The 64,256-nt window shown below is 42.6% G+C and overlaps 3 protein-coding genes and 1 long non-coding RNA gene across 6 annotated transcripts in view; 3 read left to right on the top strand and 1 right to left on the bottom strand.

Annotated features, from left to right (window-relative positions):
* Positions 1-534, top strand: part of LOC109896432 (homeobox protein SIX6-like) — a 4,507-nt gene extending 3,973 nt beyond the window's left edge. Inside the window, exon 3 of the mRNA XM_031832199.1 lies at positions 1-534. This exon is cut by the window's left edge and continues 54 nt beyond it. Coding sequence (XP_031688059.1) covers positions 1-160 — 160 coding nt within the window. The 3' untranslated portion in view covers positions 161-534.
* A 2,975-nt stretch (positions 535-3,509) lies between these two features.
* Positions 3,510-12,205, top strand: LOC109896936 (actin-related protein 2-like). The gene is made up of 9 exons (XM_020491397.2): positions 3,510-3,740; positions 8,076-8,186; positions 8,454-8,612; positions 8,849-8,978; positions 9,163-9,299; positions 9,551-9,700; positions 9,929-10,074; positions 10,519-10,651; positions 10,876-12,205. Exons 1-9 carry the CDS (start codon positions 3,693-3,695, stop codon positions 11,044-11,046), a joined length of 1,185 nt encoding a protein of 394 aa, XP_020346986.1. The 5' UTR covers positions 3,510-3,692; the 3' UTR covers positions 11,047-12,205.
* LOC109896935 (ras and Rab interactor 2) lies at positions 11,973-58,397 on the bottom strand. 2 transcript variants are annotated; one of them, XM_020491395.2, is made up of 13 exons: positions 58,154-58,397; positions 28,024-28,155; positions 27,346-27,460; positions 26,964-27,036; positions 26,675-26,766; positions 26,186-26,397; positions 25,568-25,882; positions 25,041-25,375; positions 24,581-24,804; positions 23,083-23,394; positions 22,780-22,911; positions 22,027-22,202; positions 11,973-13,696 (listed from the first exon to the last, which is right to left on the bottom strand). In XM_020491395.2, exons 2-13 carry the CDS (start codon positions 28,153-28,155, stop codon positions 13,373-13,375), a joined length of 2,442 nt encoding a protein of 813 aa, XP_020346984.1. In that variant the 5' UTR covers positions 58,154-58,397; the 3' UTR covers positions 11,973-13,372. The 2 variants fall into 2 exon arrangements, with proteins under 2 accessions (XP_020346984.1, XP_020346985.1); XM_020491396.2 differs by having other exon boundaries at positions 11,975-13,696; positions 25,568-25,879.
* LOC109896937 (uncharacterized) lies at positions 30,175-43,977 on the top strand. 2 transcript variants are annotated; one of them, XR_004211040.1, is made up of 3 exons: positions 30,175-30,407; positions 32,693-32,749; positions 43,420-43,977. It is a non-coding gene; the product is annotated as an uncharacterized LOC109896937 (long non-coding RNA). The 2 variants fall into 2 exon arrangements; XR_002256160.2 differs by lacking the exon at positions 43,420-43,977 and adding an exon at positions 36,341-36,901.
* Positions 58,398-64,256: the final 5,859 nt, after the last annotated feature.

The following is a 64,256-nucleotide window of genomic DNA, read 5'->3' as shown; positions in this document are numbered from 1 at the left end:
CCAGGAGCGCCACTCCCACCACCCCCGCCTGCTGACTGCCTCCCCCTGTCACCCGGGCAGCCCCGAGGCCAGCGACTGCAGCACCGGCACCGACCCTCGGGGCACCGGAGCCTCCACCCCCGACATCTCCGTCAGCAGCGACAGCGAGTTTGAATCCTGAGGTCGGGTCATTGAGTGCAGCTGGAGAGAGGCTCTAATTGGTTGAGTCCTCAAGGGAGATGCTATTATTGGTTTTCAGCCAGGAAGCCCCGGCCCCACAGATATAGAGACAATATAGACACTGTAGAAGTACTATCTGTCTGTGAGTTGGGATTGAACACATTGGCAAAAGACTCGATATGGACACTTGATGTGGTTGCTATTGGAAGAATGGGGAGGGGTGGGGGGTTGGGGATTGGACCATTCACAAACACATGCACTTAAAATGCACCATCGCACATGACTGTGAGGTACACGGTTATTTACAGTGCCTTGCAAAAGTATTCATTCCCCTTGGCGTTTTTCCTATTTTGTTGCATTACAACCTGTAATTTAAATGGATTTTTATTTGGATTTCTTGTAATGGACAAACACAAAATAGTCCAAATTGGTGAAGTGAAATGAAAAAAAATGGTGTGTGCATATGTATTCACCCCCTTTGCTATGAAGCCCCTAAATAAGATCTTGTGCAACCAATTACCTTCAGAAGTCACATAATTAGTTAAATAAAGTCTACCTGTGTGCAATCTAAGTGTCACATGATCTGTAACATTATCTCAGTGTATATATACACCTGTTCTGAAAGGCCCCAGAGTCTGCAACACCACTAAGCAAGGGGCACCACCAAGCAAGCGGCACCATGAAGACCAAGGAGCTCTCCAAACAGGTCAGGGACAAAGTTGTGGAGAAGTACAGATCAGGGTTGGGTTATAAAAAATATCCAAAACTTTGAACATCCCACTGAGCACCATTAATCCATGATTAAAAAACAGAAAGAATCTGGCACCACTAATCCATTATTTAAAAACTGAAAGAATATGGCACCACAACAAAACTGTCAAGAGAGGGCCGCCCACCAAAACTCACAGACAAGGCAAGGATGGCATTAATCAGAGAGGCAACAAAGAGACCAAAGATATGCAAAGCTCCACCGTGGAGATTGGAGTATCTGTCCATAGGACAACGTTAAGCCGTATACTCCACAGAGCTGGGGTTACGGAAGAGTGGTCAGAAAAAAGCAATTGCTTAAGGAAGATAATAAGCAAACCCGTTTGGTGCTCACCAAAAGGCATGTGGGAGACTCCCCAAACATATGGAAGAAGGTACTCTGGTCAGATGAGACTAAAATTGAGCTTTTTGGCCATCAAGGAAAACGCTATGTCTGGGGCAGACCCAACACCTCTCATCGCCCAGAGAACACCACCCCCACAGTGAAGCATGGTAGTGGCAGCATCATGCTGTGGGGGAGTTGTTCATCGGCATGGATTGGGAAACTGGTCAGAATTAAAGAATGGCGCTAAATACAGGGAAATTCTTGAGGGAAACCTGTTTCGGTCTTCCATAGATTTTTCACCTTCCAGCAGGACAAGGACCCTAAGCATACTGCTGAAGCAACACATTCGAGTGGTTCAAGGGGAAACATTTAAATGTATTGGAATGGCCTAGTCAAAGCTCAGACCTCAATCCAATTGAGAATCTGTCATATGACTTAAAGATTGCTGTACACCAGCGGATCCCATCCAACTTGAAGGAGCTGGAGCAGTTTTGCCTTGAACAATGGGAAAGAATTGCAGTGGGTAGATGTGCCAAGCTTACAGAGACATACCCCAAGAGACTTGCAGCAGTAATTGCAGCAAAAGGTGCCTCTACAAAGTATAGTTTTTTTTTGTGTGTGGGGGGGGGGGGGGGGGGGGATAGTTATACACGCTCAAGTTTTCAATTTTTTTGTCTTATTTCTTGTCTGTTTCACAATGAAAAATATTTTGCATCTTCAAAGTGGTGTAAATGAAATGATACAACCCCCCCTCAAAATCAATTTTAATTCCAGGTTGTAAGGCAACAAAATAGGAAAAATGCCAAGGGGGGTGAATACTTTCGCAAGCCACTGTAGTACTTTATGCCTGTGTGCTGCTGACTTGTACAAAGAAGTACCAACTACAATTCTCTGTCCTGTAGATTTGGGCTGGAACGTGGGTAGTCAGAACATATTCTATAACAGCAATAACTATTCTCAGGCACATTATTTATAGAAATAATATACATCGTCACAGTCTTAGAGTTAGAGTAAATACTGAACCTGAATTATAATATCATATGTTTTGACCGGTTTCAACTCATAGGGAGTCTATTTTTTTAGTAGTTTATCATTCAGTACTAGCTTTAATCCCGTTTCTTAATTTGCCCCTTACAATGAACAATGCCTTCGGTAGGCTGTTGGTTTCTAACATGAGCAGTCGTCTGTCAACTCAGAACTGCTTATGACGTCACTGCCTTAAAAAGGAACTACAGATTCTCAGTCTACTTTCATTCCGTGGGCATCATAGTTCTGTGGGCATCACAGCCACACGGAACTCTTGTAATTGTGATTCACTTCCATTTAGCCACCGTTCTAAACCATTACTGTTCCCGAAAGCTAACAGAACAACAAATAGATTTAGGCTCCAGACAATGTTGTTATGTATGGAAAAGACATCCCACGTCATCACCACACATTTGCATTTAGATTAGATAGTTTAACATTCTTCTTCTATTATGACAATGTAACAACTGTATAACTCTGCTGCTTTGGATGATGTGTCCAAAACATCCCCATTATAATATTTTTCCAACCTGGTATATTCTTTAGACTGTTGTATGAGGCATTATTCAGTGTGTGGAATCCTCTGCATTGCTCTCTCTAGAGATGTAGTTCATCCATGCGTTGCCTTTCAGAGCAAAACAGTAAGTGAGTGAATCGGATAGGAACGAAATGAAACTACGAAATATAAAAGCAAGATTGATAAGTAGCCTAAGGGTGAACGTGAAGCACAACTCCTTGATGTGCCTATAAACCTTTTAGGACAGAATAACGACCTGGTTCATATATATGACTGTTGTATCTTTATATAAATATACCCACATTAACATCACCAAACAATACATTGTTGTGCGATGTATTCATTGGAAAATAAGTATTTTGTAAAAATGTGTCTGGTTGTGTATGAATTTGGAATAAATGAAACAATGTTGATCTAAACCTGATGTCGAGGTCTGCACGAACGAGGCATGAGCGTTTAAAGGTGAAAAGGAGCGAATATTGGATAGTGATCAAGAGGATGAAGCCATAGGTTGTTTGTTTGTTTTGGAGGAGGACTCATGTGTGCTGGGTTTGACGGCATCATCCTCTGACTTCACTTTTTAATAATTGAACAATCAGAGTAGATTTGTGACCAACAATTAGACAGTGAGATTGACACATAGCCTACCTGTAGACCTACGCCAATTCCGCCCCCCCCCCCTGTCTTTTCTCCTACCCCAACTAGTCTCGACTCCGCCCACACTTCACGTTATTGAAGGAAGAAGAATTTGCTGCAGTCCCTCGTATTTTGCATTTTGCAAGAATCTTTCCCCGTGTTTAGAAAGAAATTAAGTGTTGCTTAATTGGACTAGCCTGTGTTGAGAGCCCCCGACGGGAGGGAATATATAGAGGTACCTTCACTCAGCATCAGTGGAACATGGACAGCGAGGGCAGAAAGGTTGTCGTCTGTGACAATGGCACAGGGGTGAGTGAATATGTCGACAAAACGTTGTTTTAATAACTTTAAGAGTTTTATCACTACCCCACCGAGTAAAACAATTATAATATTGAATGTTCATTTAGGATTTGGGAATGAATTATGAGTGTATGCATAATTGGAATTTAACAGCCTGCAAGAAGTAATATAGGTGTGTGACGCTGTATCTTAATCAATTGTATTTGTCCATTTGGCTAGATGCCCCCCCCCCCCCAATTTTAAAAAAATAAATAAATTCAGATTGGTGAATTAGTCTAGCCAGTTATCCAAACTTGTAGTAAACATGACCGAATCCTGACCCAGGGGCCCAGACCTCCAGGGGACCCTCACTGATTTTGTTAGTCACTCTCACTCAGATATCATTCATATGGAATAAGTCATGGCAAAATGTGTAGAATTACAGGAAATTTGCAGCAAAACTGCAAACATTTCTCTCCACATCATGGCAAAATGGGTAGAATAGCTTTAAAACTGAAAACAAGTATCTTAGTAGGATTGCAGGAAATTTGAATATGAAATTGAAACAAATTTGCAACCGTATCTCACTCAGGGCCCCCAAAATGCTGTGTTGTGTGTTGATAACAGCACAGTTAAGTTATTTTCTAGTACCTTGCTACAAAGTTGCAACATTTAATTCATAAATGTGGTAACAGAGAGTCACTAAAAAAGTATGATGTTGTAGAAGCCTATGTAGAATGCTGCTCTCTGCGCAGGTAGTAGGTTGGGGTGTGGGTCTGTTATGAATGCACATCTGTCTGGACTTGTCACAGCCGACTCCTCTTATTCACACAAACTGCCATACATGGTGGTGATGTGTTGGAGTGAGCTGTTATTGGACGGGAACCAGGAAGGAACACAACCCAATACTTTCTGAGATGATTCTCAATTCCTCATGCTTCTTGCTTCTTGAGTTCATCTGCACGAAACAAATGGACATTGAAAGGTCCTTTAAACTTCATGTCCTGCAGAGGTACAACATAGATTTATGAGCTACAAGAGTTCACTGGCCCAGCCTCCACACTTGCGGCTGGTGCTACTGATTGGAATAGAGGTCTAGGCGGGACTGATTTCTTAATCCCGCTCCCGCCCGCAACCGCAGTTTTTAATGCTGCTCCCGCCCACTCTCTGGTTTTTATGTCCGACTCCCACCTGCTCCCGCAAGATCTGGCCCCGAACCCAACCTAAGTCGCGCAATGTTATTTTAGGTGTGTGACGCAGCTCGTTTGGCAGCTATTGTCCCAGCAATTTTGCGCCCTATAGGCAATAAACAAATGCGCAGAAATGATCTAGTAAATAGATTAGATTAAATTACCAGAGATTATCACGTGGCCCATTATATTAGACTATCGATCGGTTTTACTGGGCTATATAAACCAGTAGGCTAGACGTACAGTAGTTTGACGAGAGCATAGTTGGAGAGAGAGCGGACACTTTTGAGATACGATTTTCAGACAGAGACAGATATTGGTGATCAAATAGGCATTTTTATTCCATGGCAATGTAGTAAACTATAGCCAAATCATATTTAGAAATGTAGTTTATTTGTATTTATCTGCCCCGTGCGTCTCCGCCCATGCATATAGCCTACTCTTTTTAATTGAGACAATACGGCACCTGATCTCGCATGTCCAAGAGGATATGTAAGGCTACCGAATTTGAAGCAGCAAGAATGATGACCGCGGACACTTGCACTTTCTCTTGAGCTACAGTACGTTTTGCAGATACGATATAGCATACCTTTTAGGAGTGGGACTATTTGTAGGTAGAGACAAATAAATGGGTAATTCATATTTAGCCTATTGAAAAGGAAAAAGGCGCGACCCTCGCTGACCATGGTAAACGCAGGTTGCGCCTTTTCCTTTTCAGTGATGGTCATATTTTTGGACTGCACCTCGAATCACGCTTGTTGGGCGCCCTCCACTTCTTTCCATTATCAATATTTATTTACAGACACTGTAGTAAACTATAGCATAATAATATTTAAGTCAATTTCCTTGGAAAGATAACTGCCACGTGATTCTCTGCCCATGCAACAATATGCCCATTTTCACACCTGAGATGTGTTTTCATCAAATTAATTTGTTGAATATAAAAGGCTGTGAGTGATGTAGTGCACATAAACATGTCTTTTGCCTTAAATTCCCATGTACCGAATAAAAATTCAAAGTTAAATGTGTTTCTATCATATTTTCCCAAAATGTTGCGTTATAACTACATTTTGGAATTGGCACGTGCGCTCTAGCCAACAATTTGCATTTAGCCTACAGTGCAGGTATAGGCTACATGATGATATTATTATAGACAAAAGACCGATACTTTTTATTTGTCAAACGGCAGCCAAGCGTCGATCATTATATCAATAGAGTGCAAGACGATGAGTTTATCTGAAGTTCATGATAATTTACGTCTGTAGCCTAATAAACTGCATGCTTTCCCTAGTCGCTGTGGGAGGACCACACAACTTGTCATCGCTTGACTCCAAGTTTACGTCGATATGATGGTTATTATATCAATATTTGCGCATAAAAGCGTTTCCTCCGTCATTTATTGCATAATTAATTTTACTGACACAAAAAAAGTTCCCATCATGTCTAGCATATTTTGTTTTGTCGACATTTGAAAAGTTTACTGACAAATTAGCGGTTCCCATTTTACTCAGATAAAAAGGTTGAATGGAAACCTGGTTATAGACATGGTTGTTGAATTCGTTAATTTTCAGTCCTGTGGCCTTCACCAAGTGAGTTCCTAGTCAAGTGTTGTCATTATAATTAAACTCTTTATGACAATACATATCTCATAAGGCCTTATTTGTAGGCCTAGCGTTACCTTAATACAGTTGCCGGAAACTGATGGTTTACAGGACACATCAGGCCTGCAAACTTTCCCAAAATTCCCAGATTAAAAAAAAATCATGGTTGAAGGATTTCCATGAATCTTCAAACCGGGATTACTAGATAACCTGAGAAATGTAATAGAATTTTGCAACCCTACCTACAAGTCAGATTAGACTGGTTTGCAGAGTGATGTGTGATTCCTATTGGAATCTAGCCATAGCTAGGAAATTCAACAGACATTTTTATTCACCTGCAACCATAATGAGTTCCAGATTTAGGAACAGTGTGAGGTGACTACCTAAACCGTTTAAACTGGAACAACCAAATATAACTAAATGATTGGATTGGTTTAGAAAAAGTATAGTTATGTATCTTTGTGTACCGTAAGATTACTCAATCAATCACCCAATGTTACTTTCGGTTTTGAACATCAGCTTCAAACAGCTGAAAATCCAATAGTTTTGGTTATGGAAATTATATTTCACAACGGTTTAGATGGTACAATGATTCTCTACACTACACTTGCTTGTTTTGTCACATAAACTGAAATTAGGCGAACTATAAACATTTTAGCAACCAGGAAATGGCAGAGCAATTTCTGCATAGTGCTTCTTTAAAAAAATGTAGTTCATGTGACTTCTCATTTAGTTTTGAGTCAATAGCACAAATATTTTAAGTAATAATGTCTTTTCATTGACTTTGAGTTCAACGTACTAGAAGTATTTGACTAAAAAGGCCATGGGCTTTATTTACTGGGTAGGCAGGCTACTCTATTTAATTGAGACCACACGTATAGCACACTTGATCTCGTATGTCCAACTAGGAGAGGAGAGGTAGACTACTGAACTCAAAGCTGCGAATGCTGAGAGTTTGTGAATAATACAACAGAGGTGTTTCTAATACAATATTTCTGAACGCCTGCAGCATGAAAAATGCAGGCCGCGCCGCAATGAACTCTGTTGGGGCATCCCGCAGGAATGATTGGAATGTATTGCACATCTACAGGGTATGGAATGTGTCTTGGCCAAAAAAGACAAGTTAGGACATTTAAAGAATACACTGTACAAAAATACCAATATGCTGAAAAAGTCAAACATTTTTGGGCATTGAGTGGAAACCAAAATGTGACCAGAGAGAATGTTAAATTTGCTAAATCATGCTAAATTTCTGCAAAATATTTTCAGTTCAACTTTAAAGGCTGATACAGGTAAATAGACAGAAATAGAATGTATAATTTACTATTTCAAGATGCATTTTACACTGTTTTTATTGATGACTTGATGCAGTTGTTTGACACATCAGCCTTTAAAGTTGAACTGAAAACATTTTGCAGAAGTTTAGCATGAGTGACATTCTCCGTGGTCACATCTTGGTTTCCACTCAATGCACAAAAATGTATGACTTTTTCAGCAGACTGGTATGTCCTTCACCTCATGTTGAAAGTGTATTGAACCAACAGAATGTTTATTTCAAATTGGTTTCCATGCAGTTTGTCAAGTGTGGCTTCGCTGGCTCCAACTTCCCCGAGCACATCTTCCCTGCGTTGGTGGGTCGGCCCGTCATTCGTTCAAACACCAAGGTCGGAAACATGGAGATTAAGGTGAGGTTAATTAAGGAGGCAGTTGACTTCCAGCCTAAAGATAAACACCGACTCTTATGTGTCAAGGGAAAAGTTCTTCTCCAAACACGATTGCTCCTCAGCTGAGCATATTCTCCTTTAATTGTGCATGACTGTGAACTCCCTCTCTGACAATCACAATATAGAGGTAATATCTCAAAGTTCCATGTCTGTAGCCTCTGTATATTTTGGAATAATCAAAAGAAATCCAAACCAACTCCCCTGGTGACCACCCAAACCTAAACCTAGGACTTGATGGTGGGTGATGAGGCCAGTGAGTGTCGCTCCATGCTGGAGGTGTCCTACCCCATGGACAACGGCATCGTGCGCTCCTGGGAAGACATGCTTCACCTGTGGGACTACACCTTCGGCCCTGGGCGCCTCAATATCAGCCCCCCAGACTGCAAGGTCAGTTATTCTATATAGGTTAGTTTAATTGAGGTAAAACACAAATAAATTGCAAGAGAGACCTAGGTATGAAGTGCATTTAGTCTGTTAAACTTCCAATGTTTTTTTAGACTATGACTTTTTAGACATTCCATAAAACCTTAGGATTGCATCTTTAAGTTAAAAAAACCGTTTTTACATTCCTCTGCCCTCCGTGTATGTTGTGTGGGGATCAATACAGTTGAATTTGATTCAAGGTGCTGCTGACGGAACCGCCCATGAACCCCACTAAGAACCGGGAGAAGATTGCTGAGGTCATGTTCGAGACCTACCAGTTCCACGGCATCTATGTAGCTATCCAAGCCGTGCTCACACTCTATGCCCAGGGTAAGGGGAGACGAGACCCAAAGACATGGCTCTCCCTGTTTTATATATATATATATATAGTAATGCCTAGACTTTAGCTCAACAGGATAACACATTCTTGTGGGGGCGCAGGTTCGAACCCAGTCAGTCACCATCATACCATCTGTTACGTGACCCTGTGTGTCCTGCCCTGTCCTGTCTCCAGGGTTGCTAACGGGTGTGGTTGTGGATTCGGGTGACGGTGTGACCCACATCTGTCCCGTGTACGAGGGCTTCTCTCTCCCGCATCTCACGCGCAGGCTGGACATCGCAGGGCGTGACATCACACGCTACCTCATCAAGGTGTGTACAAGGGTCGCGTCCCAAATGGCACCCTATTCCCTATGCAGTACACTACCTGGGCTATCACCTGGGACGGATATATGGCAACGTTAATTCTCTCCCTCGTGTCAATCATCATGCAAAATCTTTGCAAACACATAGCCTATAGGACTACACATTCCTCATGAACTATTTTGTAATGAAAATTACTTTCTGGGGATGAATATAAAAGACTCCTTTGTTTTTTTCCCCACCTCTGACCCATCTCCCAGCTGCTGTTGCTGCGCGGCTATGTCTTCAACCAGTCGGCGGACTTTGAGACGGTCCGCATGATGAAGGAGGAACTATGCTACGTGGGATACAACATAGAACAGGAGCAGAGACTGGCCACAGAGACCACTGTGCTAGTGGAGTCATACATAGTACTGTAGCTAACCCTATCCACACGTGTCAATTAGAGCGAATGCTTATGAATGTGATCAATACTCTTTTAGCTTGTAGCAAAACTCAGGAACAATCGGACACCCAGGATAACCTCATATAAATCTCTCTACCCCATGCCCATAGCTACTGTAAATGTGTCATAAAATACTTCAGAAAATAAAGAGGTATGAATGTGTAATTATTCACTTACTCGCTCTCTGTTCTAGCTCCCTGACGGTCGTCAGGTGATGGTGGGAGGGGAGCGGTTCGGGGCCCCTGAGGCCCTCTTCCAGCCCCACCTCATCAATGTAGAGGGAGCCGGCGTGGCTGAGCTGCTGTTCAACACCATCCAGGCTGCTGACATAGATCTCAGGTCAGCGATACGCCACCCTGCGCCGCTAGCTAGCCTTGTCTCATACTCTATGTGTTGTAGTAAACCTTTCTATTGTGTGTTTTAATGTCATACAAGTATGGGAGGAGGCTAGGCTATAGCATCAGGTCAGCTATACAGTACAGTACAATACACTGTTGGCCCGTGCTAAAGTTAGAGATCTGCACAATAGTTGTTACATAGTTGTAATATATATGTTTACATATGTTTACACACATTATATATTGTTGTTACATACATGTGTACGTGTAGGTTATTGTAGTTGTTTGGTAGCTGTATTAAATGTATTATATAAGCCATAATATTATACATCTGTAGCTAGATGACCTCAATCTCCCTCACCCACCCGTTAAATGAATGAGAACTGTTTGCACACGTTATGGTTTATGTCTGATTCCATGTTGTATGTGCCTCTCCCTCCGGAAGGTCTGACTTCTACAAGCACATTGTGCTGTCTGGAGGCACCACCATGTACCCCGGCCTTCCCTCCAGACTGGAGAGAGAGATAAAACAGCTCTACCTGGAGAGGGTGCTGCAGGGGGACACTGAGAAGCTCTCTGTAAGCACACGCACATACATGCACGAACGCTTGTACACACACACACACACACACACACACACACACACACACACACACACACACACACACACACACACACACACACACACACACACACACACTACAATAAGTAAACCTGTGTATATGTTGTGTTCCTTCATTTTAGTTTACCACATATCTTTCGACCCACTCCCCTTTCCCGTTACTTTCCTCCCTCTGTACAGAAGTTTAAGATCCGCATTGAGGACCCTCCACGGCGTAAACACATGGTGTTCATGGGTGGCGCAGTGCTGGCTAACATCATGAAGGACAAGGAGTCCTTCTGGTTGAGCCGGGCTGAGTACCTGGAGAAAGGCCTAAGGGTTCTGGACAAACTGGGAGGAGGCGTGAGATAAAGGTGAAATAGGGGTTAGGTAGGGTCTCACACAGACGAGGTCTGGGGGTGCCGGACAAACTGGGGCGCGGCAATAGATAGAAGTGCTCGGTCGTATTGACTTGGCACAAATGGAAGAAAACGCTGTGCTCTAATGAACACGATACTGGATAAAATGGGGGCCGGGGTCAGCTAGACTTAATACAAAAGAAAGAGTATATGATACTGTGTTAAAAACTGTGATTCTGTAATAGAGAAATGATCATGCTTTCCTGGATGCATAGGGGCCAGCCATTAGCTCTGATTAGAAATCTCTGTTATAAGAAGCATGACATAGAATAGCATTCTCCTCTTCGTAACGATCAACTTTCCAAGATGTTTTCCTTGTCAAATTGACATATTGTATTGCATACAGTACAACAATTACACAGTACAATTACACAATATAATTGTACAATTGTAATGTTTCACATTTTTTACCATTTTAATTCTCACAGTGTCAAATTGAACCCTTTTGATGAGGTTCGTTATGTTGTTTCAAATGCATATGAAAATAAACACAACTGACTTTAATCTAAATGCCGAATGGAATAAAGTGAATGTTATGGTCTTTGACTGAATAGCCGTTCAGTGTTGGACTATATCTTTGTGTCTTTAAAGAATGTCAGTTATCACTTATTCTCTGTCACCCATCATGTGTGTAAACACAGTTGGAAAAATAGCCATGTTTGTTTATTCTGACAGTGTAGAGAATATGATTAGTCAAAGATCTTGTGACCGTGGTGGTTTGAGGTTGCCAGAATCTGTCTGCTATATAAGAATAGTAATTAGCTGTCTCCCAGTTCGGACTTGTAACATTCCCTCTGCATTATAACTTCATCATGATATTACGGTACATATTTTAGGCAGCAAACACTGATAAACAAAGAATACATCATGTAACAGCACTATGAACAGATATTGCAATTTTATTGCGATTTTGTAATTCTGGACAAAATACAGCAATGTGTTTATACATGAAAAGAAAGTGAATGCCATAATGTTGCATTTTTCAACACAACCAACACATGCATCACATACGAAACCTGCAGGTTCTTTACATAAAATGAAAACAGCATGCAATAGTCTTCAGAGAATGTGTCATTGTTCGTCTTTAAATTAACCGTCGTCCAATGGAAACTTTTCACTTTCATAAATAAACTTGTGATTCATATTAAATATAACTATTCCACATTTTTAAACAATTATTGTAATAATACATTATCATAAGTTGTTTTTTGAAAATAACATTGAGTTGAACAGTCAGTTGACAAAGATGACCTGCAGCGGGAGGAGTCACCATGGTGACTTTACATTCAACCAATCACCATGAGGTATTACATGGTCCCATTTTCATTGGCCGTTGTCACAGATTGTCTTTTCTCTGAGAAGCTCCTTTTTTTCATGGAATGTTACAGCAGTTCTATAGAAACAGTAATTGAAAGTAAAACAGAAAAAAAGGTATTATTCTGACAAATATGTCCCTTTCTTATCGTAAAGTGAAATTAATTTGGCAAAACAAGGAAATATTGTGCCATTTAACAAAAGTCCTCATACATGTTGTCTACTTGTAAAGTTTAGAATATTTCCCCCCACCCTGTCAACTGTCGACAATATGTGACGAGAGATGGCAGCGTCAACATCAACAGTACCTCAGACCCAGAATCACAAAATGGCTTCATGGTGTTTGCTTGTATTGGCTCTTATTTACTCCTATATCCGTAACACTGTAAATAAGTCAAAAGAACCACGTCCATCTTACGTTAAAGTAAAGATTATCCTTTAAGCTTCACACATTCCTATGTGTATGACTTTACTTTCTTAACTTTGGTATTGAGGTTTGGTCTTGTAAAAAATATTTATGTTGCTTGTACAGTAGCAATACTCCCAAAGGACATACTGGTAGCTAGTGGTTTAGCCCCCCACCCCAACCCTCAATAACAGGGTTCTGAACATAGACATAGAATTCATTCTAATTCTATGGTTCCGACCAGCGAGCAGCAGACTGATGCACAGAAGTGATGTGAATAATAGACTACCAACCTCCCCTTTATCTAAGGCTGTATCAAGTGACACCATATTCCCCATATAGTGCACTACTTTCAACAAACATGTAGTGCAGTGCGCTACCTTTAAACCTCCACTATGGAATAGGGTGTCATTTGAGACTAGCCCCTTAGTCTTTAGTGTGGGCTGTAGTTATGACAACACGTCCAAGACACAACACAGCTTTTTTAATCAATCAACCAATCGAAAAACGCTGAGATCCGAGAAGTACCCTTCCCTCTCTTCCTCTCTCCTTCCCTCAATCACTCCTCACACATAGACTCCCCCAGGTCCACAGCTCCCCCTCTGGTCAGCCGCCGCATCTTGCTGAAGTCGTGGTCCGTGCGGAGGTAGGAGAGAGAGGGGCCTCCCTCGCTGTGGCTGGCCAGGTCCTTAGGCTGTGCCTGGGTGGGAAGGGTCCTCATCTCCCCCCCGGACCTCCAGTAGAGGGTGTAGTCCTGGGGCTCGGAGACGGCGAAGGTGGAGGCACAGAGCTGGGCCAGGGCCTCGCTGCTCTCGCCGGCTCTCCACTGCAGCGTCCGCACAGCACTGCGCTCGCCGTCCTGGAACAGTACCCGAACGCACCTCTGCACACACACACACACACACACACACACACACACACACACACACACACACAGAGAAACACACACAGGCAGAAACACACACATGTAGAAGCAGACACACACATACATACGAGCCCCCCCCCCACACACACAAAAACACGCACACACAAAATAAGTTAGAAGATGTATCATCTTATTAACTCACACAAGCAGCCTTTATAACACAGCCCTCCGAGGCAACACAAAGCTCAGAGAGGTTCAAAATAACAGATCATTTTCCATTCATTTGAACCAAGCTAATTTGAACCAAGCTAACAAATTCAACACTCAACACAGTACATTATACACACAGGCTCAATAGGCTACTATTCATTACACAGCTTTACATACTGTAGGCTATATACCATAAATTCTCATTCCTCAAAATAAATCTATACCAACCACTCTCAAATAGCCTACAGTGCATACAGTCTTCACTGTTTATTCAACAGTATTCATAGGCATGTATAGTCTTCATATTCTAACAAATTCTCTACTTTTATATCTTTACGTTAAAACACACCCACCTTAAAACGCACACACTGTAAACATACATTTAACCAGCTCCATTAAGTCATACAGTCCCTTCATCTTGACAAAAATAATCCATACACTAGTATACATGAATGTACAATAATATACATCTCCACTAAATGTGAACACAGCGTACCATAATACACATAACACTGTCTGAATGTTCAGTACTGTTCAAATGTATTACATAAGTGGAGAACCACCTACAGTACCAGCGCCATATAGCACACACACACACACACGATACAGCCCCAGCAAAAAAGTTTCCCATTACCCACTATTATAACCACGTCATTAAACAACATTAAAAAGCAGCAACTTACAGAGTCACTGAGCTCCTCGCTGTCCGTGTGCATATTGTGTTTGCTCTCTTCAGTGGGTTGCTGCTGCTCAGTAAATTTCATGTTATCTGACCGCCCACTTCTTCATAGCACTTAGCTAGCTCACTGATCTCCCTCAGTGCCAGTACTGCAAATCTGTTGGCGGGTGTGCGTGTGTGTTATAGCTATTTGAATAGAGTGAGCAGCCCAAGTGACTGAATAGCTAACCACAGTATTTGTACCATTTCATATGGTGAATGGTGGTCATCATTTGTGGACGCTTCAAATACTAGGAGAATGGTGTGGCTGTGTGTGTGTTAGAACTAGCAGCTATTTGAAGGGAGTGAGTATACTACACGTCACTAATCAGCTATCCAGTGTACTATGTTAACTGGTGAATGGTGGTCAGAATTTGGGGAATAACAAGCACGAGGAGGGTGCGCCTGTCTGGAGTGCTAGATGGGCGGGGTTTGTTCTTTTGGGACTATTCCATTGGTTCCATTGCACCAGGCATCACAATCCAGCACAGCTAAAGTATTTGAAGGAAAATGAATGCTATTTGAACCGAGGTCTGGGTGACCAGAGGGAGAGCGGACATGCTGACTCTTCCGAGGGGAGAGTCTATTATTCACATCTGTGCATTGAAAAACGTCTTGGTGTCACAGGAGGTCCACTTTCTCTTTTGTCTGATAAGCTGGACAAGGTTAATCAAAGTGCCCCTTTCTCCCCGTATGCCACCCACAGCCTCGGATGGCATATGGGAGGGGCGTAGGTTGAGATCTGTAATCATACAGATCTCATCCCCAGGATCCAAATCCAGTTGCTTCCCCACCTCCTCCAGTAACTTTGCCTGGTAGCCCATCAATCCAGAGGTCATGTTGAGTACTCTGATTGATAGGGTTGAGGTTTTGTACGTTTGTGGAAAATACAGGCAGAAAAGTGCTCCGTCTTTACAAAGAGGGAAGTACTAGTATAGTGCCAGTAGCACGCCATGTGGGGTGGAGGTAATCAGCCAGTGACGGCTCCACCATGGGAGTGTCGCAAAATCCGGATTCCTCCATATTGTGCAGGCTAGGGGAGTCCCTAGCCAGGACCTTGCTGTTAAGGGGCTCGTCCCATAAGCTCCTAGCCTCCCTGAGGCAAACTGGGACCGCAGGAAGCAGTTGCTTAACGGGGGACATGCAGGATGGGAGTCTTTCCCCATCATACAGGTCCTTTCTGGAGTCCTGGCCCCCTAAGGGAGCCGGACACTCGATGCCAAGTCTGGCCGTGGCTCACTTGCAACTGCTGAGGAGCCTAAACTCCAAGTGAGGGAGATTTGCGGCTCTTCCGTCCTGGGGGCAGGGAGACCTAGGGACTTGAGAGGGGAACAACAACGGTGTCTTCAACCTCAATCTCAGTCTCAAAGTTGAGGACACGCAAAAGATTTATCCCCGTTGTCATCCCCTAGCTCGCTTTCCCGACACGATATCGTCAGACAGTGAGGGGCTCGCCCCAGCTTACCTCGGTTGTGGGGGGTTGAGCCTCAACCTCGGTTGGTGGCTGCGAGGTGAGGGAGGGCCTCCTCCTGATACCCACAGCAATTTCAGCAATTTACAATGACAACAGGACTTGGGGTTGTTGAAAGCTTCCTGAGCATGCTCCCTTCCGAGGAAATTGATACATAGAAGGTGAAAATAATTTTCTGCAATCATGGAGCCGCAAGCGCAAGAACACGGGGGTTTGAGTGCTTGGCTCAGCTAGCCTTGGGGTGGGGCAGCAGTAGCCATTGTATAGAACAGGGATAGCTGATGACAAGACACCTTTTGTAAAAACAACAAATCAAATGTCTTTGTCACATACACATGGTTAGCAGATGTTAATGCGAGGGTAGCGAAATGCTTGCGCTTCCAGTTCCGACAATGCAGTAATAACCAACGAGTAATCTAACCTAACAATTCCAAAACTACTACCTTACACACACAAGTGTAAAGGGATAAAGAATATGTACATAAAGATATATGAATGAGTGATGGTACAGAACGGCATAGGCAAGATGCAGTAGATGGTATCGAGTACAGTATATACATATGAGATGAGTAATGTAGGGTATGTAAACAAAGTGGCATAGTTTAAAGTGGCTAGTGATACATGTATTACATAAATATGCAGTAGATGATATAGGGTACAGTATATACATATACATATGAGATGAGTAATGTAGGGTATGTAAACATTATATTAAGTAGCATTGTTTAAAATGGCTAGTGATATATTTTACATCAATTTCCATCAATTCCCATTATTAAAGTGGCTGGAGTCAATGTTAGTGGTGGCTGTTTAACAGTCTGATGGCCTTGAGATAAAGCTGTTTTGCAGTTTCTCGGTCCCTGCTTTGATGCACCTGTACTGACCTCGCCTTCTGGATGATAGCGGGGTGAACAGGCAGTGGCTCGGGTGGTTGTTCCTTGGTCCTTGATGATCTTTATGGCCTTCCTGTGACATCGGGTGGTGTAGGTGTCCTGGAGGGCAGGTAGTTTGCCCCCGGTGATGCGTTGTGCAGACCTCACTACCCTCTGGAGAGCCTTACGGTTGTGGGCGGAGCAGTTGCCGTACCAGGCGGTGATACAGCCCGACAGGATGCTCTCGATTGTGCATCTGTAGAAGTTTGTGAGTGCTTTTGGTGACAAGCCAAATTTCTTCAGCCTCCTGAGGTTGAAGAGGCGCTGCTGCGCCTTCTTCACGACACTGTCTGTGTGGGTGGACCAATTCAGTTTGTCCGTGATGTGTAAGCCGAGGAACTTAAAAACGTACTACCCTCTCCACGACTGTCCATCGATGTGGATAGGGGGGTGCTCCCTCTGCTGTTTCCTGAAGTCCACAATCATCTCATTTGTTTTGTTGACGTTGAGTGTCAGGTTATTTTGCTGACACCACACTCTGAGGGCCCTCACCTCCTCCCTGTAGGCCGTCTCGTCGTTTTTGGTAATCAAGCCTACCACTGTAGTGTCGTCCGCAAACTTGATTGAGTTGGAGGTGTGCATGGCCACGCAGGAATGGGTGAACAGGGAGTACAGGAGAGGGCTCAGAACGCACCCTTGTGGGGCCCCAGTGTTGAGGATCAGCGGGGTGGAGATGTTGTTACCTACCCTCACCACCTGGGGGCGGCCCGTCGGGAAGTCCAGTACCCAGTTGCACAGGGCGGGGTCGAGACCCAGGGTCTCAAGTTTGATGACGAGTTTGGAGGGTATTATGGTGTTAAATGCTGAGCTGTAGTCGATGAACAGCATTCTCACATAGGTATTCCTCTTGTCCAGATGGGTTAGGGCAGTGTGCAGTGTGGTTGAGATTGCATTGTCTGTGGACCTATTTGGGCAGTAAGAAAATTGGAGCGGGTCTAGGGTGTCATATTAAGCCCTGGGCTTTTGATAGGCATAAGCTACCTAGTAGAAGCTAGCTTATGTCATGCAGTCTCTCTCCTCCTGGGATTGAAGGTATTACCGGCATATCACACAAGGGGGCACTAAAAACACAATAAAAGCCCATTGGTTATCAGAATGCAAAAAACATTTTGCACAAACGAATAGCAAAATAACTAAATGCCAACAAGCGACAACAAACGCAATAACGATAACGAACACTAATTGCAACGACAAGTAAATCCAACTCATAAAGTTATGCAAGCATAGCTTACTAGCTACCAAATGTGATTTTCAGTGAGTGGACACTTACAAGCGAAAGTTGAATGAGTGAAATTGTGCAAATGAACAAAGTTGTGATGCATGCTTTTCTGAAGGAAGCAGCTTGTGTACACGGAGCAGATGTGAGAAGAAAGGAGGAGAAAAAACGCTAACAGGAAGCACAGGGGAAAAATGGCAACTGTACAGATAACTCATCCAGAGATCTGTGACTTCTGGCAGAAATATATGATAAAATATCTGATGGCAAACATTTAGTAGTGAATTCTATAGAACGCTCTAGATATAGAACACTATGGGCTCATCGGCTCCCTCTTTCTCCCGTTGTGCTGTTTACAAACAAACAAGTGACAGCTCAACTGGACTTTAATGCAGGGAAACTTAAATCCGTTTTACTTCATTTCTACCTGCATGTTAAATGAGGAACAAGAGGTGGAAAAACTCTAGACCACCTTTACTACACACACAGAGACGCGTACAATGCTCTCCCCTGCCCTCCATATTGCAACTCTGACCATAATTCTATCCTCCGGATTCCTGCTTACAAGCAAAAATTAAAGCAGGAAGCACCAGTAACTAGGTCAATAAAAAAGTGGTCAGATGAAGCACATGTTAAGCTACAGGACTGTTTTGCTAGCATAGACTGGAATATATTTCCCGGGATTCTTCCGATGGCATTGAGGAGTACACCACATCAGTCACTGGCTTCATCAATAAGTGCATCGATGACGTCATCCTCATAGTGACTGTGCGTACATACCCCAACCAGAAGCCATGGATTACAGGCAAAATCCACACTGAGCTAAAGGGTAGAGCTGCCACTTTCAAGGAGCGGGACTCTAACCTGGAAGCTTATAAGAAATCCCTCTATGCCCTCGGATGAACCATCAAACAGGCAAAGAGTCTCAATACAGGACTAAGATTGAATCGTACTACACCGGCTCCGACACTCGTCAGGCGTGGCAGGGCTTGCAAACTATAACAGACTACAAAGGGAAGCACATCCGAGAGCTGCCCAGTGACACGAGCCTACCAAACGAGCTAAATTACTTCTATGCTCGCTTCGAGGCAAGTAACACTGAAACATGCATGAGAGCACCAGCTGTTCCGGACGACTGTGTGATCACGCTCTCCGCAGCCGATGTGAGTAAGACCTTTAGACAGGTCAACATTCACAAGGCCGCAGGGCAAGACGGATTACCAGGACGTGTACTCCGAGCATGCCCTGATCAACCGGCAAGTGTCTTCATTGACATTTTCAACCTCTCCCTGTCTGAATCTGTAATATCAACATGTCTCAAGCAGACCACCATAGTCTCTGTGCCCAAGAACACTAAGGTAACCTGCCTAAATGACTACCGACCGTAGCACTCACATCTCTAGCCATGAAGTGCTTTGAAAGGCTGAAACCCTAGGCCCACTCCAATTTGCACACTGCCCCAACAGATCCACAGATGATGCAATCTCTATTGCACTCCATACTGCCCTGTCATACCTGGACAAAAGGAACACCTATGTGAGAATGCTATTCATTGACTACAGCTCAGCGTTTAACACCATAGTGCCCTCAAAGCATCACAACTAAGCTAAGGCCCCAGGGACTAAACACCTCCCTCTGCAAATTGATCCTGGACTTCCTGACGGGCCGCCCCCAGGTGGTAAGGGTTGGTTAACAACACATTTCCCAAGCTGATCCTCAACAGAGGGACCCCTCATGGGTGCATGCTCAGTCCCCCACTGTACTCTGTTCACTCATGACTGCACGGCCAGGCACGACTCCAACACCATCATTAAGATTGCCGATGACACAACAGTGGTAGGCCTGATCACCGACAATGATGAGACAGCCTGTAGGGGGACGTCAGAGACGTGACCGTGTATTGCAAGGACAACAACCTCTCCCTCAACACGATCAGGACTAAGGAGATGATTGTGGACTACAGGAAAAGGAGGACCGAGCATGCCACCATTCTCATCGACAGGGCTGTAGTGGAGCAAGTTGAAAGCTTCAAGTTCCTTGGCGTCCAAATCACCAACAAACTAACATGGTCCAAGCACACCAAGACAATTGTAAAGAGGGCACGAGAAAACGTACTCCCTCTCAGGAGACTGAAAAGATTTGGTGTGGGTACTTAGATCCTCAAAAGGTTCTACAGCTGCACCATCGAGAGCATCCTGACGGGTTGCATCATGCCTGGTATGGCAACTGCTTGGCCTCCGACTGCAAGGTACTACAGAGGGTAGTGCGTACGGCTCAGTACATCACTGGGGCCAAGCTTCCTGCCATCCAGGACCTATATACCAGGCGGTGTCAGAGGAAGGTCCTAAAAATTGTCAAAGACCCCAGCCACCCTAGACATAGACTGTTCTCTCTGCTACTGCACAGCAAGCTGTCTAGGTCCAAGAGGCTTATAAACAGCACTGCCAAGCCATAAGACTCCTGAACATCTAATCAAATGGCTACCCAGACTATTTGCATTGCTTCCTCCCCCTCTTTTACGCTGCTGCTACTCTCTGTTATTATCTATGAATAGTCACTTTAATAACTATACCTACATGTACATATTACCTCAATTACCTTGAATAACCGGTGCCCCCGCACATTGATTATGTACCGGTAACCCCTGTATATAGCCGCACTATTGTTATTTTACTGCTGCTCTTTAATCGTAACCTTTTTTGGCATTTTTCTTAAAACTGCATTGTTGGTTAAGGGCTTGTAAGTAAGCATTTCACTGTAAGGTCTACTACACCTGTTGTATTTGGCGCATGTGACAAAAACAATTTGATTTGTTCTGGGGAACTACGGTAAGCTTCATAATGTGAAATAATGTGAGAGATAAAATGAAGAACGCAATCTGCATTATCTCCTAATGTATTGCACAAGTTGACTGCAAGTATAAACTTAAAATTAGCTGCAAATATTCACATATTTAAAAAATGTTTTAGACGGTTTTGAAAAACTATCTTGTGGCTTTTTCCAAATACCCCTGTATACGGTATATACGGTATACCGCCCAAGCCTAGAGGCAATAATGGGTTAGCTAGCTAGCAGCTACCTCATGACTAAGGCACACTGTAGCTAGCACAGTGCTAACCGGAGGGAACCACGTGGTGGCAGTTCGACTTTGGGTAGGTATTCTCCCACGACCGTAGAGCCATGAGGCTAACCAGTCGGTCTAGTTAACACAAACAAGTAAACCATGGTTAAACTAGACGAGAGAACGGAGCTAGCAATATTACTGTGTTGCAGGCAGTGATGCTGATATGGTTAGCTTGCTTTCCAGGGAGCTAACCAGGTTAGTTTAAGCCGTGGAGTGAGCTAGCCCTTTGTTAGTGTGGTTAGCTAGCTTTCCAGCTAGCTAGCCAGGTTAGCTAATGTCTGCGGCGTAGCTAGCTGTGTAATGTTAGCTACCACTGGAGACTGAGGAGTAGAAAATGTATTCTACTCGAAGCAAAACCTTCCTTATGGTCAGTACTCAACACTATCAATGGAAGCTGATTGTCCTATGTTCGGCAGCATTAACCTTGCGATTCGCCTGAGAACAGTTCAGTAGGGAGACAGGGATCTAGTCGTGCTGAGGGTAGTGGTCTCTTCCGCAAGGAAGAGAGGCGAGAATGACTAGCGGGCAGACATCCAGGAGATGTGATCCACTGAGACAATCCCATTGTGAGATATCGAAACAAGTAGTTGAAATATAACTGTACATTTCTTTGTGACAACTGCTGATGTGAAAAGGGATTTATAAAATAACATTGATTGATTGAAATAGTGTCTTACCTGGTTCTGTTGTCTCTCCTGGTGGCTCTTGGCTTCCAGGCTGCGTCTGTGGCCCCACTCCCTCAGCCCATCCTGGGCCTCACGAGTCAGACCTCCTGGGAGGACTTGGTCCCCCTCCGCCTCCGGGCTCTGGATCAGACACAGGCTAGCATAGACGCTGGTCAGGTAGTACCCACCTAGGAGACGGAGTGGGGGCACGGAGCACAGTGAAATGTCAATACAGTGACTTTGAATGCCATCTAAATATCCATTCACCCACATATGTCTTCATTATCCCCCATGTTATTATTTTAAAGGTGGAGGGGTGTATGAGAGAAAGGGTTGTAGTGGGTGAGGTCCATAGTGGTACCCTCTCCTTTGGGGTAGAAGTAAGGTGTGTGGCAACACTTTATTTTAATGGTCTGTAAAAAAACATTTATTAATCATAACTCCCACATTTATAAACCATTTACTAATTACAGTAAAGCATTTTTACAGTCCCTAATATAAAGTGAGTCCTATTTAACCTTAACCCTTACCTAACCTTAAACGTAAATGGTGTGCAATCTTTTTTGTCAATGCCTTATGAATGGTTCATAATGAAGCGTTAAAATAAAGTGTAACCAGGTGTGTATTGTGGGGTGTAGTGTATAAAAGGGTGGAGTAAGTGTGTAGTCTGTACCATCTCCCCTAGGTGTGTAGTTACAGATATAGGTGGATTAAAGGTGGACAGGGTGTAGGCTATAAAGGGTGTACTTGGGGTGTAGTGCGTACCCTCCCCAGTGAGCCAGGAGGGCTCCAGCAGCTCCATCATGTACTCCACCTCCAGTAGGATCTGAGGTGTGTTACACATCACTATCACATAGGACAGCGCCGGCAGGAAGTCCGTCGAGCTCACTTCCTGTCCTGGGAGCATGAATAGGATGGCAAGACAGCTTTAACAGTTAATTGATTGATTATGACAGTGAATAACAGCTCCATCAATTGTGCTATTAAAATGTTTATATTTATAATAGATAATGACTCGCTTTAGCTACTTTATATTAAATTAAATCAAGCAAAGTGAAGGCCTCTCACCACCATCGTGGAGGGCCCCCATGGCTTTCTGGACCGCCTTGCACATCTGCAGAAGCAGCAGCATCTTGTCTATGGGCGAGTGTGTGCGCTGCATGAGAGCCAGCTTCTGCCTCACCCTTTCCACGCCACGGGTGTCGGGCACGCCCACAAGCACCCCAAGGTGCTCCATCGCCCCCTCTTGGCAGTCCAGGAGACTGCAGGCCAGGCGCTGGGTGGAGCCATCCTGTCTGTGGAGGGAGAGGAGGGCCTGGCCAAGCAGCACCCTCAGAGGCTTCAGCACACAGCCAAACATGGCCTTCTCCAGGGCTAAGTCTGCATGGGGGAAAACACACACATACGTCGGTAGGCACGCACACACAGACGCATGCATGAGCATGCACAAACACAAACAAACGCAAGTGCACATAGACGCACACACAAACTAGCAGTTAAAGATTGAGGAAACACATTGTATAAAGTTACACTTTATTTCTGAGCACAAACTCTTTTCTCAAACATCTCAAAGTACCAGTTATATATACACATACCCCTACACACACCAACCACTTTACAGAGGAAATTATTCTTCATTACTGAGGGATTGGGGGAAGTGGCAGTATACAGGCTTGCCTGACCAGGCTGACATTGTCCAACACACATAATGCTAACCTCAGGTCTACATCAATACCCAGCCCCCGTCTTCCCTCGATCTCTTCCTCTTTTCCTCTGTCTCCCTCCCTTTCTCTCTTTCTACCTTTCTGTTCCTCTCCCTCTCGCTCCCTCCCGAGCCACTGAGAATCGTGCTGCTCTTCAAGTGCGCGTGGGACTGTGATATCTTTTTATGATAAACGATGAGCGAGGAAAAAAATGCAAATGCCTCCACCAACGCAATGTATGTGTGTGTGTGTGTGTGTCTGCGCAAATCGTAGCAACGGTGAACTAAAATCAGCAGAGTCTGCTCCACTCTCTCCAAAATCCTCAACACTCACTGCTCAACCAGGCAACAGTGTATCACACACATACACCAACCATAGTCCCCCCTCCCTTGAAATCTCAATGAACATATGCCCTATATCTCCTATCCAGCAACGTACTTTTTGGCTGGCTCAATGTGATAGATGGGTTTCTCTGGCGTGGCAAGCAAAGCTTTTAAAATCCTAGTGACAATATGAACTCCACTGGATGAAGAGCTACCCCTACGCACTAGCATTGTGGTGATAATACCGTTTCACTCAAATCCTCTGTGGACAGTCTACTCCCCGTCTCATCTAAAGCTAGCCTGTTGTTTCCGCAGACAGAATTATCTCTCTGCCACCGTCTCCTCTGTGTAATGGTGGGTTTACTGTGCATTATTATGTATCCTGTAAATCCAATGGACAGTATCTCATTGACATGCTGCTCACATCTAATAACATTTATGTTCTCGTCATCTATTATGTGACACCTCTGTACCGCTCTCAATCCCATGATTACCAAAGTAGTGGTTGGAACTTGAGACAACTAAAGTTGAAAAAGGTACCTTTCTCATTGTCAGGCACCAGGGTCTCTAGGGGGGGTGACAGCTCTCCGCTGTCCAGCAGGAAGCAATTGGCCTGGGACAGGAAGCGCCGCAGTCCCTGGAGCACCCCCACGGAGGTCGTCGATGAGAAAGACGATGATGAGGATGCAGCCTGCGCCAGGACCTCTCTCAGCTCCTCTCTCTGTCTCTGGATGAACTCCTGGACCAGGGAACCAAACGCAGACCTCCAGAGAGAGAGAGAGTTTATACCAAAAACATTATGATGCATTTACACAAGGGTACACAATTCCACAGCAGTCCTATCAACCAATATCACTGAATTTTCTGAAACGTTTACAATGCGACGTAAATTTATGTAAATAAATAGACCATTTGAATGCTCAAAGGCGCTAATATGGCGTCCAGACAATGTAAAAGTTGGCCAAAGTCCCTCGCTATGTTTATATATGGCTCTGCCAACCTCCGATCCCTGGACAGCTCCTCCACCAGCCTGGCGAGCCTCTTCTCTGGAGCGAAGAAACACACAAACGCCGCACTCATCCTGTGGAGGCCTCCGTGGCCCCCCCGTGAGCGCACCATGGGCGGGCGGTGCTGGGGGTTGTGGTTTGGTTGTTTAAAGTACTGGTCCTCTGGTTCTGGTTCCTCTTCCTCCAGGCTGCTGAATGAGCTGCTGCTGTCCAGTTCGGCCAGAGAGGGGGCCGGGCGGCCCTCCAAGGCTAGGCACGCCACCTCGATGCTAGGCTCCTCTGGAGCAGGAAGGTCCTCCTCTACCTCCACCACTTGTTCTGTTGGAGCCTGGGGAGAGATGGCGTCAAGGTCATATCTTCATTCGATGCATCAATTTGTCAGTGTGACGAGTGTGTGAGGAGTGTGCGAGTTTGTGTCAATAAAGGAGAAAAAGAGAGTGACACGAAATAAAAGAGATAAAGGAAGACAGAGGAATATGGAAAGAGAAGAGACAGAGAGAGACATATCTCATAAAGTTACCTTTACCGGTGGCGGTACATTTATTGGCACGAGATCCTCATCCTCTGCCGACGTCGGGGACAGTGCAGGGGTCCTCCTCAAGACGCCAGCCCCAGGATGGATCTTCCTGTGTGGGTTGGGACTGGGCTGGAGGGGGGTGGGCTGGAGCCTCTCCTGGTCCTGTGGGTCTTCTGGGACTGAGGAAGGAAACGACCCAGCCCCCCCACCACCAGACAGAGTCATGGAGCTCTCGGTGGAGACACGGACCCTCATACTGCGTTTGAAGCGGTGGCGTTTGTGTGACGCCACCTGGGTTGGCTGCTGTTGCTGCTGCTGCTGGGGAGGAAGGGGGGAGGAGGAGGATCGAAGTTAGACATAACCACTGATTCAGGATCATATATTTTTTCACCCTCCTAATGTTTATGGTTAGGATTGGTGGTATGGGTAAACTGATCCTAGATCTGTGGTTAAAGGTAGACTTTGCAAGATGACACCATCCTAAACAATGGGATGGCTGACTTGCCACTTACAGCCATTTTGTTGTCTATGAGTTTGAACTTCGAGCTGGAAGAAGGCAAGTAATCTGATTCAGGGTCAGAAATAATTTTCACCCCCCCAATGGTTATGGTTTGGAATTACCTCCACCTGTAGGAAGAGTGGGTTGATGAAGCAGAGAGACTCCTGTCTGCCGCAGGACAGCAGGTAACACAGGTCCTGGGACAGACCTGCCTTGACCTGGGTGGCACTGATGGGTGGAGCCTTGGTGGTGCTGGGTGGGGCCTTAATGATGGTGGGTGGAGCCTGCCGGTCCCCTGGTCCATTCTGGGTGTCAGACAGGGGACACCAGAACTCTGTTGGGATGTGGGGAAAACAAGTAGAAAGACAATGCAGTCTGGTTCAGATTCTGGTACTGAACGTTTCCATAGAGGATATGTCAGTGATTAACGCCATAAAGAGATTGATATTGAAGTGCTTTGAAGACCATATCCTACTGTGATGGACATTTAGACCCAGTCCAGAAAACAAGCCCTAGACACTTGTGTAGATCTGAATGAATTGGATAGGTATACGTTTCATCCACAGTCTCAATGTAATGCTACGCTATAGATCCGTTGAATGAATCCCTACCTAATCCCATATGAGAGATGGCCTCCAGCTTTCTGTGGGAAGAGGCCTGAGCAATGGCTTCTGGGAGCTCCAAAGGGAAAGGCAGCACATCTCTGGAGACAACACACACACATAGTTATTTCAGATCAAATGATATGGTGGTTCCCAAGACATAGTGGGCTGGAACATGTGGGGGACCTGTTTTGGAATGGGAGTGCCATTAGAGTATTTTTAGTCAGTCGACAAAACAGACCAAAACAGTGGCAGTGTTATTGACAGGTACATGGGTGCAAAGGTAGTGCTTAATCACCTGCTGATGCAGTAGAAGGCCACCAATCGGCAGAGGTCTGGGAAGCTGAGGGCGGAGCTCTCCAGGGCGAAGGCTGGTGATAGGGCAGAGAGTTTAAAACGGATCACAGCCTTGTAACATTTGGCAGCATTCTTCATTGTTCATGTGTTTCATTGTTAGTTTAGGAGGAGTGTTTCTTAACTCCAGTCCTCGAGTACCCTCAACAGTACACATGTTTACTGTAGCCCCGGACAAGCACACCTGATTCAACTAATCATCAAGCCCTTGATGAGTTGAATCAGGAGCGTTTGTCCTGGGCTAAAATCAAAACCTGTGCTGTTGGAAGTACTTCAGGACCGGAGTTTAGTGTGTGTGTTGACTTTGATGGACACATGGTACTCACTTGAGTCCTCCTCACATATGAGACATTCCTTGATGGAGGACGCTGCCCTGTCAGCTGTCACTCGGACACACAACATCTTCCTCTGGCTGGAGCTGCATTTACGCACCAGGAACGTCTACAGGGGCCATCCATAAACATTGGCAAAGAGAACAATAATTATGTACCTAATCAAAATGCCTTTATTTGTATGGCACGTTCAATGGAAACAAAGATTTTAAAACTCACAATGCGTTTCGGCTGCATGGCGTTACATTTTGTTCCCATTGAATATGCCATACAAATAAAGGCATTTGAATTAATTACATGAAGAGTGCCTTGGACCTCCTTTCTTTTTGATGACCAATTTATGCTTTTTTACCAATGAGAACCTTCTGTTTCCAAAGACCTACTATTGTGTACATTAGCAGCGCTTCCCTCCCTTTTTACTACAAATAATGACGTACCGTTAAACAAGTACTGTTGTAAATGTTCGATAAGTGCTGTCAATAGCAAGTAAGTAACAGTAAGTCATGGCTGAAGTTGGATTTTATGAGAGTGCTTTGTGAACTGTACAGTAAGTTCCTGAGTATCTTGTATACTACTCCATTGGAAAGCTGTACTAAATTGAACAGATGCAGTTCACCTGAGAGTGAGGGATAGTTCATTAATTGATGGAATGATCGGATTGGCTCTCCTCACCCCGACAGGTTCTCTGAGCAAGATGTAGAGGGCGGAGTCAGCGTTGATTGACAGCTGCAGCCAGATAGGGTGTGTGTGGAGGAGGCGGTCCAACACACTGAAACTCCTCTGGGAGCCCAGGTCCCCCTGCATCTAAATAGAACACAGGAAGGGTTTTATGTATCTCTCTTGTTTTCCCATCTCTCTCTCTCAAAACTGCAGGGTGGATGTCACAGTGGTGACATTGTGTGGGCTGCCGAAGAGCATTGCGAGCGTAGCAGCAGATGGTTGCCTTGGTTACCGAGGCCTACACATCCTACCAGGCATTCCCGCTCAGTAACAGCACCCCTCTCTTCCAACACGCAGAGATAGACACACACACACACACACAGACACACACACACACACACAACACGCACAAGCGCACACAAACACACAAAACACTAACAAAACAAACCCCTCCAGGAGTGCATGGAAGCTACTGACAAGGTGAAGAGTCTTTGGTATATTTCTAGAAAGTACCGTGACTTTCCAGTGTTGCAAGTGTATTTATACCCTTTGTTTTATTGGCAATTCCTCTCTACTGGTAAACACAACATCCTCATCCCTCGCATCCTAGAGAAAGGTGAGATGTAGTTCTGAACAGGAAGGAGCCTGTTGTTATTGTTTTCTTTTATGACTTGATGATGATAACATTAGTCATTATAGGAGTCAGTCATGTAGGAGAAATCACTTAGAAACAAGGAGGATAACACGTTCATGTTGTCTAATTACTACATCGCGGCAGATGTAACACTTCAAAACCCTTTTCGTCATTTTCTGTGTGAGAGAAAATATTTTCCAGTACGAATAAGTCTCATAATGCAATAAACACCATTATCAGCCGGAGTCATAATTGAGAAAACTCTAAGTCTCTATATTATCATTCAATCTGAAGGGCTCAATTCCCTGGTCTTTACAAACTGATTTAACATGGTAATATAGTAACACAAGTGACACACATCCTGTGTCCTCTATGACTATCATAAACAACCTCCCACCTCAAGTGAGTGTGAAGGGCAGCGTAGGGGTCAACCACCCGAAGCAAGGCCGACACACACACACACACAACGCCAAAGGCGAGAGAAAAACCATGCTGGTTACTTCCAGGTCCCACTTACATAAAACACAACACGGCCCCCCGCCCCTCCACACACACACGTAATGCCCAGAGAGGGAGAGAGAGAAAGAGAGAAAGATGGAGAGGCTCATATGCAATATCCTAAATCTACGAGTAGGATGTAATTGATTTGTGTTGTTTGTCATGTATTCTTACAGACTTGAAAAGGTAAACATGTATTATGGTCTTAAAAGAAAAATCCACTCAAAAAACTATATATATATATATATATTTTTTTTTTTCATTAGTCCACTTAATATATTCCAAAAATGTTTTGCATGCCAGCCTTCAAGTGAGATGGCACACAATTGGCCAGTCATATGATGCAAAGTACATCATCATGATGATGTGGCAATTGACACTTTGCTCCTTGAAAATCCTACATCTTGAAAATCATATTTCTTGAAAACTTGACTGCTGACATGCAAAACATTTTGGGACTCTATAAAAAATAGCTAAATATATATTTTTCCATTAATAGGTCAACTACCGCCTCCCGAGCGGTGCAGCGGTCTAAGGTACTGCATCGCAATGCTTGAGGCATCATTACAAAGCGAGTGAGGCTTAGCTGGGTTGTGTTTCGGGGAACGCATGGCTCTCGACCATCGCCTCTCCCGAGTCTGTATGGGAGTTGCAGCGATAGGACAAGCCTAACTACCCTTGGATATCACGAAATTGGGGAGAAAAAGGGGTCAAATAAATAAATAATAATAATAAATAAAATACAAAAATATAAATAAATAAGGAAACGGCCCTGCGAAAAACACATTTTCGCATCGATATGATTCAGAAACATGTATTACAAAGTGTAATTAGGATAATTTTGTCCAAAACTGTGGTAACTATTGAGGCTACCTACTACTTATTAAACAAAGTAAATTAGCTAAATGTATTTCGAAAAGAGACACATAAACCCATAATATATTTATCTGGTACTGTTAATCCCAATTTTAAATGTTCCCTAACTCCGCCTCCAACTGACAGAGCAGCAATTAAAAATTTTCTTCAGATGAAAGAGAAGAACAGCTGTCAGCGCCAAAAATCTTTCTCATGGATAATGGCATTTTATTTAATTATATAATCATAACATTTATTTAAAAGTGTTTTTCCTATGGCGGTGACAGAGGAAGAAGGTATTTTCCTTAACTGCCTACAAGCAAGAGTTTTCACTGAGCTAGCTAACACAGCTAGTTAGCTAGCTAGCTCCTTTAGCTTGCCACCACAATATTCAGAGTGACTGAACAAGGTAAGAATTATTTTGGATATTAAAGCTCTGAGTTAATATGTCATGTATGTGTTAGATATACAGTTGAAGTCGGAAGTTTACATACACTTAGGTTGGAGTCATTAAAACTCGTTTTTCAACCACTCCACAAATTTCTTATAAAAAAACTATAGTTTTGGCAAGTCGGTTAGGACATCTACTTTGTGCATGACAAGTAATTTTTCCAACAATTGTTTACAGACAGATTATTTTACTGTATCACAATTCTAGTGGGTCAGACGTTTACATGTACTAAGTTGACTGTGCCTTTGAACAGCTTGGAAAATTCCAGAAAATGATGTCATGGCATTAGAAGCTTCTGATAGGCTAATTGACATCATTTGAGTCAATTCGAGGTGTACCTGTGGATGTATTTCAAGGCCTACCTTCAAACTCAGTGCCTCTTTGCTTGTCATCATGGGAAAATCAAAAGAAATCAGCCAAGACCTCAGAAAAAAATTGTGGACCTCCACAAGTCTTGTTCATCCTTGGGAGTAATTTCCAAACGCCTGAAGGTACCATGTTCACGTTCATCAGTACAAACAATAGTACGCAAGTATAAACACCATGGGACCACGCAGCCGTCCTACCGCTCAGGAAGGAGACACGTTCTGTCTCCTAGAGATGAACGTACTTTGGTGAGAAAAGTGCAAATCAATCCCGGAATAACAGCAAAGGACCTTGTGAAGATGCTGGAGGAAACAGGTATCCATCCCCTTTCCCCATATCCACAGTAAAACGAGTCCTATATCGACATAACCTGAAAGGCCGCTCAGCAAGGAAGAAGCCACTGCTCCAAAACCGCCATAAAAAAGCCAGACTACGGTTTTCAACTGCACATGGGGACAAAGATCATACTTTTTGGAGAAATGTCCTCTGGTCTGATGAAACAAAAATAGAACTGTTTGGCCATAATGACCATCGTTATGTTTGGAGGAAAAAGGGGGAGGCTTGAAAGCCGAAGAACACCATCACAACCGTGAAGCATGGGGGTGGCAGCATCATGTTGTGGGGGTGCTTTGCTGCAGAGGGACTGGTGCACTTCACAAAATAGATGGTATCATGACAAAGGAAAATTATGTGGATATATTGAAGCAACATCTCAAGACATCAGTCAGGAAATTAAAGCTTGGTCGCAAATGGGTCTTCCAAATGGACAATGACCCCAAGCATACTTCCAAAGTTGTGGCAAAATGGTTTAAGGACAACAAAGGCAGGATACTGGAGAGGCCATCACAAAGCCTTGACCTCAATCCTATAGAAAATTTGTGGGCAGAACTGAAAAAGCATGCGTGAGCAAAGAGGCCTACAAAAATCTGACTCAGTTACACCAGCTCTGTCAGGAGGAATGGGCCAAAATTCACCCAACTTATTGTGGGAAGCTTGTAGAAGGCTACCTGAAACATTTGACCCAAGTTAAACAATTTAAAGGCAATGCTACCAAATACTAATTGAGTGTATGTAAACTTCTAACCCACTGGAAATGTGATGAAATAAATAAAAGCTGAAATATATCATTCTCTCTACTATTATTCTGACATTTCACATTCTTAAAATAAAGTGGTGATCCTAACTGACCTAAGACAGGGAATTTTTTACTAGTATTAAATGTCAGGAATTGTGAAAAACTGAGTTTAAACGTATTTGGCTAAGGGGAATGTAACCTTCCGACTTCAACTGTAATTGAATTGCCAAATCTAGCTAGTTAATGTTAAATGTTGCTTACCAAGGAATGTATTGGAACCTCAACTGCCTATGGACAGACACCAGCCAATGTAAGTTAGTCCTTTGTATAATTTAGCTAGCTAGTTTCTGAACATGAATAGCCTGGCTACCCAAACTCCTTGCTCCGGCCAAACGTTACACCACGCCTACAGACGTTAGTTTCTTTTCCGCAATGAGTCTGGATCTGAGAACATCCTTGATGATTTCTGGATTGGAAATCATTCTAGACCGTCTGATCAGGCCCAGAAACTGATTGTTTGGGCTAGAGCGAGAACACAGCAACGTTTAGAAAATTCGGCATTGGCTTTTATACTTTGATTGGTAAGAGACGATCCAATTGCTGATGACTTTGTTTTGTACAACATCCCTCATTTTGACGTAACCACAAACAACTTAAAATATATCAGTTTCTGACTGAAGTATGCGAACGATAAGAGCAGTGGAAAAATTCTGTTTGAGTCATCAGGTAAGAACAGTCATCCCTTATTCTTCATATTGTGTGGAATTGTTTCACTGACTCTTTGTCTCTGCATTATCCACAGGGCAACTGTCAACTTGTGAGTCTGAAAATGGACATTGGAGGTTAAGGAATCTGCATTGTAAGTATGAATTTGATGTTCATGAACATTTGTCACGACCTGATTATGTCGGGCAACCTGATTTGGCCGGGGTGCATTGTAGTTAAGCCTTACCTAACCTAACCCTTTTCCTAACCTTAACATAATTATCCTAACCTGCCACGTAAATTCACCTAATCTGGCACGCTAATTCACCCAACCTACTATGTTAATTATCCATTCCCTGCCAATTTAGTTATCCTAACCTGTAATTCACCTAACCTGCCACTGGGGCATACGGAACCTTTGCTAACAGTGGAGCCCAACCAAATCAGGTAGCCCGACCTCATTGGGTCCCGACCACACATTAACCCCTAATTCTTCATCTTGTGTGGATTTTATTTTCAGTGACTCTGTCACATTATCCTCAGGATTACTGTCAACTTGTTTTTAAAGAGCCTATTTTCAAATACAGATAAGTGCAGAGGTCATTTGTACATTGTATTTTATTTTTCAGATGCGACCTTTCAGTGACTTTATGAGCTCAAAGGGGAATTTCTTTTCCCATTCTTTCTTGTTTTGTGTTGTGTGCTTTAATAATTAATAACTTACATTTCTTGCACATATATCACAAGATATTATGAACCATGCATTACTCATATATAAAATATGTATTATTCATATATAAATATATTGACCATAAATAATCATGTATACTGTTAAATATATTTTAAACGAATACATGTAAATATATGGATAGCTCATGTATGTAAAATGCATACTACCACATAAAAACCCCCAGCTAAAATCAAATATGTAAATGTCTGAAATATATTGGACATTCTGTTTATGGACATATGAGTAACACATGTATTTAGATATACAGTACTTATTTAAAAATATTAGTACATATTACATAAATAGATGTTAAATATATGTTATTATATTAGGCTTTGGTATGGGTAGCTTCTACTTGGGCTGTCAACGTCAAACCTGAGACTGGTGTGTTGTTGGTAAGTAACTACGTTTTTTAAATAGCTATCTACGTCATTATTTGGATAGGCTATGCCGCTATGACACTAGGATATGATACTTTGATGTAAGTAGGTAAATACAGTGCCTTCGGAAAGTATTCAGACCCCTTGACTTTTTCCACATTTTGTTACGTTACAGCCTTATTATAAAATGGATTAAATCAAATTTAATCTACAGAAATCTATACACAATACCCCATAATGACAAAGCGAAAACAGATGTACATTTAAAAAAAAAAACTTTATTTACATAAGTGTTCAGGCCCATTTGCCATGAGACTCGAAGTTGAGCTCAGGTGCATCCTGTTTCCATTGATTATCCTTGAGATGCTTCTACAACTTGGAGTCCACCTGTGGTAAGTTCAAGAGTTTACACAGGCACACACCTGTCTATATAATGTCCCACAGTTGACAGTGCATGTCAGAGCAAAAACAAAGCCATGAAGTCTAAGGAATTGTCCGTTGAGCTCCGAGACAGTATTGTGTTGAGGCACAGATCAGGGGAAGGGTACCAAAAAATGTCTGCAGCATTGCAGGTCCCACACATTTTCTATAGGATTGAGGACAGGGATTTGTGATGGCCATTCCAATACCTTGACTTTGTTGTCCTTAAACAATTTTGCCACAACTTTGGAAGTATGCTTGGGGTCATTGTCTATTTGGAAGATCCATTTGCGACCAAGCTTTAACTTCCTGACTGATGTCTTGAGATGATGTTTCAATATAATTTAATTTCACATAATTTTCCTTCCTCATGTTGCCATCTATTTTGTGAAGTGCACCAGTCCCTCCTGCAGCAAAGCACCCCCACAATGTGATGCTGCCACCCCCGTGCTTCACGGTTGGGATGGTGTTCTTCAGCTTGCAAACCTCCCCCTTTTTCCTCCAAACATAACTATGGTCATTATGGCCAAACAGCTCTATTTTTGTTTCATCAGACCAGAGGACATTTCTCCAAAAAGTATGATCTTTGTCCCCATGTGCAGTTGAAAACCGTAGTCTGGCTTTTTTATGGCGGTTTTGGAGCAGTGGCTTCTTCCTTGCTGAGCGGACTTTCAGGTTATGTTGATATAGGACTCTGTGGATATAGATACTTTTGTACCGGTTTCCTCCAGCATCTTCAGAAGGTCCTTTGCTGTTGTTCTGGAATTGATTTGCACATTTCAGACCAAAGTACATTCATCTCTAGGAGACAGAACGCGTCTCCTTCCTGAGCGGTATGACGGCTGCGTGGTTCCATGGTGTTTATACTTGCGTAATATTGTTTGTACAGATGAACATGGTACCTTCAGGCGTTTGGAAATTGCTCCCAAGGATGAACCAGACTTGTGGAAGTCTACAATTTCTTTCTGAGGTCTTGGCTGATTTCTTTTGATTTTCCAATGATGTCAAGCAAAGAGGCACTGAGTTTGAAGGTAGGCCTTGAAATACATCCACAGGTACACCTCCAATTGACTCAAATTATGTCAATTAGCCTATCAGAAGCTTCTAAAGCCATGACATAATTTTCTGGAATTTTCCAAGGCACAGTCAACTTAGTGTATGTAAACTTCTGACCCACTGGAATTGTGATACAGTTAATTATAAATGAAATAATCTCTGTAAGCAATTGTTGGAAAAATGACTTGTGTCATGCACAAAGTAAATGTACTAACCGACTTGCCAAAACTATAGTTTGTTAACAAGAAATTTGTGGAGTGGTTGAAAAACAAGTTTTAAGACTCCAACCTAAGTATATGTAAACTTCCAACTTCAACTGTATATACTGTATTTTATACCATCTATTGCATTTTGCCTATGCCGCTCGGTCATTGCTCATCCATATATTTATATGTACATATTCTTATTCCATCCCTTTACTTAGATTTGTGTGTATTAGGTAGTTGTTGAGGAATTGTTAGATTCCTTGTTGATATTGCTGCACTGTCGGGAACTAGAAGCACAAGCACTTCGCTACACTCGCGATAACATCTGCTAACGTTGTGTATGTGACCAATAAGGTTAATTTGGTTATAACCATTATTATAAGCCGTCTTCCCCTCAGTAACCTCCAATGCTGTATTTAAGATTTTTTTGTGTGTCCCTGATATCACTTTCCACCCTGTTAGTTTGCAGTAATAACCCTTTAAAAAACAGCCCCTTCCCACACTGACATCACATTCAGGAAATGTCAATCATGTTTTGGGCCACAGAGATTTGGGAGAGGGCAGGGAGTATTTCTCACGGCATCCCTAATCTTGGGGGAGGAGAGGGAGTGCTTCTCACGGTCTCCATAATCTGGGTAGGGAGACAGTATGTGAGTAGGATACCTTCTGTTTGTGTGTGAAAGTATGTGCGTAAGGAGTCTGTGTGCAAAAGTATATGCGTAAGGAGCTAGTATAAAATGAATGGTTTTGTACAACGAAGCAGCGCTCTCGTGATCAAACATTTTGGCTATTTTAGCTGGGCCTCTGTCTGTTTCATTCAACCAGTATCTTACAAATTCTGGGTTGCAGACCGAGTAGTTTAATTGAATTGGGTTATGAACATTGAGAACATAATTCTTGTAACAATGTAGTCCTTCGAGCCGGATCTCAATACCTGCCTCTGTCGTCCCAAGGAACTGCTGAAAACCGTGCACGGGCGGATCCAGGATCCGTAAGACAAAGACCTGACCTCTGAATTGAGGGTTTATTTCAGGCCAGTGGTGAACTGGTATATGACAGAGGTGGTGACGAGATCCAACCTACATTGCTTTTCCCAGTCTACGAGACGAAGGTCAGTAAATCTGTATTCACAAATGATGGGGAATTGACACTTGGGCTACATTCAGAAATATATTTTTGATTGCTTTTGTGTAGTTTAGGTGTTGATTTTAAAAATTCCCATAGGGCATTCTAATGCGGTGACCTATCTTTAGAATTTCGTGTAGAGAAAAGTTTTAAAGGGAACAAAGTATTCTATGCAAATGAAAGATAGGAATTGGGTGTAGAGCCACCTAGGCAGCAGTAGAAGGGGGTCCGTAATGACACAGGGTATCTGCAGTACCAATATAAACTTGTAACGGTCGTCATATGAAGAAGGTGTCGACCAAAGTGCAGCGTGGTAAGTGTTCATGTTATTTTGATTTAAACTGAACACAAAACAAAATGAGAATGAATAAAAATCGAAACAGTTCTGTATGGTGAAACACAGACACAGAAAACAACTACCCACAACCCATAGTGGGAAAACAGGCTGCCTAAGTATGGTTCTCAATCAGAGACAACGACAGACAGCTGTCCCTGATTGAGAACCATACCCGGCCAAAAACACAGAAATACAAAAACATAGAAAAAATAACATAGAACGCCCACCCTAGTCACACCCTGGCCTAACCAAAATAGAGAATAAAAAGGCTCTCTATGGCCAGGGCGTGACAAAACTAGAGAATATTGAGATCTAAATCTAATTGATCAAGGGGATATTAGCAGGAAGGGGAGAGTCAGATCTACGCACATCTAGGTCTTATTATCCAACGAAGAAGGGAAGCCTAATATAGTGGAGTGAGATATGAGATATTAATGTCAAAATAACAAGGAACAACAGAAAAATAGGCTGCTGACTAGGGATTTACTAACCCTAGAAAATAGCTTATAGGTTTTATACGGGTGAGACCTAATGTCCAATCGACACCTCTATAGATAAACTTTCAAGAAAGGAAAAGCACACATAGGTTAAGAGATAGCAAAATAAGCATAGTAACTGTGAGCCCACACATGGGCAGTAGTAGTGGGAGTAGTGACATACACATCAATAATTTAATCAGAATTAGAAATACATACACATAGCTTTTGAGAATAAGATAATGGGAAAAGAGCACATACATAGATCATAGAAATACATACACATAGATTTTGAGAATAAGCAATCCTCAAAGGAGGTCCCGGAATTAACAGGGGATGAGAGGTAAATCTAATGCCCAAAATGAAGAAAGAAGTACGAATTTGGGAGACATCTAGATGTAGAAAAATTAGAATTAATGATAAGACGTGTGTAGATAGTCAAGGGAAGCAGCAGGTCGAGGGTTAACTACCTGGCTATCTGAATCCCAGAAAAGAAGGTAAGAAGGCAAGCGTAGAGAAAGGGTGAGAGAAAGTTACAAGAAGGATATCAGCAGGGGAAAAAATTGTGTATGTGAGACCTAATAACTTATCAAAAGTCATAATAGTAATTGTTCCTAAATGCTGAGTAGGAGATAGAAAGAGTGACAAGGGCCAAGAGAGGAAAGGAAAAGAGAAGGTTAGGGGACATACAGGGAAAAAAAGAGAGGCAGAGACAACGAGAGAGAGAGAGAGTAAGGAGAATCCTCGCCGGGAAACCCCTTGGACCTTTAAATTGGGGCTATTTTCTGGGAATTGTCTCGGTAGTATGTGCCGGAGTGTATGACTACAGACAATTATAATAATAGTGTTATTTGCGTCTCCATCATTTCAATAGTGTTGGTGGTCCAGGGGTTGAATTCTTGCCAACAACGTGGGAGAATCAGGTTCATATCTCAGCCTATGCACCAATAGACTAAAATTCATTCTGATTGTAATTCAAATATTGCTATGTTTTGCCGGGAGAGATACGGTTGTTAGTGTTTGTTTAAGATATAAACTGAACATTTTAATAGCTGGTTTAGGTTAAATTGAAAGACTTCATTCTAAATAATAGCGAGGCTATTTCGATGTAATACATTGTCTTGCCTAACTGATCTGCTGGAATAACGTATTGAGAATGGAGTCGTATTTAAATTACTGTATCATAGAGAGGGCAGTTACCTAAATTAAAGAAATTCTAAATAATAGCAGAGAGATAATGGCGATAGAGTGGTGCCCACCGAAATGTTTTTCATTGTTATGGATTGACTGACATACGTTATAAATTTAGCGAAGTACATGGTACTTTTACATTTTTTTTACATTTCATAATGGTGAAGCCAAAAGAGAAGAGAAAGTTGGAAAGTTTGGTTTTACTCTTACGATAAAATTAAAGTAGAACTCTGTTTGAGTAGGGGTTATGTTTTCGCTGAGAGGAATACAGGTCGGAATAGTTAAAACCTTTACGATTCGTGATAGTTTTGATTATTGATTCTTGGTTGGATTGTTTAGGTAACACCAGTGCATTGGAACAGAAAGTTAATGTATTCTAACATTATGATCTGTTTCCATTACGTGGAACAATGTCAGGTCAGTAAAGTGGATGCCGGTTGAGTTAATTTTATTTTGCAGGGGCAGTGCACATTAATCACAGTTGTGGGTGTCTAATGGCAGGGTATTCATATCAAGCACTTCGAGAGACTGTTTGCAGACAGACCGAATGGGTTTTAAAGTTGCAAAGCAAGCTTGGGCTAAACTAGTCAAGTAGTAGGGGAATTTCATAGATTTGAAGTAAAGTATTGTTTCCAAGGGTAGCGCATGTTCAATTAAGTACATACAGTGGGGGGGGGGGGGGGGGGAGTATTTAGTCAGCCACCAATTGTGCAAGTTCTCCCACTTAAAAATATGAGAGAGGCCTGTAATTTTCATCATAGGTACACTTCAACTATGACAGACAAAATGAGAAAAAAAATCCGGAAAATCACATTGTAGGATTTTTAATGAATTTATTTGCAAATTATGGTGGAAAATAAGTATTTGGTCATCTACAAACAAGCAAGATTTCTGGCTCTCACAGACCTGTAACTTCTTCTTTAAGAGGCTCCTCTGTTCTCCACTCGTTACCTGTATTAATGGCACCTATTTGAACTTGTTATCAGTATAAAAGACACCTGTCCACAACCTCAAACAGTCACACTCCAAACTCCACTATGGCCAAGACCAAAGAGCTGTCAAAGGACACCAGAAACAAAATTGTAGACCTGCGCCAGGCTGGGAAGACTGAATCTGCAGTAGGTAAGCAGCTTGGTTTGAAGAAATCAACTGTGGGAGCAATTATTAGGAAATGGAAGACATACAAGACCAGTGATAATCTCCCTCGATCTGGGGCTCCACGCAAGATCTCACCCCGTGGGGTCAAAATGATCACAAGAACAGTGAGCAAAAATCCTAGAACCACACGGGGGGACCTAGTGAATAACCTGCAGAGAGCTGGGACCAAAGTAACATAGCCTACCATCAGTAACACACTACGCCGTCAGGGACTCAAATCCTGCAGTGCCAGATGTGTCCCCCTGCTTAAGCCAGTACATGTCCAGGCCCATCTGAAGTTTGCTAGAGAGCATTTGGATGATCCTGAAGAAGATTGGGAGAATGTCATATGGTCAGATGAAACCAAAATATAACTTTTTGGTAAAAACTCAACTCGTCGTGTTTGGAGGACAAAGAATGCTGAGTTGCATCCAAAGAACACCATACCTACTGTGAAGCATGGCGGTGGAAACATGCTTTGGGGCTGTTTTTCTGCAAAGGGACCAGGACGACTGATCCGTGTAAAGAAAGAATGAATGGGGCCATGTATCGTGAGATTTTGAGTGAAAACCTCCTTCCATCAGCAAGGGCATTGAAGATGAAACGTGGTTGGGTCTTTCAGCATGACAATGATCCCAAACACACCGCCTGGGCAACGAAGGAGTAAGAAGCATTTCAAGGTCCTGGAGTGGCCAGCCTAGCCAGTCTCCAGATCTCAACCCCATAGAAAATCTTAGAAATAGAAAAACGTTTGACCTCTGTCATTGCCAACAAAGGGTATATAACAAAGTATTTTGTTTTGTTATTGACTTTTGTTATTGACCAAATACTTATTTTCCACCATAATTTGCAAATAAATTAATTAAATATCCTACAATGTGATTTTCTGGATTTTATTCCCTCATTTTGTCTGTCATAGTTGAAGTGTACCTATGATGAAAATTACAGGCCTCTCTCATCTTTTTAAGTGGGAGAACTTGCACAATTGGTGGCTGACTAAATACTTTTTTGCCCCACTGTATTACCATTGAGGAAATGTAAAACTAATGATTAGAGGGAGTACAATGGAATTATCATTATCATTAGGTTTTGTTTGTAGTCAACGCTTGGGTTTCTGAATCGGGGTAGTATGATGAATGCTGACCAAGTGGTGTTTCTGGGAAAAGGAGTGCTTCATTGTCTTTCTTTGGAATGTTTTCTGGGGGCTGTAATCTTGAAGTGAGCGAGTGAGATAGAGGCATGTTTCTACCAAATTAAAAAGGTCTGGAAATGTTTTGTTTGTTTTTAGCCTTTGGGTTTGAGAAGATTTCCATGTTATGGAATATTAGAAGTTTATTTTCAGAGTTTTAATTAAACACGTGAATTCTTTTGGTACAATAATGTTCTGGGAACCTGGAATACAACATGTTTTTTTTTGTCGAATATAGTAAGAAACATTACTGTGAAAGGGTGGTATGACTTTTGACCTCTATCATGGCTTACCATTGTTGTCTGAATTTAAGGTAATTTGTACTACTGATTTTAAGGTGGCTTAAGTAATGTTTAGAAAGCTAGCAAAGTTTTATTTTCCTTTAGGTAGTCGGCTGTTGTTGTATGCAGTGTAAGAAATTTGACACTTAGAGATTATTACCATAGACCTGTTGATTTTTCAAAAAATCCATGAGTTCAGACAGGGAGACATTTAGTCAATATTTGGAAACAACCCATATTTGATACTGACTGTTATAAGAAAGAGAGACAGGCAGATAAAAGGAAAGTAGCATGAGGAAAGAAGATAGAAGTGACACAGAATGGGTAGATAACAGTTACTGAGTGGAGACAAAAAGGGGAATGAAAGCTTTGTTCGTTTCAGGAACTAAGGTATTAGACACTGAACCATTGCCTAGAAATATTCTGCACAACAGGCCGAAATAGTAGCATTGACGAGTGCCTGCCAAATAAGATAGGGGAGAAAGGTGAATATTTACACAGACAAGCACATATGCATTTAAAACCATACGAAGCAGCACAGATAAATCTTAAAGAAGATAAGACACTTGACAGAGAATTGTTACAGGATAGCCAAGAACGAATGCCCCAGGGAGAATTGGACATGTGGAAAATGAATGGGACGATCCTACAAAATAATGTCAGACATAAGGATAATTTACTAATCTTACCTAAGTAATTGTTTAGATGTGCGGCAAATTGATACATGGGCAGAGCCATGTATCAACATGTATCAACTTTGTGGCCTATTGGATAATAAAAAACATTTTTGTTTTGTAAACATAGGGAAGGATGTCTCAGTTGAGTTCTATGTAGACCAAATGGGGTCTCTGACCCCTTGGCAGTCTAGAACTATGAGCCTTTATGGAAGATATCTGTGCAGGTCCCTGTCATAGCTCACACCGAGAGAGAGGGCTATATAAATCCACATACCCAGTATGGAAGAAGATGGAGTATAGTGAAGGTGAGGGTTTTTGACTGTAATCCAGAGCGAGGGAAGTATTGCATAAAGGCACGAATTACCATTAATAACGTAAAGAAAGAGGATCTCGGGTTATGGTATGTTGGTTTTGATCAGGTTTCGGTTGACACCATATTACCATTCCGGGTAGAAGAGGTTAGGGCCGGTGATAGTTCTACAGTCAGCCAGAATACAAGCAGAGCCCCTGACAAAACAGATCCTGACCTTGGAGTCGTCCAGAGACAAGGACCGGTGCGGATAGTCCAGACGAAAGATCTTAAGGAAGTGATTGAGATGGAAACTGGTTATGGGGATTCCAACCTATGGTTGGAATGGATTCAGTATACAGCCAGATCAGTAGCGAAAGAAGAATGTTATGCTTGCGCCACAGCAAAACCTCAGTTGACAACCATCCCCTTTCCACTTATCTGTATCCCCATGTGCCCATTACATCCAGACTTCCCCCTTTCACAGTTACAGGAGGAAATTATTATTGTATGGCTCGATACATCACACACGGATGGCATGTGGGGGGAAGTAAGAACATGCAGTAGGACAGAGAATGTTACAACCGACAAGACAATGAGGGACCTGACTGGGTAGTTGAGTTCCGAGGACTTTAGTAAGATAAAAAGGCCTAGAGCGGATGTCTGGTGGTTGTGTGGAAGTATGAAGCTGTGGCCTAACCTGCCTACAAATTGGACCGGTATTTGTGCACTAGCGCTGTTAGTCATGCCCTTCACCCTTATCCAACACAAAGACCTAGGGCCAGGTAGAATAGAAAGAAGGAGTGCGCCGTCAGGATCTTTTGACAATAGAGTTTACATTGATAGCATTGGAGTTCCAAGGGGGGGGGGGGGGTGCCTGATGAGTTCAAAGATAGGAATCAGATATGGGCTGGATTGGAATCAAGCATCTTCTGGTGGTCAACTCTCAATAAAAATGTAGATTGGATCAATTATATCTACTATAACCAACAGCGTTTCATCAACTATACTAGAGAGGCGATAAAAGGGTTAGCAGACCGAACAGCTGCAACTAGTTTGATGGTATGGCAGAATAGAATAGCATCAGAATGTTGTATTTTCATCCCCGATAACACAGCTCCAGACGGATCAGTGACCAAGGCCCTGGCTGGTTTAACCACATTAGCTCACGAATTAGCAGAGAACTCTGGGGTGGATAATTCTCTAACAAATTGGTTTGACAGTATGTTTGGGAAATGGAAAAATGTCGTAATCACTGTGTTGTGGGCAACTTTCAACTGTATGAGTGTTTTGGTTCTGTGTGGTTGTTGTTTTGTCCCCTGTGTGAGAGGTTTGATTACCAGGACTGGAGAGGTCAATGACGCAACAGATGGTGAGGTACGGACCGATTCCGAGCTCCGGCCAGTGGGATGACGCATACAGGCCTCCAAGCCTAGGAGATGGATCCGTTTCTTTTAACTATGAGGAGCCAATGTTGGATGAGACAATTTTTTATGTTTAATTAAGACTGTTTTTTTAATGAAGATTGTAATAAAAATCTTAACAGGAATCGTTATGATTGGATGTTGGTCTATAACAGTCATTGATGAATATCGAATGTACATACATGTATTGGTTTGAATTATTCTTGTGTACCATTTATACCACTATAGTTTCCATATAGTATTTGAGGTATCAGTGTGTATTATTTAGTCATTACGGGTGGATTGTTAATGGAATATATATGTTTAAATGAATGATTCGAATATTCCACCCCGAAACCATATGATTGTATGAAATTGAGTAGGATCATAAAATGATTATTAATGATGTGTGTAGTTTTAATCAGAATTAGGGTAAAACAATATCTCTGTACAACATGTCTTTATACACTGCTCAAAAAAATAAAGGGAACACTAAAATAACACATCCTAGATCTGAATGAATGAAATATTCTTATTAAATACTTTTTTCTTTACATAGTTGAATATGCTGACAACATAATAACACACATATTATCAATGGAAATCAGATTTGTCAACCCATGGAGGTCTGGATTTGGAGTCACACTCAAAATTAAAGTGGAAAACCACACTACAGGCTGATCCAACTTTGATGTAATGTCCTTAAAACAAGTCAAAATGAGGCTCGGTAGTGTGTGTGGCCTCCACGTGCCTGTATGACCTCCCTACAATGCCTGGGCATGCTCCTGATGAGGTGGCGGATGGTCTCCTGAGGGATCTCCTCCCAGACCTGGACTAAAGCATCCGCCAACTCCTGGACAGTCTGTGGTGCAACGTGGCGTTGGTGAATGGAGCGAGACATAATGTCCCAGATGTGCTCAATTGGATTCAGGTCTGGGGAAAGGGTGGGCCAGTCCATAGCATCAATGCCTTCCTCTTGCACGAACTGCTGACACGCTCCAGCCACATGAGGTCTAGCATTGTCTTGCATTAGGAGGAACCCAGGGCCAACTGCACCAGCATATGGTCTCACAAGGGGTCTGAGGATCTCATCTCGGTACCTAATGGCAGTCAGGCTACCTCTGGCGAGCACATGGAGGGCTGTGCGGCCCCCCAAAGAAATGCCACCCCACACCATGACTGACCCACCACCAAACCGGTCATGCTGGAGGATGTTGCAGGCAGCAGAACGTTCTCCACGGCGTCTCCAGACTGTCACGTCTGTCACATGTGCTCAGTGTGAACCTGCTTTCATCTGTGAAGAGCACAGGGCGCCAGTGGCAAATTTGCCAATCTTGGTGTTCTCTGGCAAATTAAAAATGTCCTGCACGGTGTTGGGCTGTAAGCACAACCCCCACCTGTGGACGTCAGGCCCTCATACCACCCTCATGGAGTCTGTTTCTGACCGTTTGAGCAGACACATGCACATTTGTGGCCTGCTGGAGGTCATTTTGCAGGGCTCTGGCAGTGATCTTCCTGCTCCTCCTTGCACAAAGGCGGAGGTAGCGGTCCTGCTGCTGGGTTGTTGCCATCCTACGGCCTCCTCCACGTCTCCTGATGTACTGGCCTGTCTCCTGGTAGCGCCTCCATGCTCTGGACACTACGCTGACAGACACAGCAAACCTTCTAGCCACAGCTCGCATTGATGTCCCATCCTGGATGGGCTGCACTACCTGAGCCACTTGTGTGGGTTGTAGACTCCGTCTCATGCTACTACTAGAGTGAAAGCACCGCCAGCATTCAAAAGTGACCAAAACATCAGCCAGGAAGCATAGGAACTGAGAAGTGGTCTGTGGTCCCCACCTGCAGAACCACTCCTTTATTGGGGGTGTCTTGCTAATTGCCTATAATTTCCACCTGTTGTCTATTCCATTTGCACAACAGCATGTGAAATTTATTGTCAATCAGTGTTGCTTCCTAAGTGGACAGTTTGATTTCACAGAAGTGTGATTGACTTGGAGTTACATTGTGTTGTTTAAGTGTTCCCTTTATTTTTTTGAGCAGTGTAGTATCTTAAACACAGACTGTCTGAGCAAAATTCGGTGCCGACCTTGGTTGGGGGCCACTGAGAGATTTGGGAGAGGGCAGGGAGTATTTCTCACGGCATCCCTAATCTTGGGGGAGGACACGGAGTGCTTCTCACGGTCTCCATAATCTATGTCGGTTGGGTAGGGAGACAGTATGTGAGTAGGATACCTTCTGTTTGTGTGTGAAAGTATGTGCGTAAGGAGCTAGTATAAAATGAATGGTTTTGTACAACGAAGCAGCGCTCTCGTGAATAAACATTTTGACTATTTTATCTGGGCCTTGTCTGTTTCATTCAACCAGTATCTTACAAATTTTGGGTTGCAGACCGAGTAGTTTAATTGAATTAGGTTATGAACATTGAGAACATAATTCTCGTAACAATGTCTCACTCTTACATTTCTGCCCTGTCAGGCTACATTAGAATTTCAAAATATATGTTTGACAGAAAAGTACAAAATTATCAGCGTTAACAATTATGCTAGCTGGATTTTGATCACTCACAGTGCTATGGCTAACTTAGCCTCCAAATTAGAACCCTGTTAGGTTCCATATTAGGGATATGGGTGGAACATGCATCTAACAGGGTGGACATTTAGTCAGAAAAGCTAGAAAATGAATTACTTATGTCAATATTTATTACCATTTATATAATACATGTATATTTAGATACATTTGTTTCTAATTACATTACAATGAATAGGACTACTTACATTTACGTAAATGTGATATATGTCATTGTATTGCAATGTATATGAAATTATAATAATTAAATTGTAATGTAATTAGCAACTATATATGTGTCTATCACAGCCGGCTGGTGGCACCTTAATTGGGGAGGACAGGCTCATAGTAATAGCTAGAACGGAATAAACGGAATGGTATTGAACACATCAAACATGTTTTCGATGTGGTTGATACCATTCCATTCACTCTATTCCAACCATTATTGTGAGCCGCCCTCCACTTAGCAGCCTCCTGTGTGTGTGTGTGTTATAAGATATTAAAACGGTTACATGCATTTGTTAGGGAATGGCATCATCACTCAGGGCTCCTGAAATGCAGCGGTGTTACCGAGCACACCGTGATGCAGACCCAGAGAAAAGACTAAAGTATTTTGAGAAAGAGAGACAGATGTCAGAGAAACAGGGAAAATGAGGATAGCAGATGTCAGTGAGAGAGAGAAGTGTGTTAAGGGAAAGAAAATGGAGAGAAGAAAAGGCCAGAAAGACTCAAAAGTGAATGCCATGCTGAGACATCATCCTGTCCATCCAACCATTAGAATAATCATGCTGTTGCACTCATCATTGGTCGAAACATTAGAACTAAATATTGCAACACCATAAAAGAAAAGGAGAGGCAGATGATTGCAAGAGTAACTATTGGGAACACAGTGAAGCAATACCGACTGCAAAGGCTCGCCCAGACTACTCTAGGTTTTTAAAAGAAGAGGGCTGGATTGGATGGAGATCTTTGTACCTTTGTGTGGACGAAGAGAAACCGCGCATGTGCTGAATCCAAGAAGGGATGATGTGAGTCGCATGACTACAGAGAAGAAACAAATGGTCACGCGAAACAAACAGAAAATGCAAAAAAAGTTTGCTGACAACCAAGGAAGAATCTACACAGGAAAAGGCTCGATCTCCTACTCTTTCTTTTGCACCTTCAGGCCATTTTGGGTTGCGGCACCAACGGAAGCCTTTACATCCGTGGGTGTTTATCGTCCAAAAACTGCAGTGAAAGGCACAATGAAGATGCATCAAGTGATAAGTGTGTTGCCAGGTCACATCAAGTACAGAGACATAACCTGTCTCTGCCAAAGAGATGAGGGGTCATGGCCTGTCCCTGCTTTGAGTTAAAATAAACAACTCTAGAAGCTGCAGAGGCACCAATATTCACTCTAGAAGCTGCCGAGGCTCCAATATCAACTCTAGAAGCTGCCGAGGCTCCAATATCAACACTAGAAGCTGCAGAGGATCCAATATCAACGCTTGAAGCTGCCGAGGCTCCAATATCCCCTCTAGAAGCTGCCGAGGCCCCAATATCCACTCTAGAAGCTGCCGAGGCACCAATATCCACTCTAGAAGCTGCCGAAGCTCCAATATACACTCTAAAAGCTGTCGAGGCTCCAATATCAACACTAGAAGCTGCCGAGGCTCCAATATCAACACTTGAAACTGCCGACGACCCAACATCACCTCTAGAAGCTGCCGAGGCCCCAATATCCACTCTAGAAGCTGCCGAGGCCCCAATATCCACTCTAGAAGCTGCCGAGGCTCCAATAGCCACTCTAGAAGCTGCCGATCTCCAATATCAACTCTAGAAGCTGCCGAGGCTCCAATAGCCACTCTAGAAGCTGCCGAAGGCTCCAATATCCACTCTAGAAGCTGCCGATCTCCAATATCAACTCTAGAAGCTGCCGAAGCTCCAATATCAACTCTAGAAGCTGCCAAAGGCTCCAATATCAACTCTAGAAGTTGCCGAAGGCTCCAATATCAACTCTAGAAGCTGCCGAGGCTCCAATATCCACTCTAGAAGCTGCAGAGGCTCCAACATCAACTCTAGAAACTGCCGAGGCTCCAATATCAACTCTAGAAACTGCTGAGGCTCCAATATCAACTCTAGAAACTGCTGAGGCTCCAATATCCACTCTAGAAGCTGTCGAAGGCTCCAATATAAACTCTAGAAGCTGCCGATCTCCAATATCAACTCTAGAAGTTGCCGAAGGCTCCAATATCAACTCTAGAAGCTGCCGAGGCTCCAATATCCACTCTAGAAGCTTCCGAGGCTCCAACATCAACTCTAGAAACTGCCGAGGCTCCAATATCAACTCTAGAAACTGCTGAGGCTCCAATATCAACTCTAGAAGCTGCGGAGGCTCCAATATAAACTCTAGAAGCTGCCAAGGCGACCAGAGGCCATTCACTCTCAGCATTTCTGTCAGTGGTGTGTGGTGTGCTATGACAATGAGCCATACCCAGGAATCATAACAGATGTGGAGGAAGATAACATTCAGGTGCATGCACCATAATGGAATAAAAAATATATTCTGGCCAAGCCCACGCGACGACATCAGCTGGTTCTCTGACCACCAGGTAGTATGCCTGAACCCAGCGCCACAGGCACTTAATAAAAGGTCTGTACAAATGGAAAAGTGTACTTGGAGGACTACTTTGGAAACAATTGAGCTACAACTGGAGCAAAGGGACTTGCAGTATGTGGAGGGGGGATGGAGTGGAGTGGAGAAAAGGCAAGAGAGGGGTGATGTGGAAAGGGTTTCAGAAGGGAGTGAAGTGGCAAGGAGGTGAGAGGGAAGAAGTGGGGAACTTTTTAAAGGTTAATGTATCTTTTTATGTATGACATATTTTATAAATGCTGTTGAAAACTTTTTGAATAACCATTTTATTCAGCTTGAACCGTGGCATTAGAATTTTTTTAGCAAAATGAGTAGTGTCATTCAACTTTAACTAACAGTGATTTTCAAAAAGATTCCAATTGTTTTACATCTAGCTATGCTGTTCTAATACACGTGTTTTAATCATCTGTTTTTATGTTGTTTTACAAACTTAGGTTGACAATGTTTTTAAAAAGACAAAACATTTCCTGAAATTAAATAAATAGAAAGTGGTTCTAATTATAAATGTAATGTTTTTTTTTTTTTAACCATTTCACAGATTTCAAAGTTCATAAAATGGCTGGGTGGCTGTCCACCCTGTTATGCTTTATTCCACCCTGTTAGGTCAGTAATTTAAAATCATAATTGAACAATACCATCAAATGTTATGCATATCTTTGTGGTAATTTGTAGAGATAGAAGGGGTCAACTACATATGCAAAAATATTGACCGAATTCTGTTACAAAAAAATGTGATGCACATGAAGCAAGCCCAGGTTCTGAAAATAACATGTTTCGCTCAATAATCAGTGATTTATAATTATTTGAAGAAAATAAATTAACGGAATAAAGTAAGGGACATTTGATGTCTTAGAAAATCTAACTCTAGATATATACATGCATTGTTAACACACTTTCACCCATGGTCCATGTGTGAACAACCTGCCTATATTTATTAGGATTTAAGTGCCTGAGCTTGACCAATATGTTTTTCTGAAAGTCAAGTATGTATTTCTTCTGATAGAATACAAAACAAATTAAAAATTAAAAAATTCACGACATTATAGAATATTATGCTGTTGGACATTTGAGCTGATTGAAGACCATGGGCATTCAACACTCAGTAGTTTGTATAATTTCTACGGTAATATGTATTTACATGGCGTGATGAAACCAGGGGTTCCTAAACCCATACTTCCAGGGAAGCTTGCGAAACAGACCAGGCCGGGGTTTGAGGAAAAAAAGTATTCCTTAGTTGTTCAATTTTCTGGAAATCTAAAGGCGGATGACAGAAAAAAATAACAACCAGATAGCTGCAGCGGGCAATCCTATCTGGTTGTTGTTTTTTTTTAGCTTGGTGATAGCTGCAGCGGGCAATCCTATCACCAAGCTAAAAAAACAACAACAACGACACAAAACAGCTATCACCAAGCTATGCTAGCAAGATGCTGTCATCTTGGTTAAACACATGGTCAACGCACGCTTTAGCCTACACATAGAACTGAATTAGCTGACCATGTTAAGATGGGTGAGTCAGTCAGGAGGGGAGAAGTCCTCAACTTCAAAACACTTATTTGTGATTGAATGACACATCAACATAAAACCACACCCCTATGACAACTCTTGTTTGCCTGGCTTCAGTCATGGCCGCTAGCATTTTATAATGAAAACTAGCGCAGCGGTCTAAGGCACTGCATATCAGTGCTAGAGGCGTCACTACAGGCCCTTGTTCGATTCCAGGCTGTATTACAACACCGGCAGGGATTGGGAGTCCCATAGGGCAGCGCACAATTGGCCCAGCGTCGTCTGGCTTAGGGTTTGGCCGGGGCAGGCCGTGAGTGTAAATAAGAATGTGTTCTTTAACTGACTTGCTTAGTTAAATAAAAATAAAATTTAAAGAATGAGTCCAGGCAGGAAGGGAAAGAATAATGACAGTGCAAAAACTGTGGTTTCATTCACAAACTAATGGTTGTGATGGTAGCAGTGGTTAGGATAAATAATCCTTTAGGCAGAAAAGGTCAAATAAACAGGAGTGGCTAGGCTACAATTAAAACAAAATCCTTTTCAGAGTTTACAGAACAGCGGCAAAACCAGGTAGAAATACATTGAGATTCTGTGGGCAAAACCATTGCCTCAACAAACAGGGGTGCACATAACCAAAATGATCAAACCTGCGGGAAAAAGGGTAGCAACCGCGGATATAAACGCACATGTTAGCGGACGCTCCTCATAGTAGAACGAGGACGTGCAAGAGTGGAGCATCAGTCACATGACAAACACAAAGTAGACAGTCGAAAATAAATGCATAAACTGAAGAAAAAGTATTTCCCTCTAATTACACAGCTAATTGGGCACTTGTTCAGCCTGGGTGCCAGTCTATTTCTGCTTTCAACTCCTAATGGAATGTTAATGAAAAAACAATGACAATGGAGTAGGCAAAAGCACAAACAGTACTGGGAACATGTTGCACTTTTAGGCATATTTAAAACCAGACTAGGAATGTTTAATAACAGTTAAAAAAAGTTTGTATGACACAATTTACTCAAAAGCGCACGAACGCCTCACCGTCACAAGACTATGCGATTAAATCCAGTTTTTACATGATACACCCCCCTCTCCAAATCAAAACCAAACATTGATTGCATGTCGTGTTCTCACTCTCGCGCACACCAGTCTGTGTTTCACACCTGTGTGTGTATCAAATCAGCCTTGCAATATGGGCACCATGCTGCCCCAGACGGGAAGTAGAGCAAATGTGTGTGCACAAAGCCAGAACAAAACATTGGCATCCATATTACATTTTAGATTTTCGGAGGGGGTAGCCAACTGGTCTATATGAAAATGTGATTGACAGAGAACAATGACAAGCATATCATCTACTTAAAGTGGTTTCCACTCTTCAACAGAGGTCGACAGGTTGATGTTGTAGAGCAGTTTGGTACCATATGCAGAGATCTAGCTTGCTAATGAGGGAGAAGAGGCGAGGGGGACAGAGTCTGAAGAGGGAGGAGGAAAAGAGAGCGCGTGGATGAAAGCACGGCAGGCCTGGTAGGGGAGACCCCCAGGGAAGCAAGGGAATGTAAGAAGTGGAGCATAGAGTGAAAAGGAGACCGGGAGAGACCGAGAAGAGACACATGTCTGTCTATGGCACCACAGTGAGAAAGTGAGCAGCAGTGACAGCGAAGGAGGAGAGAGAGAGAAGAAAGGAAATGAGGGGGCTGAGAAGAGGAAGGGAAGAAAGAGAGAGAATAAGAAAACCTGGCAGTGAATGTCAGGCATGGAGAATACGGTTGGCAGTTAGGGAGAAGATGAGGGAGACACTTGAGTATTATTTACAGTGTATTGGAATAGAGTGGAAAGCACCTGGTAGAAGTACCTTGTTTTATTATTCTGGAACTCTGACATTTGGAGTGTAAACAGTAGATTCTGGAATACTGTTAATTTATGATGACTGAGAATACGTTCTGAATAACAATGCAGGCTTTCTAATGTCTGGGGGATGATAATGGCGAAGTCATCCGTTGACTACGGAGAGGGCAAAGTGAAACTGCTCGTCAGAATAGGGACATACTACATGATATCTGGTCATTTTCATGTAAATGCACCAATGTGGTTTATAAGAGCATATCAAATTGGGACTCAAATGAAAGCAAGAGTCTATATTTGAGAAATTGAGGCATATACATTTTTCAACCACTCCCCCCCCCTAGACCTATCAATTAGTTACTGTTTTTACTGATATCAATTCTGTTTATGAATTATTAAGTGATTAAAATGTTAAAAAATCAAACACATTTTTGCAATCGAATGGGCTACAATGGAAAATCATTGTAGTCACAAACTACAGATGGCTTTACAAATTTGGACAGCACAGTACAGTACAGCACTGTTAAGAAAAGCAGAGTATAGTTCAGTACAGCACAGTTCAGTACAGGAAAGAAAAGTAGAGTATAGTTCTGTACAGTAGAGTTCAGTACACAGTTGAGAACACTAGAGTTGAGGACACTAATGTACTGTACTCTGCTCTACTGTACTTTACTGAACTCTACTGTTCTGTGCTGTACTCTACTGAGCTGTACTTTGTCCAAACTTGTGAAACATAGACATCTATGATTGGTTCAGTTTTGGACCAACCAAATTTGGTCTTGTTTGGGGGCAAAGCTAATTAAAATAATAGCCTGTGTGTAGAATAATACTCAAATATGCAAAGGAGGATATTGCATATTTATACTTTTGTGTACATATTTAGGATACAGAAGAGAATAACATTCATATCCATAAATATGTGTTTCTGTGTAGTACAGATCAGTGACCCATGATGAAATTCTGTTACCGCAATTCCATGACTGGATGTAAATCCCCTTCACTTACTGTCGTTCAATAACAAAAGGCTCCATGCTCAAGTCAAGGTGTCACGTCATATCATCCTATCTGCAGACATTGTTGAATCTTCATTCGGAGCAGATAGTTGGAAAAGGTGGACTCAAAAAGGTGGACTCAAAAAGCAGAGGGAAATTTTACAAACATTCTTCTAGTAAATGTGTTTTTGTCAAATGTTCTTTGTTTGGCATACATTTAAAGTGACAAATCTGAGTCTCAGCGCAATTCCGTTACCGTGGAATTGCCCATCTTTAGATCGGGTGTCATTGGATGTCATCACTTTCTAGCCAATTAAGTCAAAGCCATATGTGTGAGTCCGCTGTGTGTGTATGTGAGGAGAATAGGGGGGAAAAGGGGTCTGTTAGACAGGTGTCTGTTTTGAGTGCCTGAAATATAGAGCTGTTGTTGGGGAGTTTAAGGGAAGAGTGACAGGCGAGAAAGAAAGAGAGAGCGAGATAGGGGGGAGAGAGGGGGGGGGGGGGGTGCTCATGTGCAATACCTCTACGAAGATCATTTAATTTATTTGTCTTGTTTGCCATTTCTTCTAACATGGACTTTTCTGTAATTTAGAGAGAGAGAGCGATATGGAGGCAGGCAGCAGTAGCAGAGTGAGTCAGACCATCCCTTAGGCTGTGGGAGAAGTAGCAAGGAGAGAAGACCTGCTAGCATAACTGTGAATATTCATAATTTTAGACCTGAAATGGCCAACGGCTAGGACAGTGATTCAGACCAACCAGGCATTGTGATGATAAGTACCCAACTCCATCTCAGCTTATCTCATCAGATCAACAGTTTTAAATCTTCATTGATAGCTGGCTAACATCTATTATCATTATCTGTGTTTGAGTGAACGAGTGAGCGAGCGAGTGATAGTAATTGAGTGAGTAGATGTGTCAATGTTTTTGATCAAGAGAAGCTCATAACAGATTATGGTGTGTAGACGATACATTTTCCCTGTGCACTAATCCATGATCAGGTTAGCTTTTTCTCCATCCAAGGGCTAAGGACAGGGCTGAGGCACTTGTAGTTATAAACGGGTCCTGGATCAGTGACGACAGCCCCATATGCAGTCATTACAAACCCCCCTCCCCCTCTTACTTAGCGCTCAGAACGGACCAGGCTGCCTGGCTGACGCTTGTGTTAAGAGAGGGAGAAAATAGCCAACAGACCTCTTGAGATAAAGTGATGTGTCACTGAGTGATGGGTGGAAATATCTCCAAACTCACAGTTAAAGGATGTTCAGACCTCTATCTTATGACTTAGTCAATTAATAATACTGGATGGACAGGGATGGGCTCTAAAGCACTTGGAACAATAAAAAAAAAAATGTTACATGATTTTGACTTGATGTGGAGTGAGAGTGAATATTATATTTATCTGAAACAAATAATTTTTCAAAATGGCTTTTCAGGACATATTAGGAAAGTTTCAGTCCTCGCAGAAATAGTAATGATTTTTTGGAAAATAAATGTACAGAGGAATAGAGATAGGAAAAGCACTAGAAAGTGAGAATGTATGAACATTTTGTAACCTCCTTCATTCACCCTGTTGAATGATCTGTGTTTTTTTATTGAGCTGCACTTCTTGGCCTGGTCTCCCTTGATAATGGGACTTCTTGGTTAAAGAAAGGTTAAAAAAGGTCCAATGTAGCCGTTTTTAGCTCAAGATCAACTCATTTCTGGGACACAATTAAGTACCTTACTGGGATTGTTTCCAATTAAAATGGTTAATAAAAAGAAACAAAAATAGCTTCTCAGCAGAGACATTTCAAGAATTTTGCTATGACTGTCTGGGAGTGGTCTGAGTGGGGAGGGGAAAACTGAAAACTAGCTGTTATTAGCAGAGCGTTTTAGAACTCCCTTCCTTATTGGTCTACTAACTACTTTACTGACTGGTGATGTCACAAGGCAGGCCAAAACTCCACCCCACCAAAACAGGCAGACATTTCAGGTGATATTTTCAAACAGCTCTTACACTAAAAGGGAATTATCATCATTTTCACAATATTATTTTAACCTCATAATGTGGAAAACCTGCACTGGGACTTAAAAAAAAAGAGTCAGTCATTGGCTCGCCAACTACAGTGGTAGGTGTGACATCAGCCATGGCTATGATGATGTCATCAGTAGGTGACTGTGGGGTTGCCATACTGTGTGTTAGTCAGAGTACAGCAGAGTACAGTACACTAGAGTGTTCATGGAGGCACCACTTGTAGAACAGCAGACTGCACATTAGTGTGTGTGTGTGTGTGTGAGACAGAGAGAGAGAGAGATCAGCATTATGCCTTTTCACACTGCTATCACACTCACACTCCACCCCCTCAAAACAGGCTGGGATGAAGCCCCATCCTCCCCCAGTACACACATACACAGGGACTCAAGGGGTTGACATGCCTCTCCATATATTAACATAAACCAGCACATTCATTCTCCATATGACAAAAATACGTTGTGACAGATGCTCAATATCGATCAATTATAGTGTATTAACTTGATTTCAAAATGACTTTTTTTTTGGTCAGAGTGATGTTTCACACCATGATGCAGAGCAGAGTAAAACCTTTTCAAGCACATCAAATGTACATGGATTTTTACAGCAACGATAGAAAGGAGAGGTGGAACAGTAGAGGCCCTCCTACGCAGACAGGCAGGATGGATGAGAGGAGGATGGCACTCTGCTAAACTTATATAACAATCCAATCGTGTGAAATCACAATCTGAGGTACCCGGTGAACAGAGACAATAGCCAGTCTGAATGGAATGGCTCCTATATAGCACCAGCCCTATAGATCCTGGTCAAAAGTAGAGGCATTTGGGATGGGCACGCTATTCCCTAGCAATTTTTTTAGCAACGCAGGTGTAGCCTAGTGGTTGGAGCGTTGGACTAGTAGCCGGAAGGTTGCAAGTTCAAACCCCCGAGCTGACAAGGTACAAATCTGTCGTTCTGCCCCTGAACAGGCAGTTAACCCACTGTTCCTAGGCCGTCATTGAAAATATGAGTTTGTTCTTAACTGACTTGCCTAGTTAAATAAAGGTAAAATAAAAAATAAAAATGACATATACTAATGTTAATTTCAATTGTATTGGGTTGCACAAAATCAGTCCACAGGAAGCCAGAGGTTAAATACAATTCCATTTCAAGGTCGGTGATTTCCTCTAGGTTTAACTCGTGTCACAATAAAAGTCCTGCACGTGCACCATATGTGGACAAGAAAAAAAGGAATAACTCGTGGGGGACTTATTTTGACATGAGGTAAGCAGAGGACCCACGTTTGGAAAGTCTGTTCAATAATACGATCCTTTTTATATTTTGTCTCAAATCCCCCCCCCCCCCCCCCCCCCCAGATTGCTTAAATTTGGCCATTTCCTTATACTTCTACATGCACACTACATTACCAAAAGTATGTGGACACCTGCTCGTCAAACATCTCATTCCAAAAACATGGGCATTAATATGGAGTTGGTTTCCCCTTTGCTGCTATAACAGCCTCCACTCTTCTGGGGAGGCTTTCCACTAGATGTTGGAACATGTCTGCGGGGACTTGCTTCCATCAAGCCACGACCATTAGTGAGTTTGGACATGGATGTTGGGGCAGTTAGGCCTAGCAGTCGGCATTCCAATTCATCCCAAAGGTGTTCGAAGGGGTTGAGGTCAGGGCTCTGTGCAGACCTGTCAAGTTCTTCCACATCGATCTCGACAAACCATTTCTGTATGGACCTTGCTTTGTGCACGGGGGTGTTGTCATGCTGAAACAGGAAAGGGCCTTCCCCAAACTGTTGCCACAAAGTTGGGAGAACAGAATCATCTAGAATGTCATTGTAAGCTGTAGCGTTAAGATTTCCCTTCACTGGAACTAAGGAGCCTAAAACCATGAAAAACAGCCCCAGACCATTATTCCTCCACCACCAAAACTTGTTGGCGCTATGCATTCGGGCAGGTAGCGTTTTCCTGGCATCAGGGAAACACAGATTTGTCCGTCAGACTACCAGATGGTGAAGCATGATTCATCACTCCAGATAACGAGTTTCCACTGCTCCAGAGTCCAATGGTGGTGAGCTTTACACCACTCCGCATGGTGATCTTAGGCTTGTGAGCAGCTGCTCAACCATGGAAACCCGTTTCATGAAGCTCCCAACCAACAGTTATTGTGCTAACATTGCTTTCAGAGGCAGTTTGGAACTCAGTAGTGAGTGTTGCAACTGAGGACAGACCATTTTTACACGCTACGCACTTCAGCACTCGGCGGTCCCGTTCTGTGAGCTTGTGTGGACGACCACTTTGCGGCTGAGCCATTGTTGTTCCTAGGCATTTCCACTTCACAATAACAGCACTTACAGTTGACCGGGGCAGCTCTAGCAGGGCAGAAATTTGACAAACTGACTTGTTGGAAAAGTGGCATCCTTTGACAGTGACATGTTGAAAGTCACTGAGCTCTTCAGTAAGGCCATTCTACTGACAATGTTTGTCTATGGAGATTGCATGGCTATGTGCTCGATTTTATATACCTGTCAGCAACGGTGTGGCTGAAATAGCCAAATCCACTCATTTGAAGGGGTGTCCACATACTTTTGTATATATAGTTTATTATCAAATAGACAAGGATACAGGTCTGAAGCTCCATACCTGTGTGTGCCATAAGACAGCTATTTTCGTAATGTGACAACAATAATAGCAAAAAACAACCAACAATTATTGTACATGACTCATAGATGATTATAGTGGCCTGGAATAGATAAAGTTAGACACAAAGTGTGCATAAATGACAGAAAATAGCCGAGAGGTAGCCTAGTGTCCGGAAACGTTGTTTACACCAAAACAATTACCGCCAACGCGACTTTAAGTTTCCGGGCATGAAGATTGGGGAAGGAACGGTTCTTGAGAGCGAGGAAGAAAAATAATGAACAATATAATTACACCCCCATGATGATGCGCGTGGCAGTTCCGACTGAGTAAGTTCGAGTAATTACCAATTCCCCGTAACTTCTCTTTCGTAACGATAGGTCTGACAATAAACAGGCATAAATGGCACTCCGCTCGCTCTTCAGGTGATTTCGAAAGAGCAGTTCAAAGGTGCCCCCACATACTTACATTTAACTACTTACCTCTGCTATCCTATTTTTTATATTCTTCTTAAGATGCTTAACTTGATGTTCGTTGGGTGTTTTTTCTTGTTCAGTTAAAAATCCATGGGATTTGGGGATACAGGTAACCGCAACATTTGCCCTTTGGCGAAAGTCTCTCTTACAGTGAGTGCCATGCTGTGAATGGTCTTTTCGGGAATGCGCCGTTGTATCATAGCGTGATGAGTTCTGTAATGATTGTGTTCCAATCCCCCCACGGACGGACTGTTTCCCCAAAGGTCCGCTCAAACCACTCTCTCTCCCCCCTCCTCGTTCACATTCTATAGAACTCTAGTAAAATATCAGTCAAGTCTTTTGTGTCCTATACCTAGAGAATGTGCCTGCACTCCTTTTAAATGTAGGTGGTCGGCTTTTGCATCCAATTTGTATAATGATGACTTCAATAAAGATAAAGATGATTAGTATCTTCCTCTACTAATTTTAAATATATGTAGTTGTTGTCTAGTTGTTAATTCGGAGAGGTGAGGTAACATAAGGATGGGTGGACATCCAAATTGGAATAATGCATGCGTTAGTTTTCATTTATGGACACATATATGTCTTTAAAAATGTGTACACACATCTGAAGTTGATTATGCATAGTACTGCAGGGGATTGGGAAAAGTCGTGTCCTAAGAAGGGATGCAGCACTAGTCGAGCGCAGCGCGGCGCACATTGAGATTTTGGAGACATAGATAGGTGCGTAATGGGTAGATTACACCTTGTAATCCCTCATTCATCCGCTGGAGGTCGCAATATACCACATTTATGGTACGTATGCTATAAATGTTATTGTTATGGCTAGAATATATAAAGTATACAGTTGAAGTCGGAAGTTTACATACACTTATGTTGTAGTCATTAAAACTAGTTTTTCAACCACTCCACAAATGTCTCGTTTTGGCAAGTCGGTTAGGAAATCTACTTTGTGCATGACACAAGTAATTCTTCCAACAATTGTTTACAGACAGATTATTTCACTTATAATTCACTGTATCACAATTCCAGTGGGTCAGACGTTTACATACACTAAGTTGACTGTGCCTTTAAACAGCTTGGAAAATTCCAGAAAATTATGGCTTTAGAAGCTTCTGATAGGCTAATTGACATAATTTGAGTAAATTGGAGGGGTACCTGTGGATGTATTTCAAGGCCTACCTTCAAACTCAGTGCCTCTTTGCTTGACATCATGGGAAAATCAAAAGAAATCAGCCAAGACCTCAGAAAAAAATGGTAGACCTCCACAAGTCTGGTTCATCCTTGGGAGCAATTTCCAAGCACCTGAAGGTACCATGTTCATCTGTACAAACAAAAGTACACAAGTATAAACACCATGGGACCATGCAGCCGTCATACCGCTCAGGAAGGAGACGCGTTCTGTCTCCTAGAGATGAACGTACTTTGGTTCAAGAAGTGCAAATCAATCCCAGAACAACAGCAAAAGACCTTGTGAAGATGCTGGAGGACACAGGTACAAAAGTATCTATATCCACAGTAAAATGAGTCCTAAATCGACATAACTTGAAAGGCCGCTCAGCAAGGAAGAAGCCACTGCTCCAAAACTGCCATAAAAAAGCCAGACTACGGTTTGCAACTGCACATGGGGACAAAGATCGTACTTTTTGGAGAAATGTCCTCTGGTCTGATGAAACAAAAATAGAACTGTTTGGCCATAATGACCATCATTATGTTTGGAGGAAAAAGGGGGAGGCTTGCAAGCCAAAGAACACCATCCCAACAGTGAAGCACGGGGGTGGCGGCATCATGTTGTGGGGGTGCTTTGGTGCAGGAGGGACTGGTGCACTTCACAAAATAGATGGTATCATGAGGGAGGAAAATGATGTGGATATATTGAAGCAACATCTCAAGACATCAGTCAAGAAGTTAAAGCTTGGTCACAAATGGATCTTCCAAATGGACAATGACCCCAAGCATACTTCCAAAGTTGGGTCAAAATGGCTTAAGGACAACAAAGTCAAGGTATTGGAGTGACCATTACAAAGCCCTGACCTCAATCCTATAGAACATTTGTTGAGTGTAAACATCTGACCAATTGGGAATGTGATGAAATAAATAAAAACTGGAATAAATCATTCTCTCTACTATTATTCTGACATTTCACATTCTTAAAATAAAATGGTCATCCTAACTGACCTAAGACACAGATTTTTTACTCGGATTAAATGTCAGGAATTGTGAAAAACTGAGTTTAAATGTATTTGGCTAAGGTGTATGTAAACTTCCGACAACTGTATGTACATTCAACAGCCTAATGATTTCTGACCTTTACCTGTAAGTTAGTTATTAGTATTGAATATGTTTTTCTTAGCCAATTAGGATGCCATGGGCAAATGTAACAGCATATGGATAAGATATGACATTTGAATGGAACAAAAGTATATGTCGTTGTACACAGTCTCTTTTTATTTGAGAACAATCAAAGTTTTTCTTCATCCACCAAGTAACCTCCAGTCAGACCCAGATGTTAATAACAATGTTATGTGTCCAACAGTAAACTTTCCCTGGGTAGGTGCCATGACAGGACAGAACCAGACCCTGCTGTGTCTCAAATGGCCACCGGTCAAAAGTAGTGCACTATTTAGTGCTTGGCACGCACACACAAACACACACACACAGACAGCGGCTGGGAAACCAAACCCATCTAGCCGGTTATTAATTAGTCAGCTGGAGCTGACAGAGAGAGCCCCGAGCACACACACGTTGCACTCACTCACACACAGTGTGAAGTATGAAATAAAAGGAAAGTGATGTTATTCAGTCTGAACGCTGGGGTAGAAGTCTCTCACTCTGACTGATAGCAAGGACATGAACATTGCTCACATCAAATTCAATACAAGGGTTGGGGGGGGGGGGGGGTGAGGATGTGCTACTGCAGCTGTTCTGGCTATTCTGAGCGTCCTGAATGGCACCCTATTCCCTATATAGTGCATTACATTGGGGATAGGGTGCCATTCATGATAACGATTCGGAGGCTAATGCCCAAATAGAGGTGGAATGGAGAAGATTATAGTAAACAATGTATTACAGTGTTTGAGAGTGATCGAAGGCAAAGGCGTGGGAATGGATGTGTGTGTGTGTGGCTATGTGGGAATACCCGTACTTGTGCTCTAAATAGTAGATATCTGGGGTATCTTTAGGGTGTGCTTGAAAGCCCCCATGCAGTCTTTTACATGTTTTTTTTTTAAATCACTGTATGTCTAATAAATCAGTGTGTTAAATTCGTGAAAATAACTCCATGTATTTTTTAAAAATCATTTATTTCCCTGAGGCTCCTTTTACCATTGAAATGCTCAGTCTGATTGTGTGGCGGCGTGTTGATACAAATGTAAATATATTTACATACAGTCCTGATTGAACGATAGGATCGTCTCTACTCTAGAGCACGTCAGACTCATTCCACAGATGGCCCGAGTGTCTGCGGGTTTTCGGGACTCCTTTGTACTGGATTGATTAAATTCACTAATTAGTAAGGATCTCCCCTCACCTGGTTGTCTAGGTCTTAACTGAAAGCACAAACCAGACACACTAGTAGGCTCTCCATGGAATGAGTTTGACACCCCTGCTCTAGAGCCTACCCCTTCAAAGTAGGAAGATACATATGCAAATAAAAGATGACTGGTCATTGGTCAGCATCATCAGATCAGATTGTGATGTCATGCTGTGGGCCAAAAACTCCATCCTACCTGAACAGGCTGAAATTCCAGTCGGGGCTAGTATTCTTTCCGAGCTCCCAGTTGTCTTGAAAGCACTGAAGTCGGAGATTTCCAAAAAATATATATATTTCTTCACTTTTGTGAGTGTAATGTTTACTGTTCACCTTCAAGATTTGTGACCCGTTGCCACAAGAAAAGGGCAACCAGTGAAGAACAAACACCATTGTAAATACAACCTATATTTGTTTATTTATTTTCCCTTTTGTACTTTAACTATTTGCACATCATTACAACACTACATAATATGCCACTTGAAATGTCTTTATTCTTTTGGAACTTTTGTGAGTGTAATATTTACTGTTATTTTTGTATTGTTTATTTCACTTTTGTTTATTATTCTTTTTCACTTGCTTTGGCAATGTCAACATATTGTAGCCACCCGCACAGACATTATGAGTTATGCTGTTCGTTTGTTGTGTTGTAGTTACCAGTACCCAGTGTTTGCGGGTTCCGACATGCCAGTCAACATGCTATCTGCCAACTACGGGAATGCCTGGAGTGTTCCGGTGGCGGACATCCTTGTGGTTGGGGGAGCGGCGGGGGGGGGGGGGGGGGGGGGGGGGGGACACCACAAATTTAAGACCATGCGTAGCCATTGTTCTCTCTCTTTACATCTGGTCTTAACAAGTGATGGGTCACTGTTTTCCTTTGTTTATTTGGCGTGGGCTAAGGCCAGACAATAGCCTGTGTTGAGTTTGGTTAATAAACCAGAAATGTATTAACGCAATCTTCTGTCTGGATGTGTTAGATTATAAATTATCCAGGTCATTACAATATGTTTCTTATGACAATAAAGCCCTTTGAATTGATTTCCGAGTTCCCAGTGTTTGAACGTGGCATTAGGGTAGGACGTCCCAAGGACTCATAATAGCACTGCCTGTTTGACAACAGTTGATTTTTAGATAAGGGGATGCGCTAGCTGAACTAATGGCAGGAAACAACGCAATTGCACATTAGATGGGTGATCCTTGTCGTAAACCAGGCTTTCCTATAACCGGAAGCCTGGGGAAATCCCATGGTAGAAATCAGCTGAAGAGGATAGGAACCCGGTGTAGTGCCGCGTTGAAAACAACTGGGAACTCGGAAATATCCGACTTCCGAGCGTTCAAAACCACGAGCTCCCACTGGGTAAAATCGTTTTAACGGTCATCCAATTTAGAATTTACAACTCCGGCCACTTTCTAGAGCTTCCACTTCCCGACCTGAAAATCATTGACGTCATGAGTTTTGTTTTGAACGCGGCAGAAATCAGTGACGCCTCGCAGACGTCAACCCAATCAAATGCCCTGCTTGGGGCGGAGCTCTAATCCTGCTCAGCAGATTGGTGCAGTTGGAGCTGCAGTACGTGAGGACAAAACATTTTTGTTAGCGTTTGCAGCACGCTGTTTTTCACAGTATTTCTCTGTTATTTCGAGATGAGTTAAATCTGCATCAAGAGGGGAGAAATGGTCTACAATTCTGGCCATATCGATAATATTAATTTGGACGTTTCTCTTGTGATATGTGGCTGTAAAGGCTAGCATGAGGGACATTAAGTAGCTAGGCAACAATTTTTTTATTTTATTTTTTTAAATCAGCAAACCTTTCAATTTGTTATTTAACCTAGGCAAGTCAGTTAAGAACAAATTCGTATTTACATGGCTTACTTGTAAATTGAGTAGTAACAGGTAGGCTGATTACCAAAGCATCCATTTCAGGTGAACCAAAAAAAACTCCATTGCAGCGGTGGCCAACTCTCCGCTGATCCCTGATCTTCTGGGTCAGCAGACTTCTACCAGCCCAGCAATCGTACACTTGATTATCAACTCATTAGATTTGATTAGTTGAATCGGGTGTGTTATTGCTGGGCCAGCAGACCTGCTCCAATTGTAATTGGTTTATACATTGTGTGTGATGTTTAACTGTATTTTTGTGTACAGCATTTACTAACATACTGTAGGTAGGCCTACACATATAACCCACGGTATATACCATATAGCCGTAGTATCTTGGGATATTTCTCTTCATCTGCAAACAGGCTTTCCATATCTGAGGACAGAAAACAACATAAAGAAACTGGCTTCGATATCCTCAATTTGACAGTACTGAATATTATGTTGCTATTATCTCTCTGTCCTCAAAGTTGAACCCTCTATGGACAGGAACTGGAGAATCTTTTCACAATGTCCTCACACAAAGTTACCTGCCCTATCCAGGAGTCTACACTCTCTCTTTACTGACAGCTGGAGCTGCAATTTCACCCTCTTCCATGGCTGTTATCTACAAATGCATTTAGAGACTGACTTTAATTTACAATGATTACCCCAAGATAGCTAGCTAATAGGAAGTTAGCTAGCTGATATTTAATTCAC

This window comes from Oncorhynchus kisutch, linkage group LG9 (assembly GCF_002021735.2).
Source record: "Oncorhynchus kisutch isolate 150728-3 linkage group LG9, Okis_V2, whole genome shotgun sequence".
Lineage (NCBI taxonomy): Eukaryota > Metazoa > Chordata > Actinopteri > Salmoniformes > Salmonidae > Oncorhynchus > Oncorhynchus kisutch.
This window is presented reverse-complemented; position numbering and strand designations above follow the sequence as displayed.

Bases quoted from the DNA above. Each gene is read 5' to 3' on its own strand.
- LOC109896936 (XM_020491397.2), top strand. From the start codon at position 3,693: ATGGACAGCGAGGGCAGAAAGGTTGTCGTCTGTGACAATGGCACAGGG. The intron at 3,741-8,075 runs GTGAGTGAATAT...GTTTCCATGCAG, and splicing joins TCTGTGACAATGGCACAGGG to TTTGTCAAGTGTGGCTTCGC. The intron at 10,075-10,518 runs GTCAGCGATACG...TCCCTCCGGAAG, and splicing joins GCTGCTGACATAGATCTCAG to GTCTGACTTCTACAAGCACA.
- LOC109896935 (XM_020491395.2), bottom strand. From the start codon at position 28,155: ATGCAGGGGGACCTGGGCTCCCAGAGGAGTTTCAGTGTGTTGGACCGC. The intron at 27,037-27,345 runs GTGAGTACCATG...CCCTATCACCAG, and splicing joins CATATGTGAGGAGGACTCAA to CCTTCGCCCTGGAGAGCTCC. The intron at 25,376-25,567 runs GTAACTTTATGA...ATCTCTCCCCAG, and splicing joins ATGTACCGCCACCGGTAAAG to GCTCCAACAGAACAAGTGGT.